Source organism: Melanotaenia boesemani, chromosome 12 (assembly GCF_017639745.1).
Source record: "Melanotaenia boesemani isolate fMelBoe1 chromosome 12, fMelBoe1.pri, whole genome shotgun sequence".
NCBI classification, from domain to species: Eukaryota; Metazoa; Chordata; class Actinopteri; order Atheriniformes; family Melanotaeniidae; genus Melanotaenia; species Melanotaenia boesemani.
Window position 1 is genome coordinate 8,418,984 of NC_055693.1, and position 72,089 is coordinate 8,491,072.

Below are 72,089 nucleotides of genomic sequence, written 5' to 3' on the forward strand. Positions count from 1 at the left end.
CTCGGGAACAGTGAGGCGAGGTCAGGATGGCAGATACTGCATAATGAGGCCAGACTGTGTGGAGCCCCGCCCACATTATGTCAACCCGATGGCCACAGAGAGCCACTCAGTTGCTGCGCTGAACAGGTGGTACATGAATATAGCTGAACAGTCCCGATCTGACACACAGCAGACAGATGATTGAAGGCTGGCTTACTTCAGCCAACTCCCGCCGAGTTTCAGCAGTTAAATATCTTACTATATGAAACATGCTGTATGCTCGCTTCAGATGGGTCAAAGTTTACCCAAAACAAAATTAAAACAGCACTGGTAAACAAATCCGATTCAATTATTGTTTGGAACATTTTTCACTGTTATGCTAATTTGTAAGACTGGTGGTGTTTTAGTTTTAAAATTGATAATAAATTCCAAGAAAAGATCAAACCAGCTAAAATTAAAACAGCCTTTTCTTTTCTTTTATTTGTTTTTTTTTTTTTAATCCATAAACCAACTATCATTGATGTGAAGGAACCAAATGGTACTGTTGGGCATATTTAACAGTTTTAGTACCCAAAGGTATATTTTCTATGTATTTTCCTTTCTGTGATAAAACGTCATTTAATCTGGAAAAATGAAACCATGTTCCACAATTTCAACATTTCTTTGATGTGAATATTACAATTTGATGCAGAGAAAGATTAAGAAAGGAATGACAACAAAGAAAAAAAACGTTCCTGTTTTAACAGCTTTCATGGCCATCCATGTAGACTGGATCCAAGTTTAAAAACATTTTGTTTCATCACTCAAGAGTTTACATTTCTTCATTAAACCTCAGAGGCTGTTAGGAAGTATATCAGAGAACACAGGGTGACATAAAAACTTGTTAGTGGTCCAGAAATAAAATGATGTGTGGTACACAGCAGGGCACTGCTGTCTGAGGGCATCTTCACATCAGACGGGCTTAGATTGATCAGAACTCGTGTGATTGTTCGGTTGCTGTAGTTCACCTGAAAATTGTACATGCTGTAATCAGAAATGCGCGAATTGAGACCCACCTGCTCAGAAAGTCTTCCAAACCATCTCTGGTGCATTACGAACAAAATATGAACGCATATAAATACAAATTTTGATAATGTCTAGCTTAAGTCGTTCTCCTAAACATATCAGTAATGTTGTTCATTAAAGACCTGCTCTGCAACTTTCACCTTAAAACTACGCTTTCTGGACTCGTTTGATGGCACAAAAAAATCTATTATGTGCATTTCTGAAGCCGTCGCTACCATGCAGCTGTATGACGCTGCAGCCGAGTTTCGCTTTGTGCACACGTCCATGTTAGCAAGCAGATGTTAACAAACTGGCTGTTTTGAATGTGCACTGTGGACGATGCAGCAAAGAAACGTTAGAAGATGTTATTGGAGGAAAAGAGGAAATAAAAGAGCCAGAGACAGAGATAGAGATAAAACAAGAGTCAACGTAAGCCTGTTTCTAACTAGCTGGAGAGAGAGCTCACAGTACAAGTAGGATGCAAGATGGATGCCGAATTAGCCGTCGATAGGGGGAGCATCACTGAGGAAATGGCAAGAGTTAAGTAGTGCATCTTTAATGCACTACATAAATGTAATTCACTTCTAAAACAGTCCTTTCTATGCTGCATTACTTAATTTGTGTGCAACACAGGAACCCTTGTCAGTCATTTGGCTCCTTTATGTTTAAAAAGTTCTCTTATTTCCGTCACATATACTCCATGTACATCCAGTAAATGCATTCAGCCCAACATGTCAATTATTTGTAAGTTTGCAAGTAACCGCAGGTTTTAGTTGAAAACAACTTTCTGCTTTGGTCTGGACCAGGACATTGAACAAAGTGATTTGCAACCTTTCTCTCTGCAACATGACTCAGCACTAAAATTAGGCAGCTTGATTTCACCTGACCCGGTGCTTGATAATGTAGTTGATGCTGTTTACCATTCAGTTATAAAAATACTGTCAGACTAAGCATGTTGGTTTTGGTCTTTTCCTGAGATTTCATGGCGATAACTAAAACAGAACACCACCAGCCTTTTTCTTAACGTCTAAAAGGATTCAATCATTTTGTAACACATTTTTATGGCGAAGTCTATCCCACATGAATCAACTCCTTTACTGCTCATTAACTTTCCCTTCCAAATTAGGGACAGGTAAGAAATAAATAAAAGCTATAAAAACAAAAGTTTTGTGGTTAATTTTCATCAATGTATGGATACCCTGTGATTTTAAGTCTAACAATCGCACACCTCTACAGCTGTAACATAAATCACTGTGTGAGCAGGTCATTTTAAGCCAGGATCCTGCCTGATGTGATGGCTCTGTAAGGTTGCCATGTTTGTCTGGAGATGGCTGTGGGTTAGCTGGGTCTTTGATGATCAGACGGCAGTGGCCTATGAGAGCACTGCATTGGAGCGGCGTATACCGATCAGGTTGTCTGCGCTGAGGGATCGTCTCATGGCTGCTCGGCTAAGGTCCTTGTACTTGTCTTCACAGAGTCTTGAAATGGCCTAAAACAAACAGCCACAAAAAGATCAACTGAGGAATCAGGTTAAGCAAACAGGCCAGTGTGTTTTTTTAAAGGTCTACGTTACTCATTGTGCCTTTTGGGCCTCGTGTGGCTGACCAAGTTGTAACGTGTGTGAAAGAAGCCATAAATATCTTAAAAGTTTGTTCAAAGTACTACATTGTCCAAACGCAAGATGGAAATACATCATTAGCTCCAAATAAAAATAGATAAATTTCTAATTTACAAAAAAAAAAAAAAAAAAAAAATCAAAACTGGAGGAAAATGGCAGAGCCTGCAGCAACCGAAAACACATGGGAGGACGCTGGAGAGGCAAGGCACACATATACATACAGAAATAAAAACACAAAACAAAGTCAACTATTGCACATCAGGAGAGGCTAAAGAGTAGAAGTGGGTCTTAGCAAACTTTTAAAGATGTCCAGGTTAGGAGCAGCCCTGATATATGGGAGGGAGGTTGTTTCAGAGTTTGGACAGCAACCACAAAGTAGCAACCTCCCCGTTGGCTCAACATATACCCGGGGACCACCAAGAGTCTTTGGCCAGAGGACCTCAAGATCTATATGGAGTGTAATGGCATAAAAGATCTGCTAAGTAAGAGGGGGCTAAACCATGAAGAGATTTAAAAACAATAAAATCTTAAAATCAATCCTCAACTGGATGGGGAGCCAGTGTAAAGAAGGAAGGACTGAGACGATGTGATCAAATTTACATGTGCCAACTGGAGGCGGTTAAGTTAAGAAGGTACAACAGGGAGGTAAATATCACCCAAGTGTACAGGGAGCGGCTCACCTCTAGTTTCTGGGCACGCTGATTGTTCAGGGGCTCCAGGGGGAAGCTAAGATTGTTGTCGTCAGCCAACTGTCGCAGGTCAAAGTAGTACTTGGCATAGACACTGGCTGGCACGTTGATATTAAACTGGAGAAGTTCCAGGAAGTGGCGCTCCATCTCATTCCTGAATGAGAGGGAGATATCAGAGTTATTCAGGATAAACAAACCTCAACAGAGTCTTGGTTCTACTTTTGAGTGACACCCTTTCTAATTTATTTTTAACAAAGACACAGGAACAGAATTTTGTGTTCTTGTTAGAATTAAAAGTTACAAGTTTTTCTGCAGTTTAAGCAAACTCGAAAACGTTTGCCAGTGACATCACACCCCCAAATGTAGTTTTCTTATTTTAATGAGAAATCTCACAGAACATCAACACTGTTCAAACTGAACTGGGACCAGGAGAATTGTCAATTGTTTGAGGAAAAACGTAGATCAGAGCTTTGCCTTTGTTCACCTGTACAGCAGGAAGAAGGCCAATTTTTCACTGAATACATGGTCATACTGTCAAAAGGAAGCCATATCTCATCCCAAACTTGTACATCAATCATTTGTTGGGGAAGCACTTATAGAGATTGAATCTTCCAGAGAGGTTGCAGGTAATCAAACACGCATCTCCACACACTCTGCTGGAGTATCCCAGACAGCATCCTCCATCATCCCTCCTCATCATCACGGTCACGAGAAAATCTAAGGAAGGTGGTCGCCAAGGAGACAGCATCCAGGATGCTTTGTTGGTCTGCAAAGGTGGTGAGAGTGTGTGTGTATGTGTATGTGTGATGTCTGGTCTCCCAGGGCAACTAATGGAGCGGGCGAGAGCGGGGGCCATTATGTAGAAGCAGTGAGAGCACTTGAGACCCTCCCCTCTATTTCTCTCTGTTTCCCTCTCTACTCTTCCTCCCATCCCTCCGTCCAGACCCGAACCAGCTCACAAAGACACTTCAATAGCAGCAATGAAAACACAGCACAGAGCGCGTAGGTCAGACGCATATGAGAGGAGAGCTCAGACAGTGAACACACATGCAGGCAGAGCGTGCATCTTCCAAATCATGAAAAACAAGACAGCACTCTCAACCTCTTTTATACACAGACATGAGAAAAGCAATTGTAGGAAATAAAGCAGAAGCCCTCAAAGAGCAGCCCCTGGCCTTTTCATTGGCTTAAAGCCAGACGGCCCGAGATGCTGCAACTTCCACTTATTCCAGCACTTCTTCTGTCTGCTTTAAGTGCATCTTATTATATTCCTTTTATTAGCGGGGCAAGTGCGAGAACGTAGTCATTTCTGTTAGTTTCTTTTTTTATATCTACACTATATGGCATTGACAGAGAAGAATATCCACAGCAATAAGTTTACAATTCAATCTAAAAACAACAGTTTAGATATTTTTTAAAATTCACTGAATTAGTTAAAAATTAAATAAAAAGTTGATTTTTTTTAAACTTTTATTTTACTAGGACGTCCCGGAGATAAAATCTATGTTCTAAGGGAGACCTGGCCCAGAGGCAGACTAGTACAATACAAAAAGCAAAACACAAAACTTACAAATATGGCATCTTAAAACCATTTAAAGTCGTTTAAAGGATAGAGATTACACTCTTCTGTTAAACTGTTTGTCAGGGCAGTTTTTAATTCATATAAAGAAATGAAATACTAAAGCTGCAGAGATGTTTGTAGAATTTTCCAACGACTAAGGTGCAGCATGGGAAAACATATTTTTTTCTACCGAGTTCTGTGTTGATTTTGGGGATTCTAAAGAGCTAGAAAGTTATGCCATTTATCAATAATATTCCAATTTTTTTGTTGGATATCCAAATCTGAATGTTATGCTTCTCAATCTATCTGTGCTTTTGGGATCTCACCATACTCTCATAAAAACAGGACATGCAAGCGTTCCAGCATTTTGCTGGAAGCTGCTGAAGCACATATCAACTACAGTCAGAGCGGTGTCCATTTAAAGAGCTAAGGCCACCATCTACTTACAGATATTCTGCTCATGTGGACTACAGATCAAAGGCTACTCCCAATTATTTAATTTGTACATTTTCACATCTTCTTTCTGAAATTAATCTCAACACAACAAAAGGATGCCTTCATTCCTAAAATGCATTTGGAGGATTGATGAGGTTTTGAGGAGCTATGAATGACAATCTACTAATTATATATATATATATATATATATATATATATATATATATATATATATGTAAATAAAATGCATTACATAATGCTGTAATCTCAATTAAAATGTCAATATACTCATCTGACAGAAACCATACTACAAAGCTAAATGATGCTTCATTGGCTTTTTAAATTTCCTCTGCAGTTTTATTTTAAGATCAACTACACATCTATGTTCATAGCTCAGCTGGATTGAAATGATAGATCGTATGGATGGCCCTTTCTTTAAATGTTGCCATGGTGAAGTATCAGGACTTCATTGATGATGCCTTTTCTTCTCCTTGATACACACACACTTAATCCAGAGTTTACATACTCTGACCTAACTTGGATCAGTGGTTTTGAAACAATAACTCAGTTTGCCCATCTCAAGGTTCATAAACTCAGGTGTTTATTTTTGTGTGCTTTCTGAAACAGGTCCCTGGAGAAATTATATAGCCTCATTTCCACCTATGGGTGTGGGTTGGGACGGTTAGGGTATTGATATTGTTTGCAAACTGTAATCTTGTTGAGTTACCTTACTTGAGAGGCGGAGTATCAGTTGGATAGCGATAGATGCCACAGCTACGTAATAGCATCGCAGCGCCTTCCAAAACATGACTCATAAACAAAAGGGGAGAATGGCGGTCATCCAACCGTTTGTCTTCTTTCTTCTTGGCGGTATTTTGTAACGCCATTTTAAATGGCAATTTAATCAACAAAAAGAAAATATGTTGCTTTAAACAAGGAGCCGTTCCTGTTTTTTTTTTTTTTTTTTTTTTTAATGCCAGGTTATTTTTTCCCTTAACCAATTAACAGATTGCAGTGTGTAAAACTCCACCTTTTGGGTCGGGTTGGTTAGATTGGTACCCCAATGGAAGGGTCTCAACAAAGTAGGATGAGTCGGGTATTAGGGTACCCTTCCCAGCTTTCACGTGTGGAATCACAAAAAAAATGCGACCCGACCCGCGTCTGTTTGTGGAAACTGGGGTTTTGTAAACCTGGACTGTTTCCACCATATTTCAACAATATTTCATCTATCCATATACTATTTACTTTTGATTGTAGACAAATACTTCATACAAAGCAGTAAAATAGAACCAAAACTGCATATTTGAAATATGGTTGTTTTCAGTTGGTGAGCTAAAATTATCGAGTCAGAGCCATTTATATTCCATCACACGGTGCGAAGTCATTTTCTTCTTTGAATCACATTCATTCAGACTCTTTATGAAAGACTGTAGTGAAGTTGCACACAACTCACATGTCCTCCACAGTGATGTCTTTTAGGATCTGGCAGTAGTCGACATTCCACACAGCCTGGTCATCCCAGACTTTGGAGGCCAACAAGATTGCTCCCAGAACGATCCGCTTCCAGTTGGCCGGGCAGATATCCAGCTCAGCGTAGGTCAGCAGGCGCTCCAAATACACCTAGAAGAAGAAGAAAGTCCAGATTTTAACCAGAAATTAGCTTTTTTTTTTTTTGGCAGATGATTTCTCAGCAATGACCCTCTAAGTTCTCTGAACACGGTCAGGGACAACAGAAAATTTCCACATGGACTATTAGATCTACTACTTTAGTGTTTTTATTCCTGTAGTCCAAGCAGAAAGTGGCAGAGTTATATATATATATATATATATATATATTGTTTTTACGCCATCCAAACGGAAATAACTTCATCTCATTAAATAAGGACAGTACACATTAATAAACACTGATGAGTAAATGTGCCAGATTTTAGCCACTGGCAAATTTCCATCCGTTGTCCATTGGCAGGTTGACAGTATTTACTGAAATAATCTTCAAAAGACAACAAAAACACAACATTATATAATATAAATGTGATCCCTGGAGAACCACAGTATTACACATTCCCCATTAAATTAAACCAGTCGATAAATAATAAAAATGATAAAGTACAGATCATAGAGAGTTACTCGTATAGTTACAGATTACACATGATTGCACACCAGATTGGACCTAAAAGAAAGTTTTCAGATTTCTCTTGAATACAAACAGACTGGAACTTTCTCTGACTGAAGGTGGTAAATTATTCAGAGGTAACAGTTTGCTTTTCATAATGGGCTTGGAGTTGAAGATGCCGTCATCTACCTGCTTAAGAGAGCCCACTCTCTACTGCACCAATCAGGCAGCACTTTGAGTATCATGTTCTTTGATTTCTCAAGTGCTTTTAATACAGTTGAGCTGCTCTGTCATGTGAGAAGCTCCATAGATTCCAGGTTGTTACCTCCACAACCACCTGAGTTTATGACTACCTAACAGACCACAGTTTGTGAGACTGAAAGGTTGCACCACAAGGGACTGTATTCTCCCAATTTCTCTTCATACTGTATACTTCAGACTTCCAGTACAACTCTGAGTCCTGTCATCTGCAGAAATACTATGATTACTCTGCAGTTGTGGGGAGTATCAGTGATGGAAGAGAAGCTGAGCACAGAGAACTGGTCAGTTAATTTGTGAGATGGAGCAAAAACAATCAGATCATCTTAAAACAAAACAAAAGAGATGATTATTGACTTCAGAGGAAACAGTAGAAAACAAATTACTGTTTACATCCTGGGAGAAGAGGTGGAGGTGGTGGAGGAATAGAAGTACCTTGGAGTTCAGCTAGACCAGTGGTTCCCAACCTGGGGTCCAGAATCCCCCAAGAGGGTCCCCCAAAGAGCACAGGGGGTCCCTGAGGCTTTGAACATTAGGAGCCATTGTGATTAATGTCCACACATTGTCCCTATTTTTTAGAAAAAAATAGGGCTTTATGTTAATTTAATTAATTTAACTTTGGCTTTATCGAAGGACAGGACCACATTGTTTATGATGAGAATCTCATTTTTGAAAGCATAAAACCAAGTATGGTTTCAGCATGGGGTGGGGCAGGGGGTCCATGGCTTTTTAATATATGCACGAAGGGGGTCCCCGAGGAAAATAGGCTGGGAACCACTGAGCTAGACAACAGACTAGACGAGAGATGCAACACAGAAGCATCTAGAAGAAAGGACAGAGCAGACTCTACTTCTTAAGGAAGCGTTGCATTTATTCCATAAGTCTGTTGTGGAAAGTGCAATCAGCTTTGCAGCCATCTGCTGGAGCAGCAGCATCAGAGCCAGGGGCTTAAAGAGCCTGAACAAACTGGCTGATTCTGTGCTGGGGATATCTAGAGTTACTGGAGCTGATTGTCCAGAAATAAATGCTGCACAAGCACAAGGTTCCTCACATCCTTAATACAACACAGTGTAGAAATGTACAGAGTGTTCAGTGTGAGGCTTCGTCAAGTCCAATGCAAGATAGTAAAGTACCGGAAATCATTCCTGCCAACAGCCATCCCCTTCGGATCAATGCACTATCTTGTATTAATAATTATTATTGTTGTTAATATTTAAAAACAAACAAACTACTACAACACTGTAATTTCTCTGTGGGATAAATAAAATATTTTTCCATTTCTTTTCCTAACAAGCTGCCCCGGATAGACAACAAGTTTTGGATGGAGCTATATTTTCTGAATGGCACCTTTACACAATACTGCAGTACCACAGGAGTAGTTGGCAATTACCAGTAGTTTGTTTAATGTAATGGCTCAAAGGCGGTGGAGCTATACCATGTGATATTTTATGCATCATGCAGTAAAATTTTAAATTTCTAACATCTTCAAAGCTCAGTTAATTATACTTAGACTGCATACCACAATGATGATGACACAGAGGTTTCTTATCTAGAACTTTTAGAGCTTTTTTTTGTACAGCGATACTACTGAACAGAACAGAAACTGAAGTGAAAACAAACAGTTTATATGCTAACCATCTGAAAAGGTTTCAATTATTTGGATTTGTTAAGTGAAACTGTCTTGGTATTTTAAAATCAGGAAATCAGTAGTAGACAAGAAAATCCTGCTTCGTTATAAACATACTGTTTGTAAGCATTAACGTTTAACCATAAATCTATCCTTGTTTAGGCCTTAAATACTTTATTAAAGCACAATAATTCACCCTATATCACATTAGCATCATATACACATTCATGAAATAGCTATTTGTCTTGTCTGTCACATGTCAGATTGTAGGACCTTGCTGCCATCTGGTGACCAAATAACATAATATTCAGCAACAACAAATAATTTGGTGTGTTGTTTATTTCAAGAACTGCTGACATTAAAAAGGACACTGCCGTAAATATTTGTATGAACGGGGAAATGTTACTATGCGTAAAAAAATCTAACAATTTAATGTTCTGAAATTCACTGTTACATATAAATACACAGTAAACAGGGCAGAACACAGTCAGCTGTAAAGCAGAAAGACATCCACTTACGAGAGTAACGATGGCACATTCTGCGGTGAGCTGAGCAGCACTGAAGAGTGTTCTGACGAAGCGATAGATCAGCTTGTGTTCTGGGTCTATGTACGAGTAGTCGTCTGGTACTGGCTCTCTCTGTGTGGGATGAACAGTTACACACAAACAGCTCTTAAAAGGATGAAAGGATGATTTTGGTCACATTGACAAATGGTGGGTCCTACAAAAAGCTCTTAGCTGTTGTGGTGAATCATCTCTACTTGGGTGGTGACTGAGTTTTGAGCCATTTCAAACCACAAAACAAACAAGCTGATTATTAATGCTGCAAGAGCTACATTTGGTTCCTGTATGAGTTTGTGAAAAACAAGTATTGCTTGCGTGTGGAGTCCATTAATAATGCAAAACAGAAGAAAGGAATATTTTTATGCCACTTCAAAATGTGCTATTTGTATCCTTCTTGTGTGTCCTCAGTGATATCCAAGGGGTCCATTTGTCACAGTATTGCCTCTGCTATTTGATCGTTTTGTGTCAACTTTTTCTTTAATTCAGAGAAACTGGATTTGTGAGTGATTGGGGGTGGTAATGTGCGATTAGATAGGATCATGAGATTGTGTGACATTCAGTTTGTATAAGAACTGCTATAAAAAATAAAGTCTCATTGATGGAGAACATATTTTTCTTATTCACTATCCCTCCTCTTTACATGTCCAAACCATCTAAGTCTGGCCTCTCTCACGTTGTCTCCAAGACATATAACATGTGCTGTCCCTCTGATGTACTCATTCCCGATCCTATCCCATAATTTTCACTCCCAAAGAGAACCTCAATATTATAAACTTCCTCCATTTATGACTCCTGTCTTTTCCTCCAAACCACACATCATTGCTGACCTCATCACCATCTTGTACACATTTCCTTTTATTTTTGTCGATGCTATTATCACACCCGAGACTTCTCTCCACCCACTCCAACTTTTCCACACTGGCCACGAGTTTTTTTTTTTTTCGGCTTTAAATCTGGGGGTTGAGAAGGGTTCTGATTGGACAGGGGGTGGACATGATGTACTTAGGTTTACCGGAGGAAACAAACTCCAGTTCCTGCTTCTTTTTGTTTTGTATACAACATGGAAGACTACATAAGAACGATTTTCGCTCTGATTTTTATTTTAGTTTTAAAGCAGCAGCTCGACACTAGAATACAACTTCACCTTGGTCAGCTAAAGAGAAGAGAGACAGAGTACCGTACCATCATCGCGACAACGAAACAAGCATGTGCAGAAAAGACCGAAATTACTGGAAAGCGGAATGAACGTACACACGACTGAGATTATTCAATTCAGATTTAAAATCAGAATAACCAGCCACTTAATTCGGATTTAAGTTTAATTCAAAAAGGCCATTTTCATTCAGAATTAGGTGTTTACAAGATCATTTTAAAGAGGATTTCATTTTTATTCTGAATTAAAGAGGAATTAAAACTCCCATGTAAAAGTGGCCACTGTCCATTGCTTCACTGCAGTTTATTATTTTTAATCTATCTTAATTTTCCTGCTTATGTGAAACAGTTTCTGGGTCCATGTAGCTCTTAAAGACGCATTCCCCAGTTTCCCCACCTTAAAACCCTGCGTTTTAGACTTATTTGATAGCACAGTAACATCTATTATGTGCATTTTGGGAGACGGTGCAGCCCAGCAGAGTCCTGAGGATGTAAAAAAGTACTTTACAACTTTTTCTTCTGGACGCCACGTGATGTTGTAGCAAAATTCAGCTTTAAACTGTATTTTAAATGTGCACCGTGGCTGATTTGGCAAAAAAAAGAAAAAGGCAAAATGACATTATCGGAGGAAGAGAGGAAAAGAGAAAGAAAACATAAGATAAAAAAAAGTCAAGATAAGACTGCCTTTCACTGGCAGGAGAGAGCTCACAAGTACTGTAATATTTATTTTGCCTTGCTTTGTTTTATCCTATTATTAAAATCGTATTAATCCATTTGTTGTGGGTTTGGGCGAGCTAGCTTGCAGATTTTTGTGCTTTTTCATATCACGCACTGTTTTATGCTTCATTTTCCATCTCTAGGGCTGATCCCTATTTGTCACTCAGGGTGTAAATCTGAAAGCTGTTTTGGATTTGGTTAAACTGTCACCACACAAAAAAAACTTTTTAATCACATCACTGCAATACACACAAACTTTCAATCTGACTGAGAAAGACTTGAATGGAAAAACAAAAAGAAAGAGGCTGCCATGTTCCGGATTACGCTAAGCTGCTGCACTAGATTCACTTAATGAGCTTGTAAAGTAGGTGATAATAGTTCAAAATGAAAATGCACATAAATACAACTAAAAGTGCGTAGAATGGACATGTTATATAAAAGGAATAATAACATGATGTATCAAGCTTCTGGCTTAAATGGGGGTTCTACTTTAGTTTTACTGATACTGACGGGATGATGTCATCATCATACTCACTGATAAAGGGTGCAACTTCTCATCAAAGATGTCCAGTGACCTGTCTGAGTCCCTGAAGAACAAACAAGACATCCGTCATTTCTCCGAACGGTAGAATTGTTTTAGCAACATAAGTTAAAATAAACTGAATATAAGGGATTAAATCAAAGATTAAAACCTACCTGTTTTTGATGTGGTAGTATATTGCTAAAGTGACACTGAGAAAAATGTAAAAATTAAAATTTCATACCATAAACAAACAGACATAATCTTAATTAAAATGCAGTTTTTTTTCAGCTTCAGTTAAATAATCTCCCAACAAATCACTGCCCCAGATTAATGGTGACATCTGTTTTAGTCACATATCCCTAAAGTATTACCTAAGATTACCATGCTGTGATGTAAGTGGATTTTCTCGTGAGAAATGAGTTACTTTTAGACAACGCTGTGCTGTGTGTTTGCAAGTTCATTAAAATCTCACCATTTTATTGTGCTTTTGAGGTTTGGCTGGCTGACGGTGCTGTCGTCTATGAAGATGGTGGAACAGGAGCTGTATTTCTTCGATAGTGGCCCGGGAGATACCTGGAGACGGTGAAAACACAGTTTTTCTGAAATGTTACCAGTTCGTGTGCTCTGACCAACATCTGTTTCCTCTGACTGAACTGCGTCATTTGTCACATTTTATGATTCATTCGGCAAAAAGACAAAACAAATGGTTAATTAACTTTTAGCCCTCAAACTGAAAGTAATCTGGTTTATTATCTTAGCTGGAAGTCTCAGTATTGACAGTCACTGGTGTTTAAACCTTCAGTCTTATGTCTGAATGTAGATCTTTAGTGTCTCGAAGATTTTCTTCCACCAACACTTTTAACTACAGGAAACAATCAATGTTTGGGTGGCCATCTGTATTATTTAGTGCAATATATTAAACACAAACAAAAAATAACAATCAACTTTGTCTATTTAATGACAGGACATTTTGCCTTCAACAATTAGACTCGGTCATATTTGAGTATAAACTGTATCAGGTCTTTAGGCAGAAATGTAAAAAATCAACATGTAGTGGTGGTGACTTACATGACTGATATGGTTAATGTGGTTGCTTTTCCGTTTGTCTCGCACTGCAGAGAAAGAAAAGGATTAAACAAGCCGAACCAACAGTCAACATCAATAACAGGGTTTCTGCTGCGCTCACCACATCAGGTTTAAGACCGGTATAAATCAAAGACTTTTTAATGCCGAATAAAACAGAATTTATACTCCTGTTAACAATCATACTGCTGCTAAAAACCATGAAAAAAGAAGAAACCCAACAGCAAAGTCATTGTTGTTTATGAAGTTATATACTTTTAGATATGAATAAAATTCTCATTTTTATGTTATACACTTTTTTGTATGTTCATCTTTAAAAGACAGTAATTATGACCATTTAGTCAACGTTTCCTTGATCTTACATAAATGGCAAGGATTAAATAATTGAAAACAAATACTTTATTGACTTTAAATTTGTTTTACATACTGTAGAAATTCTATCCTTGTACAGACTAAAACACTTGCAACACTTACACTGCCTGCCAAAAAAAAAAAGATCTAAAATTAAATCACATCAATCAGCCACACCAATTATTGGATCAGCTTCAGCTTTGATCATGGCATGCATTTGCTGGGCCATCGTTTATTCAATGTTCCAATAATCAATGATGTTTAAAGTTGCTTGAATTTTTCATCAAGCTCTTGTATTGATGACAGGAGAGTTGAACCACTTCTTCTGCAGCCTTCTCCAACCCATCCCAGTGAGTTTTTTTGTTGAGTTACGGTCTGGACTATGATGACTAATCAATATCAAAATGATGACTCATTCTCAGTAAACCACTTTTTTTCACAATCTGAGTTTAATTAATCCTGACATTGTCATTAGAACATGTCAGTAACTTCATAAAAGAAAAGCTGACATTAAATTTTAGTCAAAATAATGAAGAACTTTAATCTGACCAGTTCAGGGAACCGTTTGTCCAGCAGACACTAGGCATGGTGGGTACAGCTCTTTCTACCCTGGTGAGCCCATCACTCTGGGAGAGAGTAAATCTGGACTCATTGGACGACACGACCTTTTCCTTATTGCTTCAGAGTCCATTTAGAGCAACTCCACTGAATGAAACAGCTTTCATCAGGACATTTAAAAAGTTTAACCTTTTTTTGTGCTCAGTGTTTTTTTAATCACCGCATTTCTGTCATTTATGTTAAATTGGTCAGTGATGAAGTCTGAAAATGCAACATGACTAATAGCTGAGTGTAGATGTAGATATGACGTATAAATTATTTTGTATTATCAGATGTGTCATATTCACACTGTAACGCTGTACTGAGCAGTTTATCTACAGACTTTATGAATATATGATTCAGAAGATCTGATTGTAAGGCTGATATTTACACCCTGCTCATTAAACCTGTATGAAACTAAAGAGTCAAAACAGACTGATTATTATTAATATCCATGCCACACACATCCATGGTATGGAGTCTGGTTGCTGTCGTCATCATCAAGAAATGATGTTAAATGTGAATCAGTGCTCACCATCTGTCTGGGACTTGCTAAGAAAGATGGTGCTTGCTCGGGCGTGGTCTGATGGGTTGGCCTCCAAGGCCAGCTCTGAGGAAACAAAGTGTAAAAATGGACATTAAGTGGGGCTGGGAGGAAACTGTTTATTCCTCATTTCAGAGATAATCCCACAGCAGAGAACACAAAGCTAAAATTAAACAAACTGATGAGAGAAATCAATAGAATTCAGCCAATCATTTTTTATTACAAATTAATTCAATAGATATGGACACATGTATAAATAAAACCCAGAAAAATAGAGTAGAGATGGGGAAAGTGCAGGATTTTTAGAGATTTGACAGACAAAAATCTGGAGCCTATATGAGGTGCCTGGCTACAAGTAAATATAGTGGAGATACTGTTAGATTACTTTCTATTCTTACTTAACATTTTACCAGTCACACAGCTCAGGTATTATAGATCAAACTGACAACAGCAGAAAAAATAAACAAACAAATCCGATACTGCATGAGCACTGACTTGGAAAGTCTTCCTTCTCCAAATCCCTACAGACGGCACATTACATAAAAGACACAGGATTAGGTGATAGAAGCATTTGTGGAGCGAAGACAGTGAGGAATCCAAGAAGGACTGCTGGATGGATTTTGACCCTCATCCAGCCAACAGCTGGTCTCGCCAGTGTCACAGTTATGTCCCCAATTGCATGAATGGAATGAACACTGTGCATGTCTGGCAATCAATGAAGAGAGGCGACACAAGGCCTGATACTACAAAAGTGAGCTGAGGCCTAAATCAAAGAAATATTTGAGATGCTTTCCTGATCAGGGGCCTGCATGACATTAGTGTTTGAATCTGTTTCAGTGAATGCAGAGAAATCACTGAGGAGAAGGCTTCAAACACATTTTGATCAAAGTCTACTTGACTGTTAAGATGTGACAGTCTTTTCTACTTGGATTGTTCTCTGCTACCTTCACCAGTTGGCCAGGTTGACGTAGCAATGTTATGATGCATTTGTTTACATTGTTAATGTCTAACTTCATAAAGTGACGCCAAAGAGATCAATATGATGCAGTGGCTATCTCAATACTGCCAAGAATGCTCTCATCATCAGCGCAGTGTTGGCAGTGGGATGGCAATAAACACTTACAGCAACTTGGCAGCAACCAGAGGTGTCTGTTTGCATACTTTTCCTACAGTAGTTTAGCGACTTTGTGTGTACATGTGGAGTCTGTCACCCAAGTTAGTTTGCTTTTTAAACATACCTTTCTACATTGAATAAGATCAACCTCCCTGAATGCAAACAAATATGACTGATGTCTCCTGGGTTACATAGCTGGAAATTGAAAGTTACGAATTGTCAAAAAGTGAGTGAAATGTCTTGTAAACACCTACCATCAGGTATCTCTCTGTCGCTTATATGCTGCAGGTATGGTACGGTGTTATCATCGCTCACTTCGGTGCTGGTCTGAAACTCCTCCAGGCGCTCTGCAGGCTGCCTCGATGGTAGTTTGGGGCTCGACTCGGGAGAGACGCAGCATGATACTGTATTACCCATTCCGAACTGGGCGTAAGCTTCACACTATTACAGCCAAGTCCAAGTAGTGCATATATCTGTAGCTAGCTAAAGTTAGCTTCCCCGAGTCTGATAAACATTACCAGATGATAGTCAGTACAAGCACAGCACTATCTTTTCGTGCTAAATCGCCGCTGTCCGCCAACTCCCAGGAATTGCATTCCTGTCCATTTGAGGATAAGCAGGTCCAGAGTCAAACGGTTGCATAGAGAGGCTCGCCTTAGTGGATAAAATCAGTGGCGGCTTCACATGTGATACTCGACGTGATCTTGCAGTGACAAAAAGCAGCTGATATGTAAATGCCAGTGGTCGCTTGTCTTTTCATTCATTCATAGAACAAACTTCAGTATCGCCGCTAAGTAGCTTACTGGCAATATTGAAGGCTAGCTAACTAGTTAGCTTTTCTCATGAACTTTTTTTCTACACATTAGCTCCACCTTTTGTTCTCGTGTAAACAAAATAAATTCTAAAAAAAATATTATCTAAGACTGATTAAATATTTATACTATCAAATACATTTTATAAGAATTGTGGAACTATCTCGCGGCAACTCCTTACGCTCGGCTCCGTGAGTTGCTAAATCTAGCCCGGGGCTTCTGCGGCCTCCAGAAAAAAATAAAAAACGAAAGGGGGATAAAAGACTGTGAGGGAAAAAAAAGACAAATGAAGATTAACTGGCGGGTCTTTCTTCAAATTCAGCATCAAACAGGCAACCCTTGTCGTTGCTCCGGACTCCCCCCATCACAGTCTCCACCCTACCAGATTTGTGCCGCAAGTAGACTCCAACACCACCGCCATCTGTTGCCGGATCTCACAAGCGGTACTACTTGGCATCGACATGTTGTAGTTCCGCCCACTAGGGAAGTCTAATCACTTTCATTTGCTACCAAACGTTATCGAGAGCTTCTCATTGGTTAAACAAGCTGTCAGTTCGGGATGATTTAAACCGATGAAACGCATTTACAATGCTACTATTTTTGTATCGTCACTAATACCCTTTTTTGACAGTGAAAACCGAAGCCTGTCAGGTAGTGCACTACCGGTCAATCAACGCATCCTACCTCATTCAGCAAAAAAAACATCTTCACTTCATCTCCACAAATATAAAATCCGCTTGTGGTACATTCCTTTACTTAAATAATATTGTAGTTGTCATTTTCTTCAAATATTAGATGCATAAAACTAGCTTTATATATCCAATATAACTCTTAAAAATGTCTCATTCTTGGCAAACTACTACACCGAAGTGGTGCTCACACACAAGAGCATCATTCTTTTAACATCTTGAAAATATCATACCTGATTGTGTTGTACTAATACCACATTTACCATGTTATTTTTGAGTGCACAACTTACCAAAAAGATATTTGCTCCATCAGTGCCAAACCTGTATGGGAACATGCGGTATGGGGAGACTCACTAAAAGTATCCAATTTCATAAAATATTCAATTAAAAAAAATTACACATCCTATAATAATCTGTATATCCTAGGATAGCAAAAAAAAAAAGCTCAAAACATTGGTTTAAATTGCTCAAATATTTTCTTTAAGTGTTGCAAAAAAAAAAAATAAATAAAAGAATATGATACAATCTTTGAAAATGAAAACAAATAACTCAAGAATTTAATGTTTATGTGACTAGCTCACAAGGAAATACAGTAGTCTTTAGGAGCCATTTATTGTGACATAGGTGTTTACAAAAGAGTGATGTAATATCAGAGTAACAGCACTTTGAAATATTGGGCTGGCATTGTTCAAACAAACTGTAATGAGCCATTTTGGTGACCTTGTCTTGATAAGATAATATACAGTACATGGCATTAATAATCATAGCTTGTAAAATTAGCAATATATATAAACTAATCACATTAAAAGTTAGAAAAAATGTCTTTATTACTTTGCTAGAAATAATATATTTATACTTTTACACACGTGGATATCAATCTGTAGCATGCACAAACGAGGCCCGTGGGTACAAACAATCCTGTCACAGAAATTAAAACACAGTTTAATAGGAAAAATATTGTGCAATCACATCACAAAGTTGAACTCACTATATCAAATGAACAGAAAATAATGGTTATTAATAATTATTCAGCACCAGCACTGGGTGTATGAATCACAAAGAGTGGAAATTATTGTCTTTTTTTTCCAGGATACACTTTAACTCATCAGTGAAGGGGATATTGTAATGGCACTGGTTTTTGATGGTTTTAAGAGCTATCAAGCCCTAACACACTGTTAAAGCTGTGGCACTGATCACACAATTATTACTAAATAGTGACTTCACAAATGTTTAATTTCCTCTGAAGTATGCGTTACAATTACATACATACAAAAAGTACTTTATCAGACTTCATGTCCTGAAATGCATTATGAAAATTTGGGAGTTTGTAGATGGCTCTAAACCACAGCGTGAAAGAACAGTGAAACAGGGACATGTCCCACTGTAGTACGGGACAATCTGCCTTTTAGAGTGACTACCAGTGCTCCCACACATCACAGAGTCCTTCCCAGTTCATGACTGAGGTTTGAAAACTTATTTGTAAAAGAGAGAAATGATCTGCAGCCAAACTAGTTAAAGAAAGCTTCTGAGGAGGAACTCTGGTAAATATCTTACACCTATTTTATCAGAAACTGAGGCTCCACAATTTATTCTGCAAAGACAATTGAGTCTTAAAATAAAAACAAAAACCTGAAGAAGAATTTAGAGATGTTTCTGAGCCAAAGTCGCTGACAGTAAAGTTTTCTTCTAAACACCACATACTTTGTTTAAAGATGATACAGGTGGAAAGGGCAAATTATTAAAACCTGATTTAAAGACATGTTTTCTACCACTGGAGCCAATGTCAGTAACAAAAAAATAATAATAATGAAATAAAAATAAAAAACATGAAGAAGCTTTATAATAAAAAATAAATACAGTTAAAAAGAGGCACCTTTGAAAAAAACTTTTGTGCTTTCATCTGATGCCTTGAAAGATATAAAATCAATTAAAATTGTAGCAGTTTCTGCTTCACAGATAAATCATATGATATAAACTCAAAGTTCAGAGGAAAATTATTTCATGACACTGAAACATGTTGTGGACCCACACTGCTCTCAGCAGACTTGATCTTCTCCACAAACAAGCACTGCTGATCCTAAAGAGTTCAACAATCCAAATAAAGCATCACCAACAATGGCCTTTCTCATCATACCCTAGCTGCCATGATGCTGGTAGGCCTGGTGGTTTACATGAATACACACACACACACACACACACACACACTCCCACACACACACCGGTACATTGCTTTGAATTATACACTTAGGTATCTTACAAATATGCAAAGTTGGTTTCAAACAAGCCATACGAACATTTTCATATCAAATAAACAGAAATATATGAGGACTACACATGCTGTAGAGTCTATGTACAGTAATATAAAATATAAACAGACAAATACATACACGTTTCTTCTTAACACACTGTCCCACCAAAGTATTCAACAGGGTGTACAGTACAGCTTAATGGATTACAGGCTTTTACCTTTTTCTTTTTTTTAAAGACTGCAACCTGATAAATTGTTAAAAAAAAGGAAAATGTCATGGAAAATGATTTTGATCATAAAGGTCATAATTTAATAACAAACTAATGTGATGATGTTTGAGCTCAAATTTACAACCTGGATCTTGTTATGCAAGACTTCGCCGTTCTGTGTTAAAAGGCAACATTTTACACTCAGGTAGGAGCTGATCTGTGGGCAAGCCGCGAGTAACAGAAGTGGTGCATTAAAAACAAAGCTGCAGTTATCTGAACCACAAACAAACAGAAATGTGGCCTCAGAAACTACTTGTGTGCAGAACGACAGTCGATCAAATTTGAACTATCTTATAATTCTGCAAAGTTTAATTTTCGCTTCATTTAGCAACAGATTAGGTAAAATATTACATATTGCTTTTTGTCCTCTGCCAAATAATTTGGCTTACGTGACTGAGCAAAATGTTTCCAAAACTGTCAGTCTTATCTATTAAAGTTAGACTCCAGGTTGTAAAAACCAAAATTCCACAAAAGCGTGTTAATATAATTTAATTTATACAGTTTTGACGATGTCAGATGGAGAAGTGTAAAAAAACAAAAACAAAAACAAAAAGAACATGAGTGAATAGGAAAGTGGGACGTCATGTCCTCTTTTGACAGATACGACTGCTCACACATAAAGAACTGGCAGTTAATAGCATCTTTAAAAAACACCTAGAAAAGTAACTAGTTTTTGCCCAATTAATAAGAATCCTTTGTACAGGGTGGTTCACATCAGGATGAGGATCAAATAGAGATTCATGGTTTATTTAAAGTCTTTAACTGTCGCTAACTGAGCTTGCCTGCTAGAGAGGTCTGAACTGTACTGTGAAATGTACCGTAAAATATAACAAACATACAGAAAAAATATGAAATTAAAATGTTTATCAAAGGCAACAAATATTGTTTTTTTCTTTTAGAAGCTGGGTCTTATAGTTTTGGCCAGCAGGTGAACTCAGCATGTCTGATATTACGAGGCCGCAGCACAAACATTTGCTGGGTTTTTCTAAAATTACAACCATAAAATATTATTGTCCAGTTCAACCGGTGTATCAGAGCGCAAGGTAAATTAAACTGGAAGTGGCTAAAGCGATGCATTGATGGGGCATTATTGCATATTTTGTGAACACAAACACTCTTATGCTTTAAAAATGTTCAGGTCTGAGCAGAGGAAGCAGAACTTAGCTTCTGATAAACTCGTAGTGAAACAGGATCAGCAGGTTTACATGTCGGTTCTCTCCGATGCTAAAAGTAGACCTATTACCGTTCCAAAGAAGAATCTCAGCAATGAACATGATGAGGATGCTGGCCAAAACTATGACACAAAGATGAAGGCTCACAGATAAATGTGTAAGAAACGCACCCTCAGCAGCATTCTGTACCAATCTTATGTTACATTATGCTACTGGTTCAGACTGTCTAGATTTAGATGGCACTTTTCCAATGGTTACCTTTATATTCGGATGAGAGAACACACCTTTATCATTTTTTAAAATGTATTGTTTTGACAGCCTGCTGAAGATTAGGGGGTAAGTTTGGGTGATTTTGTCAAAGAAAGGCCAGCCATCCGCAAACAGGAAGGCCAGGCAGGCAGAATGAAACAGTCCAAGTATTTGTAAAGAACCGAAATGCTACTCAGCCCAGTTTGGTGTCCGGAGGAGGAATTACTCGGATTTATGGCAGTAGAGGTCTTTAAGAGCTTTCAGTTCTTCAATTAGTGTCTTGTTTTGGTTCTCCAGGACAGCCACTCTGTTCTCCAAACACTTAACATACTCCTTTTTCTTCCTGCGACATTCGCGGGCTGCCTCTCTGTGGGAAGGAAAAGACTTTAGCTCTTTTCATTCTTATGGATGGTGCTGGGACGGCTTGGAAGTGGCATTATGTCTGCACTGGGTTTTAGGACTGGATTATCTAAGCTGGGATTTATTTTTAATCTTTAATAATATTTCTTAGAAATCCAATTAAATGATTAACTCCTTAATGCCACACTTTCTACCCGTTAAAGATGGTTTTAAATGGTTTATTATACAGAGTTAAAGATGTTCCTACCTGTTCTTCATGAGACGGACCTCCCTTTTCCGTGTGACCTCCTCTGTGGCACCCTGGGTGGGGAGGGCAGGGGAGGACGCCATGACCACCCCGGAGGCGATGGTGCTGGCAGGGGCTGCTCGGATCTGATAGGCCTGGACATCACCGGAGGCAGCTAAACGATGAGGTTAGCAAAAATATTGAGTTTGATTTTTACTACCTAATAAACCCATCAATGTTTCACCAATTTGTTGGTTGACAAAATGTAGCAAACAACAAAAAATGACTGAGTAGAAAGAAATATTCAGTCCAGTTAAAAAGAATATATTTACCTTGTACCACCACCTGGTTACTGGGAACCAGTATCTGCTGGCCGTCGCTGGTTTGTGCGTACTGCAGGATGGTTGCTCCAGGCTGGGCTGCTGCCGCTGCGTTGGTCATGGTCAGAGTCTGAAGGCCCTGGACTCCATCTGTACCGTTGTTGGCCAGCTGAATGGCACCACCCTGCGTGATTGCAACTATGATTTTTTCCAAACAGATGAGAAAGAAAAAGGAAGAAGACAGAAAAGAAATCATTAAAAAGTGGTTATAGTTGATTTATGAATTTTATATTTTTCTTTTTTGTTGTATATTCTCTTCTTTAGCGCAAAGCTTTTTGTCCGTTAACTTTTGAGAAGAACGTCTCTAAGCTGAAATATGCTCTACTTTCTCAACAGGCCAGTTTCACAACCAGCAGACTTACAATACCAACCACACGCTAACCTTTAGAACCTGAACTTTTATTTCAGGAGTGTCATGAGTTTTGTTTGGTCAAAAACGTCCATGTTTTAAAAAGTGTTGTGATCAAACAGTATTTTGCACCAAATATGCTTCTTTCAGGTGTTTCAGAACATAAGGGAGATGTCGATGTTCATGATCAAACTCCACAAAAATAAAGAAGAATCAGATCTTTCCTCCCCTGAAACACCACCTTCGGTCTTGGAGACTGCAGCCTCATTTACGTGATGTAGCTGTTTGGTCTTTAGATCAGAGTTTTGGAGAACTTCTTTATTATGAGCTCAGGCCTGAGGCATGAAGCATGACTACAACACGGGGAAGATTAGTGGTGAAAACTTTGAGGAAAAACGTGGCGACATTGATGTTAAACATTAACTGCAATTATCCAGGTCTGGTTGAAAGAAGATTCAGTCTTAATTATTTGACATATCAGCCTGCAGCTTCAGCTGCTACTTACTGTACTGTCCGCTGCTGGTCTGGTAGATGGGCGTGGGGACCGTAACCGTGGTGATAGAGGGCGTGGCTGCAGCAGCGGATGAATCCTCCTCAGCTTTTTCCTCCTCGATGCGAGGGACAGCGGGTGCGTCGGATGAAAGGTCATTAAGGATTTTCCTGTTACAGACAGATGATGGTGAGAGTCAGACAAAAGTCTTTTTGTCTTTGTGGAATATGACCCACAGAACCAAGGTTGTTTTGACAGAGAAAGTGAAGCTAGGATCCTGTAGAGTAAAAACCAGCTGATTTATGAGAGAAGGAACTCTTACATCAGGTTCCACTGCTGCACTCTGCATCAGCAGCCTGACAGTAACAACTCAGAGTAAAGGATTTTAAATGGAGTTTAGTTGCATGTGTGACTAGAAACTGATCAAGAACAGAATTAAAATTCTGGTTGATGAAACTCCATGATGTGGATCAGACAAGTTCATGTGAATTTTTAACCATTAAAAATAACTAATTCAGTTTTATTTACATTTCACAAAATACCTAACTCTGTTGTCTTTTTATGAGCTTCTGGTTTAACTGCTGACTCGCTGGGCCTTTCTGACTCTCACACACATTACCTGTATGAAGGACGTCGTGACAGAATCTCTCTGCGCTTCTGAGAGTCAGTCACACTGTCTACTGATTCTTGTGAATCTTCACTTTCTGCTATGGTGGAGATCTGGAACAAACACACACAAATACAAATATTAATTAAACATAATGCTTATTGAAGAAAAAAAAATCATGTAATGTGTCATGTGCTTCACCTGTACAGCCTGGACCTGTGGGGACTGGATAACAGATGGCTGTGCAGCCTGGATGACACCATGGACCTGAACCGTCTGTCCATTGGGAAGCTGTACTAGCGTTACAGTGGGACCTGTTGCTGAGGCGTGTCCTGTTGTCAGAGATACCTAAAATTCAGATATGTCGTTAATATGCTGATAAAGTGGGTGATATTCTAAATCAGTGATGATATGCTGTGTTTTTATTTTTTAACTGTGTCTGTAAATAAACAAGCTACACTAAGAGTTTTAGTGATGCAACCAGACGCATTACCTGTGCCAGAGTAGCGATCTGTGCCGGTGTGATCTGCTGGCTCTCTGCCTCAGTCACAGCAGGGTCTGCTACCTGCTGAGCCTCTACTGCAGACTCCATCTTCATTGGTTAGGCTAGGGGGAATAAAATAAAAATAAATAAAAAATAAGGCAGCATTGCATAATCCAAAAGAAAATTTACTCTTACAAGCCTAGAACATCCTAAAGGTGATAATGACAAATGATAAAAACCCCAAATGAAAGCAATTCTTGTTTTCTTAATTAAAATACTTCTTAACGTGGTGCTTGAGAAGTTTAATTTAGATCATGTTTAATAAATGTTAATGTGAAATTTATTCTAAGTATTCTTCTTTTAATCAAAGATACCAGAACAATCAGAGGTTTGTGGGCAGTGATTTCATATTAGAAACCTACAACTGTATCATAGATACAGATATGGTAAAAATGGTAAATGGTCCGTATTTATATAGCACTTTACTGTACCTGGGATGATAACTCAAAGCACTTTACATCATACATCACATTCACCCGTTCACACACTGATGGTGAAAGCTGCCATGCAAGGAGCTCAACCACGACCCATCAGGAGCAATAAGGAGTTCGGTGTCTTGCCCAAGGACACCTCGACACGAACTCCACTTGGCCGAGGATCGAACCGGCAACCCTCGGGCTACAAGACGACCTCTCTACCTTGCTGAGCCACGCCGCCCCTGATCGGGGTAGGAAGGGTTGTGTTGTGTCAGCATAGCTTTCTGCTGGATCTGATGGTGGTCTCTTCATTGCCAAGTGCCAAACTCCCCCCAAAAATATTTTTTAGAGGCACACTAACAGTGGGAAATATCAAGACTTTGAAATGTTGAATGCATTTGTTTTCTTTTCAATTATTGTTGTTAGAAGGAGGGTTAGTTAGGTAGTTTTCTACAAACCTATCTAAAACTGTAGAAGTGACAGTGAGAAATCAGGACAGAAAGAAGAGAAACTGCTGTTTTCTTTCTTTGTACCAGTTTTACTGAACAAATAGGAAATTATTAGAAAAACTGAATGAAGACATCTTGAAGCTCAGAATGAGAAGTGGTGATGCAGCAGTCACAAGTGCGTCTAGACAAACTGTTTATAGCAGAGGGAACTACTAAAAGCATACTGGCATGCAGGGCCAGTAAAGAGGTTTGTTTGCACTTTGGCTACTTTGACAAGTGATTATATTGAGATCAAAACAAGGACCCGAGCAGATATTCATGCTTTGTGTCATTTAACATGAAAATAAATGTTTCAATATAAAAAACTTAGTGAAGAGCTAAATGCCTGCCTTCCTGCATCTAGTCTTCACTGAACATTACAAAAGGTACGAATGAAGTATTTTACATCTTTGTCAGGTTTTGATGTAGATGTTTTTTATTTTCATAGGTCTAAAACAAAAAAAAACTGCAGAGAAAAACATCCACCACAAAGTTCTGGAAAGTCCCAAAAATGAAGCATTTTCTTATGCCACATAAAGCTCACAAAAAGTATGACGCTAAATAATTATTTGTTTATTCGTATTTACTTTGTATACTTTACTTTAAAATGATGTAATTCCGTAACTATTTTAATATCTTTGGCGACTGTTTGCCGTTCTGCTATCTCTCAAGGAGAGTTGGCGAAAAAATGCATGAGGATTATTTCCTATTTTCTAAAATTCTGAATTGATTCACAAGTTAAAAACTGCCTTTTAATTTACTTTTCTGTTTGGAGAAGTAGACTCACTGCCCATCTCAGGCTTCTGTACTGATTATGTTTTGCCTGGAAACATCAAGATGCCAGTCTGTTACAGCTAAATTTACCCAGAGACTTTCTCTGACTCTTAGCAGATAAAAGATCTTTGTGTTCACGTTCATGGCTGGTAATCAATACAAACCCACAAGAAATTCGCCAGAAAATACAACCAGGCCGCTTTCCAGTAAATGCAAGTCTCGGAGAGCACTCTAAGTTCTGGGGAAGACAGCACCAGACATGCCTCATTTACCATCCAATGTTTGCAGAGTAAAGTACTGTAAAATACCACAAATGTCTTAGCTAACTTCATCTTCCATCAGCCAGAAGTGAGAGAAGCTGAACAAGTTGAATGAAGTTTTAAGCATTCAACCAAAGTATAATGCCATATCGAGTTATACATGGGTTTTTTTTTTTTTTTTTTGGAGGACTAAACCTTTGCCCACCCATGCTGAGAAGAATGCCTTTCAGTTCACCCCTTTTTGCTTAGTTTTGATACATACCTTAAGGATAATGTATATAATGTCTAATCCCATACAAGCCTAAAAAGTTTGCCACAATAATAACGGATGTATCCAGACTACACTGACTGAACGCATACACAGGCTTATTTCTTGCTTTAACTTTTTATTTAAAATATGCAACTTCCAATATGCAATAAACTGCATCTGGATAAGGATTTATGTTTAAAGACAAAGACAACTGTAACAATTAGCCTAACATGAAAAGAAATAAGTAAATAAAACTATATTATTTAACGGAGAACTTAAACCTATCACACCCCCTTCTTCAAGAGTGACACTAGACGACACATTAGGTCAAATTACTCAAATTAGAAAAGAAAAAGATTTCTGTTAATGGGGATTGAATGTTTAAACAATGAGAAAGAAATAGCTGGCAAACGAGACCAATCTTCCCGCATTAAAATATGACTGCAGGAGCCTCTGAGATGTCATCCGTGACTGTCTTCAGGCGGTGAAGGGAGTGTTGATCTGGAACGTGTTGTTCACTGAGCTCGGTGATCTCACACAGTGCGTAGCTTCCCTCCGCTGCATGATTGGCTTTACACATTTCTCCCTCTGCTTTTCAAAAATCACTTGGATGCTCTGTGTGTGACAGCCGCGCCACATGGCAGGGCGACGCCCCCCTCGACGCACACCGGTCACGTCCCAGGAGATAAAACGCTTTTAAAACATATTCTGATCGGTGAGATGTGATGTGTGTTGGAGTCTACAGACTAGATGATATGATTTCAATGTGCAGCCAAACGCGACAGACTGCGACTTCTGTCAACGACAAACTGGCATTTGATATCAAGACAATTCTAGGCCAGATAGTAACGATTAAAAATTATGTAATAAATTATTATGAAACTTAAGTATTATAAAACAAGATCCTTCAGTGCGCCTTTACAGGGATAACGGCGCTTTTTATTTTTTGCGTAAGGCGGCAGCGCGGTTTTAAAAAAAAGAAACAAAAATAATTTATCAGTATTTCTAACGACTTTGTCACAACACAGTTTCAAACGTGTTAATATAAAAACTACCATTTTGTGTTCACTATTTAAGCCACAGATTTGCTCATTTTCTCCCAAACAGCCGCAGCCTCCCCTCCCTCCATCCTGCTACAAACACACCGCGGCGCCATGATCTCTTTGTTTCCTTCGGGCCGAACCCGACCAAACCGACCCTTTCTATAGCCATCTCCCGTCTCTTTAAACCCCGGACTTCCCTTCGTCCTTACCGATACAGACTCCCCTCGTCACTCGCGGGCCTCCGGAGCTCCACTTTTATTCTAGCCGACACGTAAGAGCCCGCGTCAGGCTACACCTCCGCCGCGTCACCGGGAACAACAACACGGAGATTGGAGAAGGACGAGAAGGCAGATGGCGACACTGACCGGAAATGAACGAAGTGATAACGGAGAAGGACGGAAAATATCGAAGAGCAGCGGATCGTAACGACACCGTCTTGCCAGAGTTTGACGAAATTTTATACTGAACATTATAGCATGTTTTTGAGCAATAGATAGATAGATAGATAAACTGTTGTGTCTGCATGTAACAATCAGAAAAAGCCAGTTAAATTAAATTAAATTAAATTACTAGCAGGAATGGCAAGGCAAGGCAAAGTTATTTATATAGCACATTTCAAAGGCTTCCCAATGTGCGGTACAAAATCAAAAGAAATATTCAAACAAAAGAATATGGAGACAAAATCTACTCAATATCATTGTGTGTAAGGGTATGTGTATATGCATGTGTGTGTGTGTGATGCATGATTTGAAAACTGTGTAAACTAATTTATGTGTAACTTTGGGTAGTTGCATGTGTCATACATGGTTTGTGAACCGTGTAAACCATTTTGTGCGTAACTCTGTGTACTTGCAAATTTTTGTTCAAATGCACACACACAAATATCTATAAATTACACACAAATAAATTACACATTACAAAAATACACAAACATTAATATTTTACACGCAAAATGTTTTATCTTCAACCTCATGAATCCAATAGTTTACAAGTGTTCAAGAGATTTTGAGACTATTTCCAGGTTCCAGCTTCATGCATAGACGCTGCGTTTAAGTGCTGGTGGACAGTTGGATCATTTGGATTTCCATCACATTTTCTTCTCCGATTATGTCGAAGTGGGAAAGACGATAGATAGATAGATAGATAGATAGATAGATAGATAGATAGATAGATAGATAGATAGATAGATAGATAGATAGATAGACTCAAAACTTGTACAAAAATTTAGTACTTGAGTACAGACTTACATCATAAGCCCTTTATCAGACCGTAGGAATAATGGAAGTGTTGCTGAAGTTTAAGGTTCCTGTTCAGCAGTAACCTTAGCCTATGCTCTTTATCTCACAATAATATATCATAAGCACTAATGGAAAACATATAAAAGCAGAATGCTACTCTAGCAGTTGCTGAGGTTTTAATTTTAATAACTTTAAAAATTTGGCGAATCCAATAATTCGTCAAAAAAAAAAAAAAAAAAAAAAAAAAAAGGAACAGGCTAAATAAGTCTTAAATATTTTTAAAATATGGCTTTTACAATTTCCAGCATTCAGGAAATCACTTTATAATATCTTGTAGACATTAAATTAAACTTTACACACAGATGTGGCATTTTACTGATTTTGGAATATCACAAGCAAAAAGGGTAAGAAATTTGTATTTTCACGCGATAATATCTCATATTATGTAAAACAAAGTTTAAATGAAAATCTGTGACATAACTGTGATAAGTTAATGTGGCAGCTGTAATTTTTGGTCAGTCATTCTCACTAAGTCCATAAGAGGGCAGTGTAAGACCAGTTACATGCACAGATTGGAAGATCTGCAGGCTTCCGGTATGCTGGCAAAAAAGCTTTCCACAAGGAGGAATGAAATGTTTATAGAAGTATTAAAGAGATTAATGTAAAGGCATATAAAAAAACAAATGACAAGTAAGAGCAACACACACACACACACACACACACACACACACATTATATATATATATATATATATATATATATATATATATATATATATATATATATATATATATATATATATATAGATAGATAGATAGATAGATAGATAGATAGATAGATAGATAGATAGATAGATAGATATTGATATAGATGGATAAAATAGAAAGTGATAGGAACAGAGGGAGGTTATCTGAATCAGAACAGTTTTAGGTTAAAGATCGGCAGGTGGATTTGGGCCAGTTTGGGCTTTGCTTGTTTATATTAACTGTACTGTACTACGTCAATAGCTTTTTTTCCCCACTATATCACCAGGAAAATGGGAAACAGATGAACCAATTTATCTATTTCAGTTCAGGTACTGAACTGTGCAAATATAAATGATAATACAGCATATAAAGCAAAATGAAAATTTGCACAATTCCAATAAGAGTGAAAGTCAATATTTGACATCACCACCTTAATTTATCAACAGAGTCTGATCCCTCTTTGACAGGCTTTCTTGTAATTTCTTTAAGTACTCTTCAGGATTAGCTCTCCAGGCTTCTTGAAGGACTTTCTTGAGCTCATCTTTCAATGTGGTTGCCTTATGTTCTGTTCTCTGTCAAAATGATCCCACTTCAATAGCATTGATGTCCGTGGATGATTACTCTCTTTATAAGACATGTTACTATTGATATTCAGACCAGTTCTTGCATCATTTGGCATACCTCAGCCTTTTCTCCTGCTTCCACTTCTTTAATAATAGCTTTATGACAGCCACCTTTCCACGGACTCCTGAAACGTGATGAGATGCAATCCTAGCTCAGTTTTAAAATAGAAAGCATAACTGGACAGGGCTTTTTCTTTTGGCCTTTTTAGCTACTTGGGATAATACCACATCATTCAGCAAATGTGGTACCATTTGTGATTAAAAAGTGAAGGTTTTCATTTGATTTTAAGGCTGTCACATGTCCTTTCTCTCATTTCAAACCCTGAGCAGAAAACATCTTATATACACCTCTTTCATTTTCTTCATCTCCCATCGAGGAACATCATGTCGGTACTGGACTGCCTCTACTATTGTCCCCACATGGTGGCGCTTTAGAGCCACGCAAACTTTCTCACCATGTGCTCAGCAGTCTCAGCTTCCCCTCCTCCTCCTCGACCATGAAGACAAGAGCTGCTGGTGTGCCATCACGCAGATATGTGGAGTTTATCAAGGCAATTCCTTTTATAATCCTCTTGATGCTCATTGCTGTTGTTTTATCTGTTTAATAGCATTTTACTGCTACATGCTATAAAAAACACCCTTTTTATAGTGGCACCAAACACATTGTTTGGGGAATTGACCCTGCCTTAGTAATGAACAGCAGTAAATTTGTAGTCAGTTAAAAGAAAAACAAAAAAAAAAAACAGGTGGGGCAGGAGGGTGAAGGGACTGAAAGGGGAGGCAATTTTAACCCAAAGAGGAGAGGCAGAATATTTCATCAGAGGGAGGAGGAAGGCTCTCCCATAGAGGTTTCAACACTGCTGATTTTTAATTATTTCTGCTCATCTAGGAACCACCATTTACTTAATTATATGTTTAAAGAGCAACACTTTAATTCCAAGATATAAATGCCAATTTACGTCTTTAAGTATATTTATTGTGCTGTTTCAATAATGAGTGGATACAAAAGCTGAGCTATAAATGAAAACATAAAGACAAGAAGCAAATTCAAGAAAATCTGAATATGTGAGCAGGTAAACATGACACTTACAAAAAAAAAAAGTATTAAGTGAATGAATAAATCTACACTTTCATCACAACACCGACGTCTTTGGACGCTTTCTGTCCACACAACAGAGTTTCATTGAGAAAATATCTCAGCTGTTCTGGATGCTTGTGGTGGAAAGTCATAATAAACTGAAGGAGCTCAACAAATCCAAATTTAACATTAAATTGTCCATTTTTACACAGTTTCTTCTCTGGATAAATCTAAAGCACCGTTTGAGATCAAGGGTGGCCAAACTTTAGGAAAAGGAATAATGGAGCATGTTTCTTGCTCTGATAATGTGAAGTTCTCCAAATAAAACAGCAAAATATACCAATATGGTGTTCGTACTGGCAAGATTATGTCATAAGCCAAAAAAGAAGCACTACTGAACTTTCCCAGTGAAACGCCCTCTAACGACACCTAATTCAGCATCCATCTTGCATCCTGTTCTCTGAGCTCTCTCCAGTCAGTAAAATTCAGTCCAGTGTTTACTCATCTTATCTCTTGCTCCGTCCCTTTCTGTCTCTATTTTTCTCTTTCTCTAATAACGAGTCAGCCACAGTACACGTTCAAAACAGCCTGTGTGTTTATACTCAGTTTTTGGCATATGATGAGGTGCATAAAGCAAAACTCAGTTGAAACGGGATGCAGCATTCCAGAAACAAAAGTTGTGAAGTGTGTTTTCTCAGCCTCAGAACGCTGCCAGGCAACGACACAATAAATGTCACTGTGCCATCACAATGAGTCAGAAACACATATTTTTAAGGTTAGAAAGTTACAAAGTGCTACTTTAAAAGAAGAATTTCTGTTGCAAAAATGAAAGAATTTTCTGCTACAGTTATGTTCAAGAACTGGAGTCCTTGAAAAGCATGTCTGAGTTTGTATGAATTGAGGTTGAGTGATGTTCTCTTGAACAGTTTGTGAGTTACCTAGACAGCAATGAGATATCTCTAAGTTTGGAAAATCTGATCTGATTCGCAATGAAGAGCCAGTTTTTATAATCTGAAACTACTCAAACCTCATAAATGTGTGTTGAATTTTCCACCTGTTACACGAGCGTCTTACAGTTATTTACTCTGTTACTGTTTGTTTTAGCCAGTGAGCATTCATGCTACCATGTGCCACTTTATGAAACATATCCTTCCACTGATGAGCTGAGTCTTTTGTGAGCTAGGTCATGATATCTTACTTCTGGACACCTCTTTTTTCAAATATTTTTAAAGAAGCTGTTTGGGCTTTTTTTTAAAAAAAGGTTTTTCATAGCTGAAAGGCAAAATGATAATTTATGCAACGACACAGGGACACACAGATGTTTAAAAGTGATGTATTGTTAAATCTGCTATATTTAGGGCAACTTGAACCACTTTGAAAATATTGAGTTTTGAGTTCCAAACACAAGCTCTTCTGCGGACCCGTTGTAATCATACGTTTGCTTGTCCTGGACAGAAGTGCTCCCTGATTCTCCAAATTAAGAACATTCAGAAGTATTTCACACAATCCTTCCTTAAAAAACAACTTCGATTAATATTCAGCGAGATGATTATTATCAAGGTTAAAAGAAATGACGGATTGATGGTTGCTAGAAAAGAGAAAGTGAACTTTCTCAGATAAAATCTGCAGTTTGGCTGATTTCCAGTTGCAGGATCTATGTTGTTATAGCAGTGTCACACATTATGAAACAAGTCATGAAATATGAAATATAAAAGTCTAGCATGATCAGGCCTGTTTAAACTAACTTTAAAACACAGATGGTGCCTGACCCAATGTCTCCCCATGACTATGACAGACAGTCCAGCAGCTTGTGTTCTTTGTGTGTTATTTTCAAGAAGGTTACTGGAGTGGAGCCTGAACTCAAATTAGGTTCATTTAATGCTTGGAGCAACCATAACCTGCATCGTCGGCTCACCGATACATGAAGCTGATCATCCAAAGAGTCTTTGATTGATAGGAAGTGAAGGGTGCTTCTAACAGACTTCATGAATGTCACCATTTAAAATGTGGCTCTGCAGTTAATGCAGCACTGGATTACTGCCATGATAATCATATATTAGAAAATATGCAGATACTTGACTAAGAATTTAGCGTAAATCTTCTGTGGTGTGTGACTCTTACCTCTCTGTGTGATGTGTGTTCAGTTTTTCATTTGAAAGAGCTGCAATCAGTGACCCAAAGCCTGAAAGTTAACCAGATAATCATCCTGTACGAAAGACACGTGGATCCACAGAAACAGACCAAAACAGCAGGGAAACATTCAATAAAATAATGAAATTAGGGCTCACAATGTGCACAGCAGAACAACAGAAAACTATACCTTCTAAATTTGCATGTCTATGTCTGCTGCTGCTGCTTTACAAACACATGAGGACAGCGCTTCCAGATATCAGCAGGGTGCTAATGCAACAATGAAACTGCCAGTGTTTGACATTTTCTATAAGCAGCATCTTTTTGTTTGTGTTGTACTCTGCAGACAATCGCTGTTTTTCAATTTTCGCTGGATTCAAACCCCCGCTGCTCAGTTTCACCAACACTTTAAATGTGTCTGACACTTTCACAGAAACAAGTGACAGTTACCTCTCTGACAACGTCATGCTTGCGTGCGTGGACCACATGAGTTTTAAGGACTGTATCTCTGCTTGTGTCTTTTCAGGTGTTTGGAATTAAATTAAAAAGTAATGTTGTAAAAAAAACTCTATCATATCATCACTTTACACCAAAAAAGGGAAAATATTTTAAAGAAGGAAAGGGCTCTTAGTGTGGAAATGATGAAAACTGGTTTTACATGCACACAGAGATGCAGACAGACACAGCAAGCGAAAGAATCAATAGAGGCATTTGGTCTATTATCATAAACACACACTGTGTGTCTGTGTGTGTCTGTGTGTGCATGGGAAGAATGTTTTTATCTCCAGATGGTTGACTGAGACTTGGCTGGTTGGTACACAGAGTCAGAGAGAAAAAAGCAGGCAGAAGGCGTCTTTTCTACTTGAGCTCAACTAAATGTGTGTGCGTGTGTTGGTGTGTACCATGTCTGCCAAAACTGCTTGCCTGTGTGTGTGTGTGTGTGTGTCTGACCTTGAAGAAGGAGGCTCAGTTGGAGGAGAGAGGGATGAGGAGCCCACTCCCCCCCTTCCCTCCCCTCCATCCCCCGCTGTGCCTCCCCCCTGGGTAAAGAACGACTGGTTTCTCATCCTCCTCCTGTCCTCTCATTTCTTTTTCTTTCTTCTCCAATGCATTTCTTTTCTCCCTGCCCCTTTCCAGTCTTATATACTCTCCTCCTTTTCATGTGCTTGTATCTGTTTTTCTCCTCTGTTTGATTAAACTCACCACTTCTGCCTTGTCATCCCTTCATCCTGTCTCCTCTTTTCTCTGTTCATTTCCACATGTCCTCTTTCTTCCTCTTGTTCCATGTGTCCACTCCTCTGGTCTCTTTTTGTGTCCTTGTTTCCTCCTCTTCTCTCCACCTTGCATCCTCTTTTCACCTCTTCTTTTCCTCCCTTCTCCTTTATCTCCTTACCTTCTCTCCTCATTTTCTTTTCCCTCATCCTTTCACCCCATCTTATCCCCTCTATCCCTCCTTTAATTTCCTCTCCTTTCCTTCGCCTTCTCTTTGTCTCCTTGTTTCTTTTTCATAGCATCTCCTTTCCTCTCCATGTCATCTGCCTTCACATTGAATAACTGTGGAGCCCTCCAACTCTCCCTTTCAGCAGCCAAGGTGCTCTGCATGAAAGAGAAGAAAAGAAAAAGAAAGAAAGCCCAGACACGTCTAAAGGAAAGGAGAGCGGGGGAATCAAATGCCAAACTAAAAGCTTTTTCAAAAGCTTTAGACAGCAGGAAACCCAGGGGGTAGTTTTAAAAAAACTGCCATGAGAAACAGTCAAAGAGAAGGTGTGACAGAGTGTCTGCGATATGCTTCATATTCACAAAGCATCCGAAAACAGCACTTTGATTCCTTCGCAACACTTGTATCAGCATGTTTCAGCGCATTTTCACTCACGTGGTTTGACTTTGATCCTTCTTGGTTTCAAATAATGCCATATGTCCATTTCTCATGTTTAGTCACAAAAAAAAAGACCTTAACTCATCTTCACTGAGAAATCCCAACCAAAAACAGGATGCAAGATGCTGATTTTTAACACATGAGAGGTGCATCAGAGTCCTTTTTATTCAGAGTACCTCTCCATCCATTCAACGGTTCAGAATTAGCCAGGGGTGGCCTTTAAAAAATAGATAAAGGATGTTGAATTTTAAGGGTCCTGCCACACTGAGCTACCCTCAAAGAAAAACAGAACAAAAGCTGACTGATCAAATAACCTACTTTGTGTCGCTTCATGTTTCTTTGTGATCAAATTCTAATCTGACAGCGACCAGATGAGGCAAACAAATCAAAAAGAATTCAAAACAGACTCCAGGATGCCATACATAATCCAATGTGAAATGCAGTGACAAGTGGAAATATTTTGTTATAAACAGCCTGAAAATACACAACAAACTGGATTCAAAACCTTTCAAAATGTCACAGAGATTCGGTTCCTTTAAACCTGCTCTTAAATCTGTTTAAGTGGTTTGTTGTAGCTAACTGGGCATTGCCCTCAGGGGATGACATTTAAAGTTGCCCCTTTCTGCCAGTGGTGAAGTCATGAAGATGATGAGTAAAAAGCAACGTTGAAGAGCAGTTATTGTAATGATCTCCAGTTACTGTAATGGTACTTCAGACACAAAGCTGTGTGGGACATGAGGAAAGCTGTGACCTCCTTGCTGAGTAATGATAAAACGATGATAGAAATGCTAAATGTTTGAATATAACAGCCTCGTACCTAATTCCCCTTCCTATTAAATAACTTGCAGGCCTGTTCATTTATCCATTTTCCATACCTGCTTTACCCTATTTAGGGTCACTCGCATTCACTTTTACAGTCAATATAGAATCACACATGCTTTTTTTTGGACAGTGGGTGGAAGTTATTCGTACACAGGAAGAACACGAAGTCCACATAAAAAGGCCTCGGCCAAGACTGACCCTTACTGCTGTGATACAACTAACCACCGAGCAGCCTGTCACCATCTCTGCTCTGCGGACTGATTCGGGATATGATTTTACTCTGTAGTTTTACTTTCATTAGAATACAGTAGAATAACCCAAGAGAGAATATAAAGCTCACAGTGAAATCTGAACAGATGGAAATGTAGAAAAGGATCAAACTCTTTATTTACTCCTTATAAATTCCAAACTTACATGGGCTATCTTCTCCTTCATAATCGTTTCAATGGATGAAATGCTCTGTTTTGTGCACCAAGAAAGGAATTACATCTTCTGGATCTGTTCTCTTTCTCCAAACATCTGATTCACCTTCTCTGTCTCTGTATCTCTGTGCCCTCTTTGATGAACAGCTTATTATTGTAGCTATTTGCATTGCTTGAATATAGTAGTAGATATTGAGGACCAGACTTCCTGTTATATCCTTCAGACTCACCTCCTCAGCAGATGTCTTTGTCCTCTCTGTCTATCTGGTTAAAGGTGACAGAACTGCGTGAATGTGTGTGTGAATGGGTGAATGTGATGTATAATGTAAAGCGCTTTGGGTATCATTCCAGGTACAGTAAAGAACTATATAAATACAGACCATTTACCATTTTGAAGTGATGGAGCGATGATCATTAGGAGTTCTTTTTCATTGATGATAACAGCTAGAGAACAAACTCTATTTTCAGAGCTAACCAAAGAAAAACAGAACTCGGGATCAAGATTTTAACTAAACAGAGCTAGCAAGTGTTTTATTTGCAAAACAGGAAACACCACTTTTCTCAACAATAACCAAGGTTTTGCTGTTAACTAACTGGATTTACTACTTACTTTAATAAAAAAAAGACTTAATTCAAGCTTTTTAAAAAACCCTCCATATCCATATATCCATTTCAATCACAGACTCACGGTGTTATATGCAGCTAAAGATTCAGTCCGATTAACAGGTGGGAATGAAAACCAGACGTGGCTGCCAGGATTTCACATGGGAAACTTCACTTGGCTGCATTCCAGACATTACTGAACACAGCATAAACAATCACTAACACCCCAATCATTAAAGCACATAATGAAATACTGCAAATAAATTAATGATAAACATGATTTTTAGGGGGGGCTTCAGAACATTTTAGGGTGGCTCCAGACCCTCTAAATTTGTCCTAACACTGCCCATGCCCACTAGTATGTTTCTAATTGCTAACACCAACCATTCCAGGTGAAAGCTAAGTAGAGAAGTGAAAGGAAGCAGCTACTGGAAGCAGCCGGCTTCTGTTTGAACCTTCCCTGTGGCCCATTTCACCCCCCTCTCCTCTGACAGGAGCAATCATGCATAACAATAATGTAATCATTTTTGTATTTTAAGTTGACAAACTGAGATTAGGATATTCATTTTGCATTCAAGTGACAGCATGCAAACATACTACAGTGAAATTAAATTAATGAATTTTTATTTTCAAAAAAGTAGAACAAAAATCTACTTGTTAAAGCAACTAAAGTAAATTTGATTTGTTTAAATTATGGTATAACTCTCTGTTATAATTGCAGACACTAATGAGAGGAACAAACTTTCCCCCTGTTGTCTCGGTAACCAGGGAAACAAGCTCTGCCCCAGTCAGTGGTTAAGACACTGCAGCTTTTCCATGAAAACATTTTACAAGCTACATCTACAATACTTGAGTTTTTGTGGTGAGGTCAACCTGGCTAGCCATGCTCATTTCCTAAACCTAGCCAATGTTAATGGTGCCAAAACCTAACTATAGATTTATTGAAGATAAAAGTAACACTATTATTTCAAAATAAAACAAAACAAATGATGATTCCATGTCAAAGTGGAAGCCCTTTTTTTTGTTCTGTTCATTAACGCTGCTTTATGGTGCCATCTCAGAATTTCAGCACATTAAATGTAAATATCATGCTGAATGTGAAAGCAAGTCTGGGTAATTTGGACTTTCTCTGCTAAAAATATCAACCAACCAGTTTAATATTACATGAAATGGCCCATATTATAACAATAATACTAGATAAAAAAAGAGCTTGCAGTAACATTATGTCTCCCATAATAATCTGGTACTGTGAATAGTGTTATTACTTTATATCAAAAGTGAAGGTGTAGGCATCTTAATTTTTCTGTCTATGCATCCTAGTTTGTACATTTAATGTCTGGCAGAAGAGCTTCTCATTTCCCCTGGGCTGAGACTGAGTGCATGCAGAGGAGGAGTGGGAGGCGAGAGGAGGCAGCAGCAGAGGCCTTAGGAGGGCTATTTTTATGAGACACATAATAAAGATATGGAGATGAAGCATCTATATGCTATCTGAGGACCTTCTCTGTGCTCCCAGCCTGGCCCGACAACCTCTCCTCTTGTTTCTGCTCTCTGGCTCCCGTGGAGGATAGAGAGAGAGCAGGCTGAGATGAATGAGACTAATAACCCTACTGTCAGGAGAAAGAGAGCAGTGGGGAGGGTCATGATGGTGTAAACACCAGAGTGAAAGCTTGCAGGTCTACAGTTCTATTTTTACTACAACACAGAGGGGCGAAGGAGGGGGAGGAGAAACTGGGATGCAGGGAGGGAGGAGGAAGTGGCATGAAAATGTGAGTTCTGTATTATTCATGGACCTAGTGGAGGAGGATGGACGACGGCTGGGACATGTTTCTCAGCCTCCGCGTGCATTTTTTTTTTCTTGCTTCTAAATTTCAAAACAGAAATTTCATCCATCAGAAATTCGCTAATTTTACATTAGTGATTATCAAATGTGTAATTTGTAAGACTTCAACCATAATGATGAATGAGCTTCTCTCACCAGAGCATCAAATGTGTTGTTAAATTTAAAAATTTTGTGAAGTGGTAATTTTTTAAAGAAAACTGTGATTGTTTTTGGAACCAAGCCAAGTAGTTTTGCTGCTTAAATACAAATAAAACACAAAGTGGAAAATAGCCTCCTCAGACTTAGCGTCCTCATACAATCACATATTTGCTTGTCTACACCATAATACTAAATTCTGTGTAACTGGAACTTGTTGAACACTTACACTGCAGTTTGGTATTGTCAGAAGAGATTTTGTTTTTCAAATCTAAAATTAAATTTATATCATCATATATAATAAAATACGGATAAACGTAAAAATATGTAGAATTCTATTTATTGGTTCCTCCCAACCAACAACTAGTTAGAAGAAATCTCTGACTAAAATTAAGTTAAAGCTCAGGTCTCAGGAGGTTAAAATGAACTAAAACTGAAACCGAAAACCAAAGTATATCTGAGAAAAAAAAGAAAATAATAAAATAAAATGTTTGACTGGTTTTCTAATGTAACAAAATCCTGCAACAGAATCCATCACACTCCAACCTGCCTGTTGCTGGTCCATATGGAAAGACTCCAGAATAGCTCCGAGCATTTCCTCTTGGTATCTGAAAGGTTGGTGGATGAGGAATAAACAGTATAAACAGCAGTATCTGATACCCTGAGATGAGAATATTTGTAGACTCCACCAAACTTTTTGGTCTATTCTGTAAAGTTCTTTTCTGATATTCTCATCGGATGGCATTGTTGGCTGAGGAATAACTTGGAAACACCAGAGAGCATTACAGGAAACACTTGTACTGCTCTCAGGAGCACTACAGGTTTTAACAGGCTCATTCTCTTGGTTTGCATAAAGATCTTAGACTGTTATGTTGCATTTGCAACATTACATCCTTGTCTATACTCACTTATTCCAATGCATTCTGTCTCAGCACCTACAAGACGAGAAGCAGGTCACCTTAAACAGGTCACTAGTCCATCTCAGGGCCCAACACAGAGAGATAAACAACAGAACAGAAAACATGAGGAACATAAAGAAAATCCAGGTAATTGATTGGTCAGGACTCAACATGTTTTGTTCACTGCAGATAAAAATGTAGCAGCAATAAATTCATGCAGTCTTAGGGTTTTGGTGTTTAAACCTAATGTTCTTTTCACAAAAAGCTGCCCAGTACTAGCGGCAGGAGAGGCAGCGAGCTGTACAGCATGTTGTGGTATGCATCCTACTTTACTTCCACTCTTTGGTTCACTGGATGTTCAGTTTGCCTTCACACTGTCAGTGAACTAAACCTCGGCGAACTACACCCCTGGTTTTCACTGATTACCTTGCTGTTGGCAAAAGAAACTGCAACTTAAAGGAAGGCTTTTTACTTTATTTAGAAATGCTAAATATCGACCAGCCAACGTTGGATCTCTACAGCACTGCATTATGAGCAGCAGAACAACACCAAAACAGGATACAACCACTGCATCTTATCAAGAGTTTGTAGCATGGCAACAGACACCTTCACACTCTAAATCAACAAAAAGTAAAGTGGTACCGCCTTGCAGGTTTACTGAGCCACAAAGTGGCAAATTACATGTAAATTAGACTAGGAAGCTCAGCCTACTGTTCAATCTAAAATGGACAGCATTTAATATAGTAAGATAAGATCAGTTAAAAATGATCATGAACACATTCATTTATAGTCAGTTACTCTAATTACAAAGTTATAATAAGCAGAGTTTCCAGGCTGCCAGGTAGGTTTTCAGCAAATAGACCAGTATTTACAGAGCAAACTGAGAAAATGTGAACTAATATAGCAAGGCAGCTGTAAAACCTTTCATTTATTTATTTATCTATTTTTATCAAAAATCCCAACATTAGAGATAATTCTTCTGTTATTCTACACCCATTAAAAACAATGTAATGACCTCAATAGGCTTGGAATAATAACCTCAATCTTATTATTTCTTTTAGACCTGGGGATGGTCCAAATAAAGGTCTGTGTGTTTGTGTGCAGCTCCTATCTCTTCTCTCCACAGTACATCACCAGGAGCTGTCAGATCAGCATCAGACCCTGGTTGTCAGATTAAGGTTGTTATAGCAGCAGCACCCTGTCCAGCAGCCGAACAGCTGCAGTTAGATTACATACACTCTCTGTTTATTTCTCCACTGTCTCCTCCTCAGTCTCAGCCACTCTGTCTTCTGTGTCCACAGGACACTCCTTCTCTGTCAGTTCATCTCTCAGAGTTGAATGGAGGTGAACTGGGCTGAGTGAGGAGGTGACAGTTGGCCATACGTTCACCTCAGCTGCAAATGAATCATAGTTCATGTAAAGTTAAAAATGTAAATTATAACTCAGTGCAAGTGGAGAATCAGGTGAAGAGAAATTTGACAGGAAGAAAAGGTGAATCTCTGTGTGACGTTTTAGTTTTTGCAACCAAAAGCATAATTTCCTTTCATTTTAGCTGTTGAAACCTGAGCTGGGCTCTCCCGAAGAGGCAGTCAACAATACCTGATGGCCACTTGGAGATTGTGACAAGAGTTAATGGTGTATATCAATAATAGAAACCGCTGTGAATCATGAAGCCAATAAAATGACAACAATACAGAAATTCTTCTGACAAAAGTGGTTGTGTCATGACCCCATCATAAATCCAATAAATCCACCCAGAGCCCAGCTGTCCAAAAGACTTCATACACATGAACAAAACAGCAATTACACTCTGGCAAAAAAATGCAACATGCTAACATGATGGACAGACAATAAATGATTCATTTATGTTTAAAATGCCCAAGTTTGTTTTCCTCTGTGGACATTTAAAAGGAGCTGTATCCTGCACTAACCTGCAGCCACTGTTTTGATGTCCCTCAACTGGCTCATTCTCATTCACGTGAAGAAAGTGCACCTGTTTTAACAAGCCAAAGCCCTTTACACACATGCACTGCAGGCTTGAAAGAAAGGATATAATTGGATATAACATGGAGCTGGGAGAACTCAAGTATCTGGAACGTTTATTCCAGATATCTTGCAGAGATTTTCCAGCCAGCTCCACAGTTAAATCTTCAGAAGGTCACCAAGTGAGACAATGTGTGAATGTAGCAGTTAATCTTCCAGAGTTTTTAATCTTCCAGGGTAATTGTGTTAAATGCTTTATACACTTTTCTTATACATTTCTGCTGACCTTCCTGCTGCTTTCGCGATATTGCTGATATGAATGAATCAACACAAAATCAGTCATTTAAAAGTCTTATCCTCCATTGTTGGAGTGTTGTAAACAATTAGTCACTTACTTAGCATACTTGTTGCATTATATCTTGTGTATTGGCTTGGAACTCCATGTTAGCAATTTTGTAGCTTGTGTTCGACCTGGAAAAGATTAAAATGTCTTGATACACCAGTTGTCTTCAGCCTGAGCCGACAAGCAGTAAACAGACTTGACATTCAAAATAAAATATCCCTGATATTCCCAGAGGTTAAAGTCATTTGTGAAGAAAAAGACTTTCTTTCTTTCCTGTGGATGTCCATCAGTTGCTGTTTTTCTTCTGCAATGTTTGTTTACAGTTAGGAAAACTACTTCTTATACTGAATTACAATTAGCAATGTAAGCAATACTGCCTCCCTTTGGTGACACTATGCAGCTTAATTTATTTTTTTAACAGGCTAACTGTCTATATTTTTCTTTTTTTCTTTCTTTTTTCTCCTTTTTTGTTTCACTAAATGAAAACCTGGCTAATGATAGTTTCAGATGACTTAAAATTTTAGCTGGAAAATTACAGGTTAGCTTAACATAAATATTGGTAACAGAAAAAAACATATAGTCTCTTTCCAAAAGAAAAAAAAGTAAAAATTTCCATATTCAAGCTAACTGTAAAACCTCTGCTCTACATAAACAGGCAGTCTCTGAAACCACAGAACCATTGCTAAACCTCACTGTCATGTGAGTTACTAAGACTTCAGTGAGTAACATGAAGCTGTTATGATTCTTGAGGTTGCATCAAGAGGAAACATAATATTCATGTTGGTACGAAGGAGGGAGAGGAGGGTTAAAAGTATACAATAACTGCACGGGGAGCTTTACTGAGCATAACACAACCCAGTGAAGGTCATCCATCCATGTTAATACTATACTGTAGCATCTGCGAACAAACACACACTATGCAGGACAGTGATATGGTGACACGAGAGAGTATCAGATATGAACATGAATAAATCCATAATGTTACTATGAAATAAGAGATGTGGGAACAGCCCAAGAGAAACATTTCACGGTCTAAAATACATCTTGAATTCTGGATGAGACACACAAACAAACGTATTTTCATCTTTTTGGATGAGCTTACATTTATTTAATATACCTCACCATAACCACTACTCACTTTACCCCTCAATCTAACCTAACCCTTCCTTTGAAGTTGTTCAGATAAAATGTCATCATTTAGTTAAAAACAACTTGTGATGATGCAAACAGTCCACATGACTAATACACACACACACACACACGCGCACACACACACACACACACACACACACATATATATGTGCCCCTGGGAACAGTCTTCTTGGAACAATCTTCTTGATTGGGGAGGAGTGTTTGTTGAGGCTCATAAGGCAAATTCTTCTAAAATGGCAGAAAAAAAAATGTTTTATTTTTGGATTTTCTTCCCAATCTAAGCCTAAATTTAAGCTACCAAGTACAACCATATCTTTTTGAATTAAGTAAATTGCTCAAAGGCACATTGAGCTTTCCACCCTTTAGGGCATCACTGGGAGAAACGCATCATCTGACACGTGACAACCGTTTGATGTCAAGGTGACACATTTTGCTGGGTGTCTTGCAGCTGCTCTGCACCTGCTCGTCTGTGTCAATGTTACTGGTGTGGAAAAATGCAATGGAGCTGATCATCAAAAACAGTGAGAAATGCTTCATCCGTTAACCTCTTCTCCAGTCAAGATGCTGTTCTCCCACTGCTATATGAATCTCCTTTATTCCTCTCACAAGTATATTGAAAACCTTCCTTATCTACGCTATCCAGGATTTCATCATATACTGCTTATTAATTTCTGCAGTGGCCAAATATTACCAACTGCAGCTAGACCGAAAGTCTGTGTCTGTACAGCCAAATCCAGGAAGTGGAATTTAATGTAAACTTCCCTGGCTTGCAAAGATGTTTGTCCTTAACCTCATCCAGGTCATTTGGGATGAAATGGAACTGTGGAAGCTTACAGCCCATGAATCAGAGATGAAGAAGCATCTTTGATAGGAAGGATGTCATTTCTGCATTAAAATGTAAACAAACGATTACATCACTTACACGTTTCCTGTTTGTGTAATTATACATTCTCAAATGGTTCCAACAATGCATGAATGGAGAAAAACTGGAATTTTCTCTATTTCACTATGATGCAGTGTAGCTGTAGCTCATAATCATTTATTTTTATAAACATTCTCAAAACCTTTTAAAATATTTTTTTATTGCCATTTTTCTGTCTTGACAAACCATTTATAAGTTCCTAGTTACCTGTAGGAGGGGGGCTTAAGTAATGACACACCGTAGTAGCATGCGTGACGTTCTGCAGCTTTGCAGTAAAAGCTGGAAAACCATTGTGCAGGAGATGGAGAGAGACTGTTCTGCGTCTAAAGGCAGATTTATACTTGCGTAGTGTCTGCGTGCGGTCGGCTACGGCGTAGCTGACGCTGGTGAGTTTGCTCTCGCACTCAAGCGTAGGGGGTACGCTTCATTTTGGTGTCATTTTGCAGTTTCTCCTTCTAATCTGAAGGTGACAGCAGGGGTGGTGTTGGCCGGTAAACTCACCAGGTCGGACTTGCTTTGATGGCTCAAGGTCAGTAGGTTTTTCTGTTTTAAAACAACAGTGGCGTCCAGTATGGTTCAGTGTCTGTTTTATCTTGTGGAAGAAAACAATAATTCGATCAGCCTCTCATCAACTTGATCCACTGGTTATTGTTTTTAAAAACGGTGGTTACCACACAAATTCAGTGAGAAGATCCAGATATCTGGCGACATGTGATCCCAAACTGACCAATCACAAGGGAGTACCTCTGTGTAACCGCCTGCCTAGAAGGGGTGCACGTCAGGTCCTACGCATCGCCTATGGCGTTGACGCAGACGCCACGTGAGTATAAATCCATCTTAACAGTGCCCCTCTTGCTAGCCGCAGATGTGTGTGTTTGTGTGTGTGTAATATCTCTGGTGTGACATCATTATTTGTCAGCAACCATTCAACAGCCAGCAGCTCAAATTTCACTTTCTCATGCAGTGAAAAACAGACACACAACTATCACACCATAAAAACAGAAGACTGACAGCACACACGCAGAAAGGACAGAACAGCAACAGCAAGGTTTTTACACCAATTTAAACAAAACTGATTACTGCAAAAAAAAATTTAAAAAAAGCAGTGTTATGGTTTGTTCCCATTCACAATGCTGTTCAAGTAAGCATTTTCACCTTTTTATTTCATACATACTTTATACATTTGTTATTTTGGCTTTTAGGTAGAATGTTATGACCCTCCAGGGTTACCATATTCTCTGTTCCAAATCATAATGCATATGATGTTTTTGTTCATATCTCCTAGATATGAATGACAGTTAACAATGATTTCTATTCACCAATATTAATTTTACGTTATACAGTAATCTAGATTTCACTGAACAAAACTACCAAAGATGAAAAAAAAGCATTCTTTTTTTTTTTTTGCCAATCACTCATAATTATGCACAACAGTTTCAAAACATTAAATAGGTTGTAAAGAGCTGAAAATGTAACCTGCCATAATTTTTGAATAGAATAGAATAACTTTATTGTCATTGTACATTATACAACGAAATTGAGTCCAGTTCCCCTCGGTTCATGTGTAAATAAATAAATGAATAAATAAATAAAATCAAATAAAAACAAATAAATCACTGAGACAAAAGTGCAAAGTTAAAAACACACACACACACACACATCCATACATCCAACTAATTCATTCATAAAGTTAGTAAGTTTGCATAAAGTGTCTGTCTCAATCTGGTTCATAGATTTTCTTCATTGCTTTTCCTTTTAGGGATGCTCCACAGACTCAATAGAGTTGAGGTCATGGCGTGACAGTGGCCACACCATGAGTTTTTCTCCCTTTACATCCATAGCAGCCACAGATTCCCTGATATTGTTTGCAGCATCAGATGGTGCATTGTCTTGAATGAAAAATAGTTTTACTGTGCAAGGTATGGTTCTACTTTTTATTCCATGGCAGGAATCTGCATTAGTTTCTCAGTTTTAGTTAGAAACTGGATTAGTTTGCGGAGGTCATTTATCACCATCAGGCACCCTAAACAGGCTTACCATCTCATTTGCCATATTTTCCACCCAAAACATCACTCCACCACCACCTTGCTGATATCTTTTTGGGATATGGTGGCCATCCACCTACCGCACAGAACTCCTTCCACCTTTACCATCCATTGTAGCATGGCATTCATCAGTAAATAAAAGTGCTAGGAAATTAGTAGTCATGTTTTTATGAGCCCAATGCAAACCATTCTCTTTGTGAGCATTGGTTATGGGTGGCCTAAATACTGCTATGCATGACTGCAAGCTTCTGGAGTATCCAGGTTCTAGGGATTCCATAGATACCAGCAGCTTCACCTGCTAGCTGCTCATCAGTGGCTTTATAAATGCTGCTCGCTTAATGTTACTCATTTGCATTTCATTCTTTTTGCAAGGCATTGCACAATTTCATGCTTTTCATTTTTAGAAAGATACTTGTTTTCCCCATTCTGCATGGAAACTTTGACTCCTCAAGTAGTTTCTATTTAATGAAGCTCACCTCGGAATTTCATTGTCATTGTAGGTTGAGATAGTTATCAGTGATTTAAACAGTGAGAAGAAAACAAACCACAAGAAAACAGGAAGAAAAAATACCACAAATGTTTAATTGAATAAAATTCTACATGCAGAAAAATTTGAAAGACATTGCGTAGAAAGATTTTTGCCTGAGTTTGTATTGCAGTAGAAGAAGAACAACAAAGATGTGCAGCCACAGATGAATTTGATGTAAGCTTGATTACAATGCTTTTATTTATTTACTATTATTATTACTATTGTTGTTGTTATTTTAGTTTTAATTTATCTACCATTTATTACCATGTGACAGTTTAAAAATATTATAATGTGGTTTTCTGCTTCTGGGTATTTATTGGGAGAAAGAAGACAAGTATCAGATTGTGTTCAACAGGATTTTAAGCAAAGTTTATACCATAAATTGAAGCAAAATGTCTCAGAAACTGCATGTGACAAATATGTCATGTCAGGCTCTTATGGGTTAATTTTACCTTACATATTGTTTTGTTGTTTTGATTGAGAAACTGACCAGAAGAACTTGAGTGCATTTAAAACAGCAAACCAATGGATACTTAAGCTGATATGTGTCCAAATATTTTGCAATATATTTTAAGTTTGTTAATTTCAAACAAAAATATAATACATAACATTTGTATGTCTTGTATTCTTATATGTGCACACAACATAAAGTGATGTAACTCACTGAGCAGACACAGTGAATGTCTTTCATAATGAATCTGTAAATGCATCTGTAATTAAAGAATTGTTTTAATAAATAAAACTAAACTTATTTCCTCTAATAGAGGCAAAATAGTGGAAACAGCAAAATTAGATGCTATATTTTGATGGTACCACTTGCAGTTAATTGCATTGCATTATTGTTACATTTCAGCTTTTCTTTCTTTCTTTCTTTTCTCTTTGCTTTTATGCACATGCAACAGTAGATGTATAAATAGGACCACTGGGTACTTGGTTTTTCACTATATATCCAATTTCCCTGCTCTGTTTTAGTAAAATCAATCAGTTTAATAATTTAATTTTTGATTTATCCATCCCTCAAAGTATATTTCCTGGCTTCCAAATGCATGTAAATGTGATGCTTTACATAGGCTACTTTTCAACTAATTACAGCCTGGATTTATTCACACTTTCACAGGCCTTGAACTTGTGTTGCATTATAATATGTGAAAGTGGCATAAATCAAATGTCTAATTAGTCTACTGAATAACGTAACAGTTTTTTCTTAATTCCCTGATGTTTTGACTGAGTGTCCCATGTAAAAAAGCTTCACTATAATCTTTATGCAACACAGTATACTTGTAAATTAACACTGGTAAAGTTACATAATGAAAAGAGACAAAAGAATATTGTACTATCCATAGTGAACGCACCACAATCCTCAAATCCTGGTTCTGCTCTGCGTCTGATTGTGTGTGTGCAACTGGAATAGCAGGTGACTTGTTGTGATGCTGAGCCCCATATGTGCCAAGTGGAAGGGACTACATATGCGAGCATGTGTGTGTGTGTTTGTCTAGCTAATCATGTGTGGCTGAGTGCACTCAACAACAACAACACCCCATCACCAGACAGACAGGCTGGCCGGCAGGGACCCCTGTACACCATCTGTGTGTGTGTGTGTGCGTGCACACATGTGTGTATGTGTGGGTAAGTGACACAGACGAACACACAAAGACTGGTGGTTGAGATAGTCTGGTCTCCACCTGTCCCCCATGTCATTACCCAGGAGGTGATGGAGGGGAACACAGAAAAAGGAGAGATGAGAGAGGAGGAAGATGGTGGGAGAAGAGAAAAATAAGAGAAAAGTGGAATGACTAACAGAAGTGGAAAAGAAACAGAAAGAAGAGCGATGTCAGAGCTGACCTGGTGTGACAGAGGCAAAGAAACCGAATGAGGATGAAATAAATGGAACATAGATGGATGGAGGAATTGAAAGGACAGATAAAATTTAATAAGAAAAGTGATCAAAATGAAATAAACAAGTACAGCTTTAAACATGTTAAAGAGGCCAAAAGTTTGTTAAATAAAAAAAATAAAAACTTGATAAAAAAAAGTGTCCAAAATATAAAATTGCAAAATGTGAATAAATCGCTAATAAAATCTATTATTATGTTAATTAACTGCAAAGGTGGGACACATTTACCTATTTAATGTGACTGGGTGGGTGTTTCCTGACTTTGGCTTGTATATAGTTTTGAAATAATTTCAAGATATAACTGAAATAGCAAAAACAAAACAAAACAAAACAAAACAAAAACAAACAAAAACAAAAACAAAAACAAAAACAAAAACAAAACAAACAAACAAACAAAAAAGCAAATGTTTCTGTATCTTGTATGTCCACCAGTCTTGGTTTTATTGTGCTTTAGATACAAATAATTACTTTATGAATCAATGACACTTAAATAGTCTTGGAATTTTAATGAAGGTGGGATCAGGTTAAAGTAATTGAAAAAATAATAAAACTGAAAATGTAAGCAATAAAACAACAAGGGCTTAAAGGGAAGTTTGCATAAATGTGAAATAAAATCAGAAAGAACCATAAAACATGAAAGTAAACAGTGCCTAATGGTTTCCTGCTTTTGTAGATTCATCCAGTTGAATATTTTTTTGTGATAATTGTAGTTTATTTAAAATTAGCTTACCAAACTGTAGTTATGTGAAGAAGAAGGTTTACCCTCTTTCTTTTCTTGTTTTATGTATCTGGATATAATAAAAGAAAAAACATCTGGTCCGTATCAAGTCTTAGATAAATACAACTCCAAAGAAAACGTGATATATCATTATTAGTGATAGATTAATATGTAATGTAATGACACAGTGATGTGTTGTTTTTTGTGTGTTAGCTTGATGAAATCAGATGGACTCTGTTCAGATCAGACTGAACTTTAAGGGTTGTTTTTGTAATGTGATAATATTCATTATTATGGTTGGCAGGTTTTGGTTGAGGTTGAGTTTTAGTTTATGTCTCTTGTCTCTTATTTTGAATATATTTTCTGTAGTTTCTTGCTGTTATTTTCCTTAGTTCAGCTCCTGTTATCTGTTTTAGAGTGGTTACATGTCTGCCTTAATGTCCTGACCTCAACCCAGTCACCCTTTTCTGCATGCTCCGTGGGCTTTTCACAAGTTTCACATAGCACCTCAGTTTTAGCCCGCTTTGTGTTAAGTTTACTAGATTTCCTGCTGTGCCAATGCTTTTGGTTGACTTGAAATACTGTAAAGATTTCAAGCTCTGACACCTACCTGCCTACCACCTTTTAAGTTTTTCTTCTGGGACTTTTGGGCTTTTGGAGCTTTTAGGGCTTTTGCTTTTCTTTTCATGTCATGGAACAACATTCAGACCATTGGAAGTATAGCAAAAAGATTTTAACTAATATCTAGTAAAAACAAAAAGACAGGCGAGTAGGTAAGTCTTGTGTTTAACGTTGGTAATAATGATAATGTCATAATGCAAAGTTATAGTAACAGTCAGAATTTAAGTTTATTAAAATTTCTCTGTTCATACAAACTACCACAGGTTAGAAAAAGAATGGATAACTTGCTGGCAGCAGTTCTACATCATTCTACAGATTAAAGCAGCACCACTGAACTTTGGTTGACTTTCACACCCCCTAATGAATCCATCGTGCATCCTGTCTCTACTCTGAGTTCCTTACAATGAGTAAAAGTCGGTCTGATGTTGACTTTTGTGTTATCTCTTGCTCTGTCACTTACTTTTCCTTGTCTTTTTTGGTTTCTTTGCTGAATCAGGCATGGTGTGTTTTCAAAATGGCCAGTGTGTCGAAATTGGAAATTGCTGGCATGTGATGTGGTAAAGCAAAACTCAGTAATAAAGTGACTCAGTGTCCCAGAAGAAAAAGTTGTGCAGTGTAATTTCTTAGCCCCAGGATGCTGCAGGGCAATGATAGCTAAAGAGATGTGCACAATAATTATCAGTGTGCCATCAAAATGAGTCAGAAGCAGAGAGTTTTAATGATGGAAACTTATGTAGTATTGCTTTAATAAGGTTCAGTCATATGTCATGCAACGTTAAGTGGACCAAAACGCATGAATATGAGAAGAGAGGCAGGTGAGCACAGAAAGACTTCTTTAATAAAGAAAAGCACTACTAAGACGATATCAACGCACACAAAAAACTTAAACAAACAAACAAACCTACAAAAAACAAAATAAAACAAATATTCAAAGCGCTATAATGTATTAACAGCTATTTCAAGCTAAAAGACTAACTGGAGCAAAAGGTAGTGTTGGAGAAAACCTTTAAATAAACAAGTAATTTTTATCTACAGTAGCAACAAACGATGGAGAAGATATCTGGTGTCGAAGAGTAATATGGGACAGACCAAAGGAAAGCAGCCAGGAGAATTACTGAAAGACGTGAAAGCTAAGGAGCAGTTGTGGTTCATCAACTGAGAATCAGGTGAATCAGAGAATCAAGAAGTAAATACGCGAGGGATGGAGGCTACAGAATTAAACAGGAGACACAATAGAAAAGAACAGTCAAACTGAACTCAACGACAACTCCAACTGAAAACCAAAGAGCAACACTGAAACAGAAAAACTAACAAGAGGTCATCTTAACAGAACCAATCACAAATGAGTTGTCGTGACGATGACAGGATATCATCATTTCAAGAATATGTCTTACTGACAAATACTAAACAATGATAAAACTCAGCTTTACATTAAGATTATATTAATACAGTTTTTCATGTCTAGCTAACTATGGTAGTAGAAATTAGATAATAGTGTCCAACTAATGTGTGTGTTTTTTCCCTCAGTGTTACTTCTGGTGCGCTCTGTAAACCCATAACATCTTTGCCTGAAGAAACACATTGCAGAGGAGAAGATGGTTCCTACATATTGGTGCAATGAAGCAGTTCATTGTCCATCTGTCTTTTGTTTAACTCCCTCCATCTGGAGCAGCTATGTGCTTACAAAATTCATTATTTCCTTTTATTCAACATTGGCCTCCTTTTAGATATTTAATTAACTGGCCATTTTCTTGTGTAAAACCAGCTTTTTTTTATTTACTTTGATTATAAAGATGCCAAAGGTTAAGACATCTTGACAGTGGTGACTGGGATGTCAAACATCTGGGTCACAATGTTGTTGTCTGCATTGGTTTTAGGTTTTATGTAACAGTCCATGAGAGTGAAAATAAATCTTGAACTCACCTCCACACACACATACACACACACACAGACTTTTTAAATTTCCAGGAATCCTACCATCCCTCCAGCTTACCCTAAGATATCAGATATCATATGTGTGTTCTCCCCAGATCAAAGGGAGGTCATGTTAATTAGCTAATTTCACAGTCCTCTGCCAACACACACACACACACACACACACACACACACACACACACACACACACACACACACACACACACACACACACATGCTGCACTGTCTCACAGACATGTTAATTAAAGACTTTAGTCCACAGCAGTGAGAGCCAGTCATTGCTTTCAAGCCTGTTAATGATGCAGAGCGCTGTTTCATTCCACATGTACAGAACTCCAAATTATACAGGTACATACTTTTCAGCCTGCACTGCTGCACTGTCTTGCTGCGGTCTAATGTTATCTGAAGTCAAGTCATGTTGCATCGCCTTCTTGCAGAAATTCGTCTCCCTCTAGCTTGCAGCAGTATGAAGTATAAGAGTCGGCAGATGGTTTTTTGCTCGCTACGTTTAAAGTGGAGCTGTGAAGCTTGAGGGCCGGTGTTGTTTAAAGTTCTGTTGTGGGTTATAAAACGCCAAAGCAAGTGCTACTTTTTGAGTTCACCACTTCATACCTATTGCCTTAGGCCCTGTTTACACTACAAAGCTGAGACTGTACAACACAAAAGTTTTTTTTTTGCGTTCTTGCATCTTGTTACACGGTAACAGAGTTTTGGGTGGATAAACCGGAGAGATTTGACAAAAGCCTCCAGGGTGAAATCTCACAACGCAAGACGAGTCCCGTCAGTGTAAACTGGAAGTGGAATCTGTTGGCAGTGATGACGTACATAACGTCATGTTTGTACAGCTACATCTTTTTAATTTGTTTGGTCTGTTGAAGCAAAACCTGTTTCTGGAAGACGCAGAGGTTACATGCACCAGATGACTAGCGGTTGACATGTAACGCGTCTGTTATGTTTTATTTTGCGGTCATATGAGGATGCGGTGCACACCAGGGTGTGTTGTTTCACTGCCCACTAGAGGCCTGGCATGCGCTCTACATCATTTCTGGTCCTCTTTGCGTTTTCTCCTGGACAAAATTTTTTATTGTGTAAATGCATTTTTCTTTTTTTAAATGCAAAGGAAAAACATTTGCATTTGTGTGGAAACAGTGTCGTGTTTCAGGCATTTTTCAAATTCGGCAGTAGGTGGAGTTACACAAAAAGTAGGGTGTGTAGTTCCACTTTAATATCAGCATATCTTATTGAATACCTTAACTGAAGTGTGAATCCAACTTGTGTTCAGAGTAAGATGATGGCACTTTGTCTGAATACCTTGGTGTTCAATGTATTGTATTTCTGTTTACATTAACTTTTCGACTGATTAATCACAAAAATCACAGTTGCACAGTACGCATTAATATCTTTATTGCAAAGGCAGTATGAAATATAAATAAACTCAATAAATGAACTCAAGAATATCAATACTTAAAGAAATGTTTTTAAAATAATAATACATTGTACTGATGAGTAAATTGAACAAAAATAAGATTAAAATGAAACTTTTTAAAATGATAAAAAAATTAATCTACAGATTAATATAAGACTATTCACATTTATTAAATGGAGAATAAAAATATATAATATGTAATTGTAATATAATTAATATAATAAAAGATAATGTGCAATAACTTGCATTAAACAATGAAAATGTCAAAACAAAGCACCATCCCTAACGGCAGCACCATCATTAGGCTGAAGGAATACACTGTTGCTCGGCTTCGCATGCAGTTTTATTGTGTAAAACAAATTACATGTTTTGTATCAGCAGAGTGGTTTCTCGATACTCAAAACAGCATTGACTCCGAAATTTTGACAGGCTGATTTCAAAGTATTGACTCCGGAGTATCGATCCGCCCATCCCTAATTAATTGGTTGACTGGCCCGGAAGTTATTTATATGAATTGTAAATTGATATGTTTAAGCCAAACTATAATAATTTGCTGTCCTTAACCAAATACTTTTCATATGTAAAACTAAGCAAATAATTTTGTTGACTAAATAAAGAGATCTGATGTGAAAATCAAGCCCAACTGTGAGTGAGAACGAAACTAAAGAGAAAATAAATGTGTAACCTCTTGAAGCCCTTCAGGACAAACTAAATCAATTGAAAAAAAAAAAAAAAAACCCTGTCTGATGCGTTCTGGCTGTGGCTCAGAGCAGGTTGTCCACTAAACTCAGGTGCAGTCCCCGGCTCCTTCACAGGCCTAAAGGTTTATTGAGGAAGACATTCAATCCACTCAGCCTAACAGTTGATCCCCAGGGCAGTTAGCTGCTTGCATGGCAGCTCTCATACAGACGTGTCACTCATTCACAAATATTGCCCTTTTGTATCTCAAAAATGAGAAAACAGCAGCCTTTGACGTTCTGGTATTGAAAACTGGTTAGAAGAACTTAGTCTAAACATGGCTTTACACTTTATTCTGTGATAAATCCCAGTTTTCTGTTTTTTTCACATGTTTCAGATAAAATCCATGTCATAGTTAGCTACTGTTCCAGTTCCACCTTGGGTAACTCACACATGGAAAACAGAAGCAGCTCAGCCCTGCATTAGTGTGTCTTCTTGCACATCAAGCTGGCATTGTTGAATCAGCAGAGTGACAGTAGCACTGTTGGTTAGAGCAGTGTTTCCATGACACCAGCTTAATGTGTGTAAGCACTCACTGAGATGCACTTGTTACCTCCCTTTCCGGCTCAGGGACACAGCAGTGATAGATGAACTTTCACCCCTGCTCTGCCTCTGTGCATTTAGACTGAACATGACACGATGCACAAAAAAGGTGCGTCTGTGCAGCTGAGTTCACTTCCAGATGTATCATGCTTTTAGCATGATCTCGTACTTTCTGGAACTATATAGTGAAGTCAAATTGTTGCAATGTTAACCAAAGAAAAAGAAAAAACTAAGAAAAGAATGAAAAAGAAATCAAAGAAACAAAAATTATTTGAAAAAACCAGACCTCCACCAAGTCATTATAATTGAATTTTGCCTAATTATTATTATTTTTGAGTGAGAAGCTCTAATGTCAAAATTATCCCAATTTTCCCATTGTAAAGAATCCTTTAAAAAAATTCCTGGATTCAGACAATGATCTGGATCACCCCCAAAATCTGACTTGTTACTTATTACATTTCTGAGATTTTCTAAACATGTACTCAAAATCAATCTATGGCTTTTTGAGTTATGTTGCTAACAAACAGACAGAGAGACAGACAGACAACCAACACTACCAAATGAATGACCTCAGCCTTAGCGGAGGTAAAAAAGTACAAAGAACATATATAGTCAAAGACTGTTAAGTCTGGCAGACAGTCGTTCTGTGCTGCACATCAACACTAAAGTTTGCTTCTGATTCACAGCTTCTGATTTGTAACTTAAAGGGATTGGCATATAGGGTGATTCCACTGATTTTTTAGGATCTTGACCATATTACACCAGTTCTTGTCAAAAACTACAAGACTTTAAATGTTCAAATCTTGACTGAATTACTCTACAAAGGCTTGAGATTCAATAACACAGTTTCAGATTGAAACTGTTATTCAGTTTGTGAAAATGCAAAATGGGGAATTTAAAAACATATAATTTATATTTGATTAACTTTTGACTGAATGTTATTGACAAGTGAGCAAGTGAACACAGCAGATCTCTACCATGTAAAATGTATTTATGAAGTAAACCTCAATGTTCTTTAACATCACACAATTAGACATTTACATTTTTCTTATGGGAATCATGATTGTAAGCAGCAACACAAGTTTATCCAACATTTCATAAATTCAGCTAATTTAAAACAAGCATTACTGACACACCTGCCCCTTTCGACAGGCACTGTCATTATTTAGTTGTCAAGTTTTTAATGCAGAACAACTATTGGAAGTATGTCAGAGTGATCTGAATCCAGTGGGGGACTTGGACCATCAAGACACACACACACACAGAAAAGTAAACGCAAGTTTAGGGACAGTGGAGAATTTTAAAGACACGTATTGGAGGAATGAAATGTAAATGGGGACTGTGGTTTTGGTCCCTAAAGAGAAAGGCATCCCCAATTAAATGGTATTTGAGCTGACGAAGGTCCCCAAATTTTACATAAGTAAATTTACATTAACACACATGTGGTCTTGTGTTTGCATAAATGTACGTTTGTACATGGACTCATTATATATATTACACACATATATTGTAATTACCAAGTTTGCCTCAGTAAGTAAACAGGATAGGAAAATAATAAAACTATACTTTATATAATATTTATATTATATAAATATGATAATATATTATTTAAGAAATATTATTATACAATAGATAATAATAAATCAATATAAAACAAACAAACAAACAAACAAAAAAGAAAGAAATTAAGAACACAGAAAAGCCCAGGGTATGGCCCAGGGGCAGGGGGGCTGTGGGTGTTTGAAGGGGGCTGAGTGGGGTTTGGAGAATTGTAGGGGGATGTGCTGGGGTGTGTTTAGGGGTGAGACTGGGAGGTTTGTGCGTGTGTGTGTGTCTGTTGTGTGTAGGTGCTTGTGTGTGTGTGTGTGTGATGGGGGAGGGGGGGCTCTGGGTTCTTGGGGCCCTTTGCTCTGGCTGCCCTGGATAGCTGGTGCCTGACAGGCCTATGCCACGTGACCACGGGTGGCTCTGGTTAGGGCCTTCCTCTGCCGCCCTCAGGGTGGGTCTGGGGTAGTCTTCTTGGTGGGGTGGCTTGAGTTTGCTGCTGCTGGTTGCCCGGGTCTCTGGGCTGCCCTAGTCTGCCTCTAGCCTCTGTAGAGATGTGGTCACATTTGTGTGATCACAGTCAACTCTGATGGTACTTTGGTTTTTGTTGTCTTGGTTATTTTTTTTAGGAACTCCTAATGATTGTCAGCTTAGTTTACATGTAAAAGAAATTCTTTGTTGTGTTTCTGTACAGGTGTAGCAGTTGGCTGTCTGGTGTTAGATTGGACTGATGGGTCGTTGCTTTTGTATCTTTGTCTCCTCTTCCTATTTTCTAGTTTCCTTTATACTTCTCTTCATTATTCTCCTTTTTTTTCTGTCCCCTCTGGTCATGTCCAGCAAGATTACATAAATTCCAACAAAATAAAAACTAAGATAAAAACATAATAAAAAAATAAATAAATAAATAAATAAATAAATAAATAAATAAATAAATAAATAAGATTATTACAGTAAATTTGTTCGGCCCAACAGCAGCCAGACCATCATTCTGTTTGATGCTGGACAGGAGAAGTTAAAAAAAAAAATAAATAAATAAATAAAACATACAAAAAGCAACATTATACATGTCTGTAGAAGTAAATCTGTATGTGAAAAACAAGGTGGTGCCTTTTTTTTAAATAATTAATGCGTCAGAGGGTTAATTAGGCTTAAATATTAATATTAAATCTTGTAAATCTCACTATGTATATCTTGAGGTTAATTAAAATTGGAAATAGGCCCTTTGATATCTTTTGGAAATATTTCCCAAGCCACTGCCTTAATACTCATATCTCCAGGGATTTCAGGAATGTGATTAAAAAAAAAAAAAAAAAAAAAAAAAAAAAATCAATGTGTGATGAAAATCTGGCCACTGATAAGAAGGGAAATGCAGCCAAACCAAACTACATCCTTAGGCTTAAAAACTTAAGGCAGCACTGTCAGTGAGCCAAGAAAGCTTAGGTGATAAGACAGAAGAGAAGAAGAAACATGTAACATTTGCTCTCTCACATGTTTTCTTTTTTCCTTTTTGTCTTATCAAACTTAATTATCTAGCAGATAATTTAATTATTTGATAAGATTACAGTTTGTAAGCCAATTTATTGCTTTAAATAATGATCTGTACTCGTTTCCACGACTGAGAAATACAGGTAGACTTTATGCTTAAAGAATCAAACTAAAATGGTCTTACACACTGTAAGAAATAGTGGGATATGCAACTGTAAGTTTTGTCAGATCCGCTCAAGCCTTAATGGTAGTTGTGATAAGCCTAATAAATTACACATTCACACATGCAGCTTTGTTTTGTGGCTTTGCCTACAACAACAGAATTGCTTTTAACCTGCTGCATTATACATCTGAATTTCTCATTAAGGATTATAATTAATGCTTCTCGTGAGAAATATGTGGCTTTATATCTGTCCATGTTTCACTTAAACATGTGGCGCCTTTTTTTTAATGTGAATGTCCACTCAGCACGGCTGCTGTTTAAAGGTTTTGTCTTTTACAGGTCCCAGCGAATAAGTAGCAATTAAACACAATATTGAAGCTGCATGTCAGATTTTGTGCTGTGAAAATTGTTGTGACTCATCCTGTAATGGGCATGGCTGCCTTTTTTAAGATATTATTTTCTGCCAATTGACACCATCAGCTGCTACAACACTGTTTGTGTATGAATATAATTTACATTTAAATTATTTTTAAAATACTACATTAAAATCAATCTCTTAGCTTCACCTCTAAGCTCTTGTGGTTTCCTCTCTGTCAGGACCTTAAATTTCGGGGATGTTCCTTCATTGATCCTGCATGGACTGGTTCATCCTGTCTTCATTCATATTGCTGTGTTAAATTGAGTATGAATAGGTGGAACGGTGCTGCAATATAAAGGCCAAAGGTCGAACCCTCAGGATGCTAAACAGCCTCAAGCAGCTGCTGCTCCCTTTGACCCACAGACCTTGATGAAAGAAGCTTAGAGGACAAGAACAGAGGAACAACAATGTATAAAGGAAGAGCGAAGAGACTGACAATAGATCAGTGATGCACCCTCAACCACACAAAAAAGATTACATATAATGACTGTGTGCACAATAACACAGATACATGGTGAAATAAATCTTTTCTCTCTAGTTTGGCCTTCAGATTATACTTAAAGCTTTTTAAACATGCTCCTCACAGTGATTACCTTTTTAAAATGCTGGCCTTGCGCTTCAGTGTAGACTGAATAATATGGTTTTGAATCGCTGCTGGTTAAATCAAATGAAAGGATGTATTATCAGACACACCGTAGCAACAGCAGAGCAAAGACGGTTTCACATTTTTGACCATAAAAAAATGTTGTTGAAAGTATTAAGAAACATTTTTTTAGTAAAAACTTCTCATAATCAGTGCTGAATAAGTATATTTGTGTACCAGCATACAAGAACACAAAAGCAGACACTGTTGCAGAATGATTTGCTTTTATTTAATCATTTTATGAGGTCTAATACAACCAACAGACAACAAACACTCTATTAAAAGGTAAGAAAAAGGGTGGTGAGTTGAGGTAGAAAACCAATTCCATACAAAGTTGAGTTGTGGTACGCTTGTAGTTAGAAACGACTATTTCAATTGGGCCACTATTGTCCTTGTTCCAGTACACGTACATTGGAGGGCTATACTGGAATATTGTCTGAAACATGTCTGACACACATTCCCCCTTAAATCTAAGTGGCCCCCCATGTGCCACCCCAGAAATAGACATGCACATTTGAGCAAATATTCAGTGTAAACGGACCTATACCTGGATAAAATTAGACGTCCAACTGCAATTGAATTCAGCATGAAATATATTTCTATGATGTTCTATATCATGTTATACTGTACATCCCCACCATGTTCTTTATCATAATGCAGCCTCTCACTGCTAACATGGGTTATATTGTCTGCCAAAGCCGTTCACATTTTATGTAGAGGATGTAAAATAAAAAAAAAAACACCAAATGTGACGGCTGTGCAAGTTAAACAATCAAGAATGCTGATAAAATGTATGATTTTGCTCTACAGCAAGTTTTTCTTTTCATCACTGAAGTTGTCATTTTTGTGCAGCAGTGATTAAAGCCAAACAATGGAGGATAATCCTAACTAAACAATTATTAATATAAAATATATTGGCTGTGTGTACAAATGTTAGTTTGCTTTGTGCATTAGATAACCATTTTAGTGTTGATAATCAGATATTTCCCCCAATCTAGAACCTTTTTTATTTACATGTGCCAGTCTTTTCTTAGCCTTTGTACCTGCTAGACTGTGTGAGAAAACTTTCCAGATATTCTGGTGCGTTTTGCTTTATTTGTGGGATGTTATCATATGACAAAAAATTCTGCACAGATGTTATCTTTAAGCTACTTGAATACTGGTGTATAGTTCACACACAGTGTTAAAAGGCTGTTTTCCAACCACATTTTCTGATGCATTTAGCTGTCTGATGAAAGAAGAAAACAGCTAAATATAGCATTTAGGATTCCAAAAATCCAACCAGTGAGTAAATAGTGAGTGAATTTAACCAAACGTAAACAGGGTAAGAAGAACAACATGGAGATTTGCTGTCCATAGGTTTTTTTTTAACCTTTTAAAACCTAAAGCCCTGTGGTGTGGGGACCTGAGAGCAGATGTTGCCAAACTGTGTCAAAATGGCTGTTTTGGAGACCTTTTCTAAACTATTTACTAAAATCTCTGTGATAGTGTTCTACTTTACTTTGTCAGATTTGACCTTTGCAGCAATCATCTTCACATTTTGTGCTATGATAGAGGTTTAGAGCTACAGCTGCTTTAATACAAACAGATATTCATAATAATTCTTAAAGTGTTCATTTATTCTTCACCAGTAACACATTTACTAAAATTAACACATTCATAATTTTGCTAGTTTTCCCTTTACTAAGACTCCATATATTCAAATAGACCTTGTGATTGCAGAAATACATTAAATTAATTATGGGTATGCAATTTTCAAGCAAAAGGTTAAACTTAGTCAAATTTGTAAAAGTCCTTTAACTCTCTGGCATCTGTTTTCAGATGTGATAGCCATTTTTTCCTACCTGTTGCAGTGGGACAAAAGTACATTTGAACTAATTTGCAGTCTTTGGTGATGTTTGAAAAAAAAATAAATGTCTCATGTTATAGCACTTAAACAGTTCTGATTTATTTGTTTTGCCAAATTTCATGTTACAAAATTATTTGCCAATATTTATTCTGTTCTAGTTGCACTAAATTTCAACCCCTCCTCCCCTAAATTCTCAATATAGTTCAGTGTGTTGTGCATTACAATGCAAAAATGAATGCTTATATTCTTATGGTGTTATTCAGTCCTGATAAAATATTTGTACTAAAAAAAATTCACAGGTGAATCACATAATCAGACATGCAGCTCAAATCAGCTTCCTGCCAATAACATAGAATTGAGATGTAATATGGTACCATTACTGCTTTATCTGGAGCAGTAATCTAGGAAATTGTCCACTTGGTGCAAACGTTGAACACGGCGTGTCTTGCTTATCAAAGAGAGTCAACTACCAAGCAGTTATGTTTCTACCTTAATCGTCCTCCTCAGTCAGAGCGTCTGCTGTTTCGTTGACTTTATCGCCAGCTGTACTGTAAAGCCGTAAATTATTCAGTGCCTGCTCAGATTGAGAGAAAATGAGAAGTGCAAGGAGGGGGGGGGGGTTGAGATGGTGTTAGACAGCAGCCTCTATTTTCTCCTCTTCCATCTCACCGCACATCAGCACAGATGATGTTTACCAGAATAAACCCTGGCCTCTTTCCTCCTCTGGGTTGATTTTTTTCTTGGGTTTCTTTAGAGAAAAATGATTGAAGGAAGGTGTTAAGTTTATTTAGCAGAGGGGGAAATCTACTCTATGTTGTAGTAATCCTGATGCCCACATACTGTAGTGGAATCGGCACTCGACTAACTGCTGCTGAGTTTTATACCCTGCCTTATTACTTGAACTGACATTCTGCAGATTGTCATCCTCTTATTTACAAAATCGTCTTAACCTCAACATTTTGACATTTAAAATCTCCATACTATACACACTGCCACAACAGAATTTGATCAGTGTAGCTCTGAATCTTTTTGTCAGTACGTGGCTAGTCAGCTGAAACGTTCCTGTCTCCCTCTGATGACATTTTACACAACCTTGATGCCACAGAAAGCAGCCTTTAGTATTAGATTTAAAAAAACAAAAAAAACAAACAGGTAAACAGAGTGAAAATTAGTCATTTTTCAGCATGCTAGATTAGTGTGATGATGCAACATGCAAGCTTCTTATAAACGTGATAGTATAGTTTTGTTGCCTAAACAAAATAAAACAGAAATTAAATCTTTCTTCTTGGCAGCAAATCCACATTCTCCAAATTTGGCAGCCTTTCACTTCAAATGTTCACCCATCCCCTCGAGTCTGGGTGTCTTCCTTTATGGCATCTTCTTCTTTACTGCTCACATCAACAAGACCACCCAGTCTGCATGTTACCACCTCCACCCATCACTCACATCCATTTATACATCCATACGCGTCTCGCCTTGATAATCATAATGCACTGCTATATGCCACATAAGTCCCTTCAAAAAACGTTCAACTGGTCCAGAACTAGACCGCCTGCAACATCTCTAGAAGCCCACTCAACACATCACTTCGGTTCCTAAACAGCTTCAGTGGCTTCCAGTTTGCTTTTGCATCAAAATTTAAAATTCTGCTCCTAACCTTCAAGACTCTCTGTAGTCTTGCTCTTCCATACTATGCCAAACTACCTGAAATGTACACACCATTCTGAACACTCAGGACTTCCTCTGCTCCCCCCTGGGCCATCTATTCACCATGGGACTCCCTTGAGTCGCTCTGAGCCCAAACTCTGAAACACACTCCTTCAGGATACTCAAACAATAACACAGCACTCAAAAATCTGTCCACAAACAAGCAAAATTAATAGTATTTAGGTCTTGTATTTTCTACTGAAACATTCTCATACCCCTGAACACTGAATTTTACCAAGCTAACTGGATAAAATATGCTTTTCTGTATTATTGTTTACATCTGTGTAGTACCCCTTTTACTGGAGCGTTCCACAAAGGAGCACAGCAAAAGAAAAAAAAATCTAGTTAATTTCCAGATCTTTGGGAGGAAAACAATATAAATGTTGACAATAAAGAAGTTTTTAGTTGATGTGAAGGTAATAATAGAAAAAGCTCCAGCTACAGAATGGTCAGCAGCTCTTAAAGCCTCTAAATTAAGGACGTTGATTATTGTGCTGCTACTAGTTATGTCCATTTACGTTTAACTAGCATTAATTATGATGATGTGAATAACAAAAACTTCATACAAACAGCCAAATACTTAATAAACCAATGAATCGTAACGAAACATATCAAAGCAAATTAAACACAATTAAATGTAAGAATCAAAATTAAAATATTGATAGATGTAACAGCTGAATGTAGTGTTGTTTAAAAAAAAGAGAAAAAGAAAAAGACAGGCAGTAGAAGGGACAGACTGCATTGCATGACATAAAAATCTGAGTTATATGTGGCCACATTCATTGCAGACAAATACACAGAAGAACTCATCAATATAGTAATAAATTAAAATGAAAACGGAAAGATGGGAATTTTCCATAATCTAACAAAAGAATCAAGAAAAAGGAGTAGTCTTTTCTTGTGTGTAGCCTATCCTTCAGGGTACATTCATGTGTTTTCTGCACCTGGTGCATCCTGCAGTAGCCCATTGTGGAAGAGGAAAAGGAAGAGGAACCCTGAACTAACACTGACATGCACACATGTTCAATTCACACACACACACACACACACAAACAATCCTTTTCTTCTGAGTCAAGGTCTCAGGTCATCTTTGGGGGATCTGCTGTTAGAATTAGAACAAAGAGCAGGGCAGCAATGAAAGATTTACCAGTTCATCACAGAACCACATTTGACATGGTTTGTAATGATTGTTTCACAGTGGATAAAAAGATTGTACTTAGCTAAACATTATTTTCATATGCTTCTTCATGTGTTCATCAGCTGTAAGATGTAACCTTTAACCCTGCCCTATTCATAGCATCCTACTGGAGCTACATCATGTTATGCAATATATCTGCTTCCTGTCTAGTTTGTAAAAACAATCAAAAAGTGGTTGGAATTGGTGTGTTTTGTCTGTTTTTTACTTTCTACAAGCGATTACAAGACACTTAAGACTCGAGTGACGTTTCAGCTTGTCAGGACAACCTAAATTAGTCTTTGAGTTCCACAGCTTTTCATTTCATTTCATCAGAAGTCACACATGATCTTCAGGCTAAGCCTCACAAAGTGCTTCAATAAGCAAGTATGCCTTTTCCCTATTAGTTCTCCAGCTATGCTTTTAACATGATCACATCATGGTACCATGACAAATGTGCCCTGCTGGATCCCTCATCACTGCTAAAATTGTGTTAGTATGGAGTCTCTTCACAGCCACTGGGCAAGAAAAACAATTACATCAGCCACTTTCAATCAGTATTTCAAGACTGACTCAAAGTTAATTGTTAAAAGTTGTGTTTTAAAAGCAGATGAATTCAGGCTTTTAAACTGGTTTAGCCTCAGAACAAAGAATAACAATGACAACTTAGAAAGGAAAATGTTTGAATAACATTTAATTTTAAAGGTCAGGATTCAGAGGTTTGAAAGATTTGAGGCTGACTTGCGAACATGTCTTAGTCAAGACGAGACTTGAATAAGATGCAGGAAAGCAGCTCAGCAGCAGCCACTCCAGTGAATTATCTGGCTTCTTGATCATCTTAATGGGACCTCATCAGAGTGAAACTTCAGATCAGTTCTGAGGTTAGTATGTGTGATGTTGTTTTCTGTATGTGTGTGTGTGCGTGTGGTCAGGTTGTCCATGCTGTGTCCAGAAATGACAGCAGAAGCTTTGGTCTTGTCATTGCTCATCGTTGCTTCACATCCACAGCGCTCACAACATGTCAGTGTTTCCGTTCCACATGGAGGGCACTGGGGCATCATTACCATCTGGCTATAAGGCTATACTGGTGTCACAGATAAGCCAGTGAGCACTCACACACACACACACGCACACACACACTGATCATCTAGACTGTTTGCACTTGGAGAGCAACAGGGGGAAGGAAGCGACATGAACATGAGTCTAGCTGCTGTGACAGTCCATCCAAATTGACCGCCAGCACTCTGGTGGCAGTTGGCCTGGTTCCCTTTCACTGCTCAGTAACATTCCCTCAGTCAGCAGCACTCAAACACACACACACACACACACACACACACAGAGTGATATTGTCCAAGAACCCTCATTTCCCCACTAGACCACTGTTTCTTAAATGGGGGTACACATACCCCTCGGGTATAAGTGGAGACACTCCAATGGATACCTGAGAAAAGTAGAAAAATAACAAAAATAGTAATCATGTGAAATTGAATAATACTCCACACATTCAGGCTCATGCCAAACGACTTCGCCTGTCAATCATTTATCACTTCCAAAAACTTGATATACGATATGCTGAAAACACAGAGTCAAGAGCCAAAGATGGTGAAAAGTAGAGGCAGTAAATTCCTGTTGGTATTTAGGTGAGCATGTTTTATTGGGTTTTATGTCCATGACCTGCAGCCCACTGTGTTTCTTATGTGGGAAGAAACTAACTAACAGCAGCATGAAGACAAAACATCTCCAGCAGCACATACTGTTCTGCAGAAAGCCCGGTGTCATGTTAAAGCTGTTTGTGTTTTGTATGCGGAAATTGGCTGAATTCAGATCAACAACAGACAATGCAAAAGCCTCCACCACAGCATGAAAACCCAAGAGGGTTCTGCTTCTGTGGTGTCTTTGCTCGTGGCTAAGGCCAAAAAAATCTTCATCTCTGAAGACCGACTCCTCCCTGCTGCTGCTGCCCTGGCAGAGATGATGTGGGAAATTTTCACAGTTCATTTTCAGTCCAGCTCAATGAATCCATTGATGTGACTTGGGGCTTATGTTAGACATGTTGATAGTGACAATATTTATGAACATGTTTTATTCTGCAAAAGTTTGGATTTAAAAGCGGCAGAACAGGACATCTTAAGTGTTCTTAACACACTTTTCTCTGAAGGGGTACATTGCTGAAAAAAGTTTGAGAAATACTGCACTAACCTATTTATAGTAGTCGTCAATCCCCTTCCCACTTTGTATTTCATTAATGACAGAATTAACATATCTTCCTTCTGTCACCTCATGCTCAATATACATTGACTTAACTTTGACTGTGACACACTGGATATGTTAATTAAATAATTTTAGATTAAATTAAACCTTTCGTTTTACTGACCACAAAAACGTCAACTTTCAATAGGCAAAGTAAGGTCATGATAAATACTCAAATCCAAACAAGTTGAGGAAGAGATGTCAAGAAAATGAGGATGAGGAGGAAAAAGAAACATGAGATCACTGGCAAATAAAGTGGACAAGCTTGGAGTGCTGACACCAACACAGCAGGAATATTGGGAATGTAGTAAGATGTGTTTCATAGCTGCAGAGCAGAACTTGGCTGTCTGTCCAATATGGCTGTCAAACTCTGTGGTTAGACAGAGACTGCAGACAGAATGCTGAGAGTAAAACACAGGGACTCCAGAGAGGCTGAATAACAGATGGAAATGTTACTCAAAGGAGGGTCTTTACCAAGATTTTCAAATGTTGGCTGTGAGTTTCCAGCCACGTTGTCTACAGTAAATTTAACAGTGTTACCTGCTGTTGGTGGATGTGACATCACCAGTTGAGATGCTGCAAGCTAGAAAAGAACCATCCCAAATGCATTCATGCTAATATCTGAAGATTTTAAGTAGCAATCCAAGTTTGAGAATATTTTTAATATTTTTATGTTATTTTAGTTTCTCTGTAATGGCTGGTTAAGCAGACACACACATTGAGCCCGGTCTGGCAACCTTTGTCTTTATTTTAGTTAATGGACACTTTATCTGTAATACTTACCTTTTGTTTTATATTTCACGTTTTTATTAGCAAGTTTGGCAGGGTGGTTGACTAACTGGGTGCACACATTTAGTGGACTTATTTTGTCACCTTGTTAATTTGATTTGTTTTCAGTTAATATACTTTCCTTTTGAGTTACCAGTTCCTGGGAAGCTTCTGTGTGAGGGAGGCCCACCCTGCTAAGGAAAAGAGATGGTGCTGAGGCCTAATTAGACTCTTCCATTGCAGCAGAAGATAGTGGAAAAAGGGTTTAGGTTTTTTGCTGTTTTGCTTTATTTTAGTTTGCTGTTCTTTATGTAGAATTATGATTATTTGGATTTCTGTTTCCCCAATGAGTTAGTCTAAATTGTTTAATTAATTAAGTTCTGTTATGAACTAAGTTTATAAAGTTTGTTGGAGATAGTTGTTTTATGTTGCCCTCATGTGTCAAATGGTTTGACCAGCCAGCATAAAGTCTTTTTGTTCCTTTTTGTAATTAAATTGAAAGAGAATTTTTTCCTATAATTTTCTGTGCCCCTCTGGTTTTTCGGCTCGGTCCCTCACATCCTCTTAAAAGTGTGTAATTTGTCAATTTATTTCCTTTACGAAATAAATATTAAATTCAGTAGTTTACCAAGTGAGCCACCATGTGATCAAGAACTATAAATGAATGGAGCAAGAAAAAAAAGATTTTTTTATGTTTTGGGATTTAATTTACATATTCTATGCAACCATCTGTAAAGCCTTTAGTAGACATCCACTGTGGGACTAAAGCAGGCTGAATGATGTAAGGTCATGTTATTTTTAGCATATTTAGCAGTTTACTGGATTCTTTAAAGAAACAGGTGTTGTACATGGTTGTATTATATGCTTTATTTTGCATAAGTGCTAAGAACGGATGAATCTACAACACTTCTCCCTGGTGAGTTTCACCTTGTCCAGCAGCCTTCTGAGAGCTGTTGGTCTCATTAATCTCGTTTCCACCCTCCTGCCTGTCTTCCTCTCCTCTTTCCTCCCTCATCCCTTGCTCCTCCTCTCTCTTTTGCAGACAGTGATCCAATTAGCTGCTAGCTGCCATGGCACCAGTTGCCTTCAGATGCCTGTGTGCATATGAGTGTGTGTGTTTTTGTGTTGTTGGCTTTGTAATTACCCTTCTGATGCTCCTGCATCTCTGTAACCTTGTTGAGCATTCTGCCTCCCCGCCTCACATGACTGGTCAGTACTGCTGTTTAAAGGGTGCACAAAGCTGTAAAACACTCCTTTAACTTTAATCAGCCTCATACGTCATGGATAAGCTTGTGCTTTGGTCCAGAGTGGCATTAATATGAAGTCAACCCCTAAATAAAGACTATATAGATATAAATATAGGCTTATATAAATGAGACAGGATCCTCTTTAAGCCAGTGTAAGCATGACGGAGAGATGAAAATGATGGTTTTAGACATTTTGTTAACCCTCAAAAGAAACATCCCTTAACATGTCAGCATAAGTAAATCTGATATAAAACATTTTGGATGAACATCATCTGGGAAGGGAAAGGTCAAACAAAATCTTGTGTACAATATAACGCCTGCCATTTCCAGAATGTGCCCCTGCAGTGGAATGGAGCTGAAAAACTGGATGACAATCAGACTTTTCTAAAACATTGCAATGTAACTATTAAGATTTTATTTGGAGATTTTGTTAAAGTTACAAAATTAGTAAAGTTAAAATGTAACTACATGTAATGCAAACCTTGTATTGTGTGACCTTGGAGTGGTATAATTATAGCCACATTTAAAACCAGGAAGTTTTTTCACTAACCCAGATCTCCTGGTGTTTTCTTTCCTCAGACCTGTTTCTACAATAGGAATCAGGGCCTTCCAGGAGACCTATTTTAGCTCCCATAATGGCTTTTGCAGGTAGTACGTTTTAATCCAACACAACTCGTAAAATCTCTAAACTCTGGGAATAACTGTTACTGTTTGTTCACAGCATTCACATTCAGCAATTATTGCTTGCTTCAAATCAGCTGGGAAGACACAGTGTGGACCAGGAATGAGGAAAAAAAAAAGATTGTGACGAGACAGCAGTGAAATCAGGGCAATAAAATGCTGTGATTGTATCACAGCAGTTATGCTCTAAGGCACAAATAAAAACAACCTAAACCTTGTAGAAATCTGAAACATTGACAGATTTGAAGTAAGTGGAGTGGATCAGCACTTCCAAGTGTTTCTGCTGTGGAATGGAAGTCAGCTAAGGAGATGTAGTGATGCCTCCAGCTGTTTTATAAAAATATGATTTACAGTAAAAAAAATGGAAACCTCTGCTACACGACAGTTACTGTATCCTCGAAGGCACACACAGAAATATTTACAACCCATGGATGTGTGTAATGAACAGATTTTGAGGTTGAAACCACCTAAAGAAGATCTCCTGGTAGTGCAGTGGTGCCGACACTCTAGCAAGGCACGTCTTATTTGACTTTGGCTCACATAACATATTTTAAGTTGGGTTCTTTTTGGTCATATGGACCAGTAACAGTCACATACTGGTTGTGGGGCTATCAGGAAGTAGTGTCATACACTTGCACTGTTTTGACAAAATAAAAAGGGATTGTGAAGCATTGGTAACATTGGTATAGAAATATTGGGAACTGTGCAACGTATTGTGTGCATGATGGCTTCTGTGTCTCATTGTTACCCATAACAGACTACCGCACTGACCATCCTCTTAACTTGCCTCTTTACCTATGTTACTACCAGCATTCTTAAATCATTAAGTGCCTCTCATTTTGCTGAAATGAGGTTTATCCATCTCAATTATGTATTTCTTTATGTTACATCCTAGAGGTCATAGTTCATGTATTTACATGACCAAACACATGCAGAAGTGAAGCATTAGGCTCTTTAGTGTTGAGTTGGTGGTGCAGGGAGAGAATATTTTTTGGTACTATATTTTCCATAAAAAACCTCAGGGCTGGAGCTAGAGGGGTAGCCAGGGTGGCACTGGCTAATTCTGAAATCTGATTAACAATTTAGATCAAATTTCTGCGTTAAAATCAGCATGTTTTCAAACCACCATAATTAAAAAGAAATGTGGTCACCTGGAGCCCTGCTGTCAGCTTCACTTGAAAGTGCAACAAAAAAAGCTGTACTGACCCATCCTGAATGTCTAAATGCTGTTTCTGGTAATCTTTTTGTTTTTATCTTCTATTATTGAGAGACTGTAAAACTAAATTGCCCATCGGGGATAACTGCCGTTTGAACTGAATTGAAGTGAAAATGTTCAAATCGTACCTCAATATACAAAACTGATGTTATTTTATTACTATTCAGAAGTTCTAGTTACTAGGCACCAACTAAGCTAGAACCACATGAGGAATAATTTATTTTTTTTAGTATATAGCCCCCTTGATAAAGTCTCACCCACCCTCTGGCCACCCCATGTATTAAAGTCTAGCTCTGTGACTGGTTGAAGCAGTTTTTGGGGTATTGATTTTTTCTTTTTATTCTAAAATTCCACCAATAGATATATACGTAGCCACCATAACATACATCCATATATCCGATAAATACATCCGAAAGAACCACTTTTTTTTTATGTGTCTACATTACTAGGAAACCAGGAAGAAATCTTTTTAGGGACAGTGCACATTAATAAACACTGCCATAAATGTGCCACATTTAGCCAAAAATGTCATTTTTTTCACCAGTTATCCCTGTGCAAATGATAATAAGTTATCCTAAATTCAAAACTAAGCAAGCAAACAAACAAAAATAGAAAACAAAAACAACACAAAGAAAAACACAGTATAAAATCAGACTATAGAATTAGATGTAAAAGATATTAAAATGTTTATTAAGCATAGATAAACATTTTTTTAATCCTTAAATCAAAATGAATGTATTTGCCATACTTAAAATGATTATTTTTACAGCAGTTGATGAAAGAATAAGATAAAAAAATAAGGAGTGAAAAAGAGGAAAAATGTTGGTAAGAGAAAGTGTAGTGCAGTGCTGCTAACCCTGAACAGTACTGAAGAAAATTAACATCCTTGTTTATGTCATAAAAGTAATTCAGTGCCAAACCAAAGATAACCGGATTATTTAAATGATGTCCTGGGTTAAAGTGTGCCAGAAAGAGAGATACTAAAGCAGAGTGTAAAGGAAGCAGGGACTGACAGGGAGAGAGAGATTAGTTGTGATAGCTAGCTAACATGTGTTTGACCTCCTGAGTGGCTGTGAGCTGAAGATAAGATAAAGACTTGATTGTCTGTGGACCTCTGTGGACTCTCACTCTAATTAGTAAACCTATCTAAACATATAAAGACAGAATTTAGAAAGACCACTTATGTTTGCATCAGTGATTCACAGGAGTCCAGCATCGTGACCAGTTACCTCTGGACATGAAGCCGCAGGGGTTTCATAGCAAATTCTTATGCTTCTTACCTCCTCCACTGGGGACGATGCTGTACTTTCTTTCATCTTTGCACACCCATAACTTGCAAGTGCTGCTTTTAATTGTATAATACAGCGATAACATGTGCAAGCCACCATAGATAGATAACAGTAAGTATGATAATCTTCATTTTTGGAAAAAAACCTTTGCAGCAAGACTAAAATTCAGGAGCAGGTGACAAGTGGTTAAATGCTATCAATACTAAGTCTATCATGAGGCTTGTGGTTGAAACTCAGAAAGACAGAGTCACAGTTAATCAGGGTTCCCACCTTCAGTGGCTGGCAGGAGCTCTATTGAGTTTGGCAGCCTGAAACAAACCAGAGCACCAGGAAGTAAATGGCAGAGAAACACACCTGCCCAAGAGCAACACAGTGGGAGCTCCGGGTTCATTTATTCCCTGCAAACATATCACAAAGGCACCACACTCCTCTGTTGGCTTTACAATAAGAAAATAAGTAAATGATTAATCAGAATTAATTGAATCACTCTGAAAATAATGAACAAGACTTACCATCTGACCACTGAGTAAACATACTTTGATCAGTTGCCTATGGTGAAACTTTGATGTTTCATACTTTTTTCATCCAAGTGGACCCATAGCATCACACTGCTGCTTTTCCTTTTGTGAAAACATTCTGTCTTTGCTCTAATTGGTGATCGATAAAGAGTTCAATGGTCTTTTATTTCCAGTTGTTTTCAAGACAAACTGAAAGAGAAAAGACTTGTTTAAAGCCAAAAGACTTCTAGTGAATTTCCTGTAACAGTGAAACAAATAGACATTTCTTTCTGGATAAATCA

The 72,089-nt window shown here is 37.9% G+C and overlaps 2 protein-coding genes across 2 annotated transcripts; both read right to left on the bottom strand.

Moving 5' to 3' along the window:
- Positions 1-702: 702 nt before the first annotated feature.
- On the bottom strand, positions 703-17,266 carry ccnyl1 (cyclin Y-like 1). Its single transcript, XM_042001289.1, has 10 exons — positions 16,223-17,266; positions 14,846-14,920; positions 13,348-13,391; positions 12,752-12,852; positions 12,453-12,488; positions 12,292-12,343; positions 9,843-9,962; positions 6,780-6,946; positions 3,322-3,484; positions 703-2,512 (listed from the first exon to the last, which is right to left on the bottom strand). Exons 1-10 carry the CDS (start codon positions 16,383-16,385, stop codon positions 2,396-2,398), a joined length of 1,038 nt encoding a protein of 345 aa, XP_041857223.1. The 5' UTR covers positions 16,386-17,266; the 3' UTR covers positions 703-2,395.
- A 799-nt stretch (positions 17,267-18,065) lies between these two features.
- On the bottom strand, positions 18,066-27,939 carry creb1b (cAMP responsive element binding protein 1b). Its single transcript, XM_042001291.1, has 8 exons — positions 27,804-27,939; positions 24,313-24,425; positions 24,021-24,167; positions 23,832-23,932; positions 23,228-23,382; positions 22,326-22,511; positions 22,015-22,168; positions 18,066-21,774 (listed from the first exon to the last, which is right to left on the bottom strand). The coding sequence occupies exons 2-8, from the start codon at positions 24,415-24,417 to the stop codon at positions 21,630-21,632; spliced, it is 993 nt and encodes a 330-aa protein (XP_041857225.1). The 5' UTR covers positions 24,418-24,425; positions 27,804-27,939; the 3' UTR covers positions 18,066-21,629.
- Between the last annotated feature and the right edge of the window lie 44,150 nt (positions 27,940-72,089).

Bases quoted from the DNA above. Each gene is read 5' to 3' on its own strand.
- ccnyl1 (XM_042001289.1), bottom strand. From the start codon at position 16,385: ATGGGTAATACAGTATCATGCTGCGTCTCTCCCGAGTCGAGCCCCAAA. The intron at 12,853-13,347 runs GTAAGTCACCAC...CACCGTCTCCAG, and splicing joins ACATTAACCATATCAGTCAT to GTATCTCCCGGGCCACTATC. The intron at 6,947-9,842 runs GTAAGTGGATGT...TTCTTCTTCTAG, and splicing joins AATGTGCCATCGTTACTCTC to GTGTATTTGGAGCGCCTGCT.
- creb1b (XM_042001291.1), bottom strand. From the start codon at position 24,417: ATGAAGATGGAGTCTGCAGTAGAGGCTCAGCAGGTAGCAGACCCTGCT. The intron at 22,512-23,227 runs GTAAGTAGCAGC...AAAAAATCATAG, and splicing joins GACCAGCAGCGGACAGTACA to TTGCAATCACGCAGGGTGGT. The intron at 21,775-22,014 runs GTAGGAACATCT...TCCTTCCCACAG, and splicing joins GTCCGTCTCATGAAGAACAG to AGAGGCAGCCCGCGAATGTC.